The sequence below is a fragment of the Bombina bombina genome, chromosome 3 (genome assembly GCF_027579735.1).
Source record: "Bombina bombina isolate aBomBom1 chromosome 3, aBomBom1.pri, whole genome shotgun sequence".
In the NCBI taxonomy this organism is placed as follows: domain Eukaryota; kingdom Metazoa; phylum Chordata; class Amphibia; order Anura; family Bombinatoridae; genus Bombina; species Bombina bombina.
In genome coordinates this window covers 469,243,270-469,315,358 of record NC_069501.1, presented here as the reverse complement: position 1 = coordinate 469,315,358, position 72,089 = coordinate 469,243,270, and positions in this window count along the sequence as shown.

Here is a 72,089-nt window from a genome sequence, read left to right as displayed (position 1 = left end):
ACTTCTTGCCTAATAACGTTGGGTTTATAAAAACCTGTAATACCAGCGCTGCAGGTAAGTGAGCAGTGAGAATAACATGCAAGTTAGCACCGCACCCCTCATAACGCAAAACTAGTAATTTAGCCATTAGTGTTTTAAATTACGTAACTAAATACTAAGCCAAAATAATAATGTTTGTTACAAGAAGTGAAGAAAGAAGTACAGCAGCACTGTAGATAAATGCAACAATTTATTGCAGCCAGTAAATTATTGCATTTATCTACGGTGCTGCTGTACTTCTTTCTTGGATATTCGTTTGGGGCTTTGGTGGTGTGAAGCCTGACAGCGTGCACGTTGTTTGCTACCATGGTGCTATAGGGTTTTGGACATTCTGTTACAAGAAGTGACTCAATTGAATCTCTACCCAATATTGAAATATGTTCCCCAATATCGCCCATTAGTCAGGCAGAAACACTTAAAACTGAAGCCATTACTCACCTTAAAAATAGATTAAATATTAGGGGAGAATTAGACGCTTATATTAAGATGCTTAAGACTAAGGCCAAAAATATTTCAAATAATATTTGGTGTGGCGAAAGTGAAATATTTTAAGGGTTATTAAAACTTAGCCAGCCCCAAATACCCAAAAAGCACAATGAAATCATTTTGAAAACTTGGGGTCTGCTCCTCTATGTGAACGATAAAATGTACAATAAGATTGAAGGACAGAACTCACAATTGGAGCAACTGAGGGATGAAAAATGATTCCTTAAGACTAGGTGAAGAAGATGAAGAACAAGTCCAGGATAAAATTAATGTGCTTGCCCAGAACATGGCCACCTTACAAAAGCATAACCAAAAATTAGCAGCCAAAATAGAAAGTTTGAATGAACAACTCGCAGAGAGCCAGGAAGAAACATTTTTATTAAGAGAAAAATATCGTCAGGCTGAAACCCAGCACCAGAAAAGGCTAAATGAACTAAAAAGGCAGTATAGCAATAATAAGCCGCTTTCAATTAGTAATGAAAATAATACAGAAATTATGAAAACCCTAAAAGAATTTGTGAGAGGTGAGATACAAGGTATAAGAGAAGAATTTAAACAAAGGACCCCGAATGGCTCAGAAATATACTTCCCAACTAGGCAGTCACCAAGGGCAAGATTACAGGATTACATATGCTTTTGTGGGCGACAACGGGTTTTACGCGGTTTTGGTATCACATATACAGAGCAGCATATAAATGCGGCGCATATATTTCACCTGTTGGCCGCAATCTTTACTCCCACAAGTTAACCTAGAACCGCGTCGCAAATCGGTATCACATATTCAGCGCAAGGACTTAGGCGGCAAAAATTTAAAAATTTGACTCCATTTTCACCTCACCACACATAGGCAGACGCAGCAAGCCTTGCACTGAGTATGTGAGCACTGTATACTTAGTCCCCCCACTAACAGTAAAACCCCCTCACCCACCAAACCCCCCAAATAAAAAAACCCTAAACTACCCATTGCCCCTAAAGGGGCATTGTCCTTAAAAGGGCAATCAGCTCTTTTAAGAGTGTCCAGAAATCCCTAATCTAAAAAAAACAACCCCCCCAAAAAATAAAATAAAAACTAAGTCTAACCCCCCAAATAGGTACTCACCGTTCCTGAAGTCCGGCGGAGAAGGTCCTGTTCCAGGCGGTGAAGTCTTCTTCCAAGCGTCCAACATCTTCTTCCAAGCGGGGACCTCTTCCTTCTTCTTCCAGGACCAAGCCGGCGCAGAGCGAAGATGAGCACGGAGCAGGAACAGCGACCGTGGAGCCATGGATCATGGAGGATCCTTTTCGTATGATCGCTGCCGTACAAGTGAATAGTGAATTGAAGGTCTGCATTTAAATATGGCATCCCTTGCATTCCTATTGACTGATTTGATTCTTCAAATTAAAATCAGCCAATAGAATGAGAGCTACTGAAATCCTATGGGCTGATTTGAATAACATGTCGGCCGCTTGAAAGAAAACTTCACTGCCTGGAACAGGACCTTCTCTGCCGGACTTCAGGAACGGTGAGTACCTATTTTATTAGGTTTTTTTTTATTTTTTGGTTTGTTTTTTTTTAGATTAGGGATTTTTGGGCACTCTTAAAAGAGCTGAATGGCAATGCCCATAACAAATGCTCCTTTAGGAGCAATGGATAGTTTAGGATTTTTTAGCGTTAGGTTTTTTATTTTGGGGGATTTGGTGGGTGGGTGGTTTTACTGTTAGAGGGGGGACTTAGTATTTTTTTGAGGAAAAGAGCTGTTAAATTTAGGGCAATGCCCTACATAAAGCCCTTTTAAGGGCTATTGGTAGATTAGTATTAGATTAGGGGTTGTTTTTATTTTGGGGGGGCTTCTTTAATTTCATAGGGATTAGGTTTAATTTTTTTATTTTTGATAATTTGGTTTATTATTTTATGTAATGTTAGACAATTTTTATTTTTTTTAATCTTAGATTAATTTAAACTTTTTTTATTTTTAAGTAATGTTAGCTTTTTTATTTTAATTATAACTGAGTATTTTTTAATTTCGGTAATTGGGGTTAATTTAGTGAGTGAAATTACGGGCGGCACGGGTTTCAGCAGTTGCGCTGAAGCTTGCGTCGCATATGTAATCTCGCCCTAAATGTTTTAAATTCAGGGAATTTCTACTCTTCAGAGGGGGAAGACAGTTATTATAGTGAGTCAGAGGGTGGAGCCAGCTACCCAGATAGCCCATATAATAATAATACTCATAACGGATCGCCTCATAGTAAAAATAGGACAGATAGGGGGCGTTCCAGCCCTAATGATAAGATCCGTAGGAGAACCCAAGATGTACCTAATAAAGTGTATGACACCCATAAGATAATTAAATTCTTAAACAGTGCAGTACCTGTATTCTCAAAAAGGGGGGCCATTTCTATAATCGACCACTTAAAGGCCTATGAAAATGCTTTATCTATACTAAATGTTCATAGTGAGCAGTCTAAAATTGAATTTCTGCCATGGGTATTTGAAGGTAAATATCGTAAGTTTTTTATTTCACTCAAAGATATGAATATTCATACTTGGAGTGAAATAAAAAAACAGTGCAAAAGGGAGTTTGGGTAGTATCGTACCGCCACCGCTGCTAAAGCAGCTGTATATGGTTTGAAATGTGTCTCAAACCAAAGCACAAACAAATTCCTTTCTACACTAAAAGGTGCTTACAGTATGGCCGAAAACAATCCCAAATTTGAAACTCAGAATTTGTAAATTTATTTTATGAAGCATTAGCCTCACACATCAAAGTAAATCTGGCTAGGGACTTTGATGATAACTGTTCATTGGATTGGCTGATTAGAGAGAGTAAAAGATTATACTCTATTCAGCAGTCCAGTGAACAGGGGGTTAAAAAAAGCAAAGGCCCAACCCTAAAGTAGTGGCCAAAACTAGGGTGTCACCTAGCCCCCTCAATTTTGAATCCAAAAAGAAAACTTATGTGGAAGTGGCCAGAGGAAACCGGCTTTCCCCACAAAGTTTTGAGTCTGCCCCTCCCCCACCAAGGGCTGAGGTGCAGAATCCACAGGCTAATAGAAAAGAATATACTTAAAATTGGGGGCATACACAGATAAATAGGTATCCCCAAAGAGATGAATACCCACAAGGTAATAGGTATCCCCGTAGAAGTAGTGACGCAGATATTCTCAGGATAACCAGACACCTCAATTAAATAGTGCACCCCAGTATATTAACGCCAGACAACCCCAAACCCCAAAGACAACCGTGTCAAGATAGACAAAATAGCTATGATTCTGAGGGATACCAAGAATCCAGGAATCACTACTCTGGGGCATAAAAAAATCGGCCCATGGGTAGAAATAATTTGTTCAAGTGGGTCAACTTAGTACCCAGTTTAATCAATTATGTGAACAATTTACTAATATGAGTCAAGCTCTTACGGCTCAAAAAACAAATAATCCTTTTTTAGGAGTACTGCCAGTGGCCAACAGTGCGCCACAAGCATAAATACTCAGATATTATCTGGGGGGAGAGAAATAGCAAAGGGGATAACGAATGTTAATGATACTAATCAAATTCTCTCCCTACAGATGAGCAATGGAAGGCCTGACTGTGATGACAGATGACCCAGTCTGGAAGTACTAATAATTATCCTCTATTGCAGTTCTCCCTAAGCCTTATTCCCACAGATGGATGTGAAGAGCAATCCTCACCTGGAGAAGAGGGCCCTGATCACGACGCAATACTCAGGAAACCCGTTATCCCTGTTACAGAGGAGACGGTGGGTAAGGATTATACCATATCAGTTAACGTGGCTGATTCAGGTAACTCGTGGCGAAGCCCACAAATGTGTAAACATGCTAATTGTATGTGTGAAATGGTAGAAAATGAGGGGAGATATTATGTATTAGCTGAGCTCCAGGATTCCGTTACCAACCCTATCATGGGATTAATTGATACTGGATCTCAGGCAACTATTTTATTCACAGGTATTACACACAGCTAAATGTGCTAACGCCCCCACAGATGAATATAAGAGATCACTGGATAATATACTAACAGAGGCGAATAATATGGGTATAATCAACCATAAAGAGTACAGTTATCTTACTAACAAACATCCTAAGATACCACTGTTCTATTATTTGCCCAAGATCCACAAGAGAATGGATAACCCCCCTGGGAGACCAATCATATCAAGCATAGGTTCTTTGTCCAGCAACCTCCCTGAGTACATTGACATGTGAGATCTTTACCATCTTATCTCAGGGATTCAATTGAGGTTTTGAATATTTTGAAAAGCATTGAATGGAATGACAGCTATTTTTTTGGTTACCAGTGATGTGACATCACTGTATACTTGCATTCCGCATCAACAAGGTATAGAATCGGTTGAATACTATTTAAATAAAGATACTCATATTGAGATACAATTATTTCAATTGTGAGGGAAAATTCTGTTGCCAAATTTGTGGAACAGCTATGGGGACCAGGTTCGTGCCATACTATGCTAATTTATATATGGGCAGATGGGAGTCCATATTTTGGGATTCTTGCCCAGCAAGCGCGGACCTGGTCCTCTATAAGAGGTATATTGACGATTTGCTCATGGTTTTGAAAGGCAACCTTGAGGACCTGACACACACTTTAGAGGTCATGAACCACAATGAAATGAATTTAAAGTTCACTCATCAGATCAGCAAAGAACATATAACCTTTTTAGATCTAGACATATGTGGGAATATTGAAACATCAACATTTTTCAAGGAGGTAGACTGCAATAATTATATACATCAGACCAGCTGTCACCTCAACAAATGGATTTTAAATATCCCAAAAGGTCAATTTATGTGGATCAATAAGAACTGTTCTAGTGACTATATGTGGCATAAACAATCTTTGGTACTCAAAGACAGATTTATAGAGAGAGGCTACAATAGAACCTCCATAGATCAAACCATCAATGAAATCAATGTTATACAAAGAGATACTCTTCTGGCCTACAAATCCAAAACACCAATGGGTAATGAAGCCAGTCTAAAAGTACCATTCATCACTCAATATAGTGAAAATAGGAAAACGGTAGAAAACATCATAAGGCAACACTGGCACCTCCTAAAGGAAGATGACATAGGAGAGCAACTAACGGCACAACCACAGTTTATATATAGGAAAGCCAATAATTTGAAGTCCATCCTTGCACCCAGTGTCCCAAATACTAAGCAATCCACTGGTTGCTTGGGGGTAATGGGTAATAAGTTGGAGGGATTCTTCCTATGCCACTTTTGTAAAGCCTGTGAGCATGGCAAAAAGACGGGTATGTTCAAATCCAAGATCTCAAATGAGACCTTTAAAATAACGCAGACTATTAGATGCACAGACAAATTCGTCGTCTATCTCATTGAATGTGGGTTTGGTCTGCAGTATGTGGGACAGACCACAAGACAGCTAAGGGATAGGATTCGAGAGCACCTATTACAGATCAAATGGAAGAAAGTCGATCTGCCCATATACAAACACTTTAAAGAAATACAGGGAGGGAGTGTTAAAAGCTTCAAATATATGGGGATAAGCAAATTACAAACAAATTGGAGAGGGGGCGATATGGAACTAAGATTGCTGAGACCTGAATCCAGATGGATTTTTAATCTAGATTGCATATACCCTAAAGGATTAAACGCCAACTTTGAGGTAGTACACCTATTTTAATGGACTTTTATGTCCATATAGGGAGATTTGGGTTAATAGGACATGTATTATCATACTAGTTTTTGTATCCGTTTTTTATACTACCTAGTAACTAGGTTAGGCGTAGACTAACTTCTCCGCTGTAGTTTTGGTATTTTTTAATTTAAACTGTTCTTTTTGTTGGATCTCTAGGATTAGTTCAATATATAGTTCTCTATGTTATTGAAACCCATACGTTTTATGTGATAATAATACTCATACTTCTATTTTACTATATTCATGCATTTTTATTTTGTTTATTTATATATTTTGTAATTTGTATTTGGCATTTACAATTGTCATTGCACATATCTTATCGGCAATTTGTAAATCCTGGAGGATATTTAGCCTAAAATCTTAATTACCGTATCCGACCACAAATCGGTATAATTATTATTTTTTTGGCCATTCCCTATTCTTATAATGACAACTAGTATTACCAAATTAGTACATGCATATCTCCCTTATGTTCATATACCAGGTTGGTATCGCATGTGCCCTTCATCATTCACTATCGTAGGTTCCGACCGGAAGTGATAGTAGTACCGGAAATGACATAATCAATGATGTACCGGAAGTGACGATAATGCCGTTGCGTGCACGGCCGTTCCTATACTTTGGGGCCAAATAAACTATGTTTGATTGGACCTCCTTCCTTTAAATTAACAATATTGTTTTAGCCTCATTATGTCTTGAGAAAGGTCCTTGTAAAGGGCTGAAACGCGTAGACGTTATTCCGTAAAGGATTTGTGAGGCTATCTATTCTTCCCGGATCGTCTGTTTTTGATGAGTCAAATACTTATAGGACTCCCTTGTCTTTTCTGTTTTTATTTTAGGTGATCACTTCATTAAGGACTACTTTCCACATAGGATAATCTTGGAACAGGATCTTCTTCATCTCCGTTTTATACATTGGGACTCCGTTATTTCTAACTTGAAATTAGGAATAATTTTGTTGGCCCATGGATGTTTTTATATCATTGTAAAGAGATTTTTTACCTGTTTAATTTAAAGATGTGCCGGCACTCTTTATTGATTTTGTAGCTACTTTTTTTCCTCTTTTTTTTATTATCATGTTTTGTGTTTTATATTATCACACATAATTCACATTTTTTGTCGTAGTAAACTTTGTATTTATTTTTTTGTGTTCAAGCACTGGATTTTTGTGTTTAAGCACTCTATTAACTGTTTATATTATACGTATAAATTGTCTACGATTGCACACTTCACTGGTTGTTAACTTGTTTAACACTTATTACACTTCATATGGGGTTTTTACCCCATTAATTATAACCAGATTTCTAGACTGTTATTGGAGCTAATCAAACTCATAGGAATTCCACATTGATTTAACGTCTACTAATTTTATATACACCATCACATTGTTTGCAAATTTATTTATAGTTCATAAGTTTTATATGTATTTGATTCATTAATCAAGTTTATTCATCATACTGGTCTATTGGCTTATCCAATTTGTTTTATTGGTACATAGATTTTGTCCATATTTGGCATTGCCATCTCTTTTTAAACCTGTGTAATACTTTAGCCTTTGGCGCTCCTATACATCACAACTAAATGAGCTAATGCCCCACAAGCCTAAACTCAGGGAATTTGATGGTTCATTAATAGGTGTTGGGGGTGACTCTCTCAAAGTCTGGGGTACTGGATGGTTAAAGCTAAAGCTGGGAAACAGGTTAATAAGACACCCTGTCATTATAGTGGATCTGCCAAATGATCGTTTAATAATCGGTATTGATCTTCTTAAGCGATTAAGTACTATATTTCATTGCATAAATAACATTATTTGGTCACAAGTCAAAAGACCTATTAATTATGAACGGTCCAGCATACCTCACACCAGACATAACTGCCATGTGGTGGAAGAGAAGCCAGATGCTGTCAAAATTAATTTCATGAATAGCTCTGTACCTGAAATAAATGTCCTGCAGATAGATGATCAGACTCCCCTAAGTGGCTCTGATGGTCATACCATCACATTTTCGCCTGGGAAAATAGCCAATATTTCCCTAGACGGTGATGTATTAACCATATCTCTACACAAAGGAGATCCTAAATTCCCTAAAGGGGTCGATCACTCTCAATGCCTTGCAGAAATTGAGAAAATTAAGGATGGTTTATTTATCCCAATGCAAGTGCATGACCTGGGAAAACCAAGTATGCTAAATTAAACTTAAAACAAGAAGCTAGCTATATAAGCAAAGGCTTATTGGAGCTGGTAGCTGAACCTAAAGTAATTAAATATCTTTCTACCCAAGATTACTGGGCCCATGACCTAGATGATAACTCTGACAGCTATAACATTACAGCTAAATGTTTATTATCTATCTCCATAGGTAATAAATCAGCGAAACACCTATTTTTTGTTTTAAAAAAAATCCCCATAATCAAATATACATTGGCAATGATCTCTTGCATAGATATGCCATACAAATAGATTTGATTAACCTTTGCCTCTGGAACAGTTTGAAAGGGGACCCTGAAATATTTCAGGATGAAAATACAACCCTGAAATCAAACCAGCAAATGTCATATGCTGTGAATATGCAGGGGTCTCATAATATTGTAATCCCTGCTGGGGCTGATAGATTACTCTTACCCTTACAGGTAAAAAGGAGTCAGAAGTTAAAAACTTCTGAAGTGCTAATTTGCATCTCCCAGAGTATGCAAAATATGGGTATGACCCATACTCCTATGGTAAATATTGGAACTATTCCAATACATGTTATTGTACATAACATGACCTCACAAGATATCACCTTATGCAAGGGAACTACCATAGGATATGCTATGGAATCCAGTTATTACACTTTTGGATTCCAGAATAATGTAATTGGGCTAATACCTGAAAGGTACTTAACTGAAGAACAGTTAATAGAACAATCCTTCACATTCATGTAAGAAGGATTATTTACAATTCAATCTATTTATCCTTTCAGCTCGGAGGAAGGCATCTGTAAAATTGAAGAAGCCTCCCTGGTATTTGATAAACTGATCAAAGAACAAGAATACCCCAATATCCAGAGTCAGGGGGGGGTAATGTAAATTATAATCGAGGCGACCTCACCTTTAGGCTTGAAGAAGCCCATAAGATAGTACAGCCTGAAATCTTTCCTGGATTTCAGCAAATAGTAGAAGCGCAAATCTCCTTAGCCAATGGCTGTTCCAGTGATGATGAATGCCAACAGCTACAAGAACTCCTAATGGAGTACAAGGACATTTTTGCTAGGGATTCTTATGATTGTGGGCTACAGACCTATACATTGCAAGAATCCAAACAGATTTCAATGCACCACCTGTATTTGTTAAGCAATATAGACTCCCTTTAGCCTTATATGAATCTCTTGCAGAAATCATAAAGAACTTGGAAGAAAGGGGTATCATCAGACAGGTGCATAGCTCTTATAATAATCATATTCTAGGTATTCTTAAAACCAATTGACAATAGCATTTGTGTGCTGACTTAAGACAGCTAAACAAACGGGTGTACATGTCTGGCTGTCCTGTGCTATACATTGACCAGAGCCTAGCGCAGATGCAGGGATCTAAGATATTCACTGCCATTGATTGTGCGCAGATGTATTGGACCATAGAGGTACATGAGGAAAATGAGTATAAGCTCACATTCGCCTTCCAGAAGGTCCAATATGCATTTCAAAGACTTCCCTTTGGATACATAAATTCAGGACATGAATTTGCAGTATTCATGCATAAGGCTATGCCTGATGCACTAGAAAGGGGGACGTTATCTTATGTTGATGATGTGTTAATCAAAAGCAAAGACTTTGAAAAACATATCACCGATCTTAAACATGTCCTCAGCCAACTTAAAATGGCAGGTGTCAAATTATCCCTACAAAAACCTCAATGGTGCCGCACTTGTGTCAACTTCTTGGGGCATGAGGTTACTTCTGAAGGATTAAATCCTCAGAAGAAAAAGGTTGAAGCCATAATATATTCCAAAAACCCAACTAACAAAGAATTGCAATCATTCCTGGGTATGACAAATTATTCTCGCAAATGTATTGACAATTATGCAGAATTAGCTAAACCACTGCTACATCATCTAAAGAAGGATGAAGTATGATACTGGAGTGAGGCTCAAGAGACAGCCTTAAGAGACTTTGCTTAGCTTACCTTGAAGGTGGTAAACCTTTCAACCTAGAGACAGGTTACACAGATGTAAGCATGAGTGCTGTTTTATACCAAAAGCATGATAATTTAAGCAAAGCCATTGCTTATGCGAGCAAAACTTTATCCCCAGTAGAAATAAAATGTAGTGGTTGTGAAAAAGCCCTCTTATCTACTGTATGGGTTCTACAAAATTTCTGCAGCTATATACAGGGTGAGAAAATTATTGTAGAAACGGCCCACCAGCCTTTGCTATGTTTGCAAAGTGAGAGAATAAGAGATGGGAACCTGTCCAATAGCCGCATAACAGCTTGGACTTTCCTTACAAGGCTGGCCTTAAGAAATTTGCTATAAGCAAAACCTTAAGAACCAGTCGCACAGGGGCTTGATGAGCTCTATGACTGTACTGCTAAAGATCATAGGGAAGATTTAAAAGAATATGATTTTGTGGAAGAACAATTGCTTTGCACATATAAAATATACAATGAGGACCAGTGACAAACTTTACCTTAGGTATATGTTGATGGTTGTTCTTACCATGCCACTATTGATAATGAGCGCAGATTAGTCGCTGGCATTGGTATAGCTTGGTCAATAAATTCCCAAATATTTCTGTAGGATTCAACATTGGACCAAAATCCAGTGAAGTTGCAGAACTAACTGCTGTTCTAAAAACCATTGAGATGGCTATTGAACAAGGTATTCATGAATTTGTGATAATTACGGACTCAAATTATGTGCGGGACAGTTTTGTTGAATACCTGCCAACTTGGAAAAGAAATGGTATGCAGAACCAGTCAAACATGGCAGGTTGTTCTGTGAAATTGATAAGTTAGTGGTGTCCAATGGTTTAACCATACACTGGAAAAAGACCAAGGGTCATTCCAGGATTCTAGGTCCTGATAAGGAAGGCAATGATCTTGCAGATTAATTAACCAAACAAGGAGTCATAATTGGAGAGCTCCTTAATATTGACCACTTAATATGTGAAATTCAGGTAGAGGCCATTATCAGAAATCAGGCTAAACAACAAAATGAGTCTACCTTGTACAATGGAGTCAGGATATTCCTAGTGAGGACCTGATCACCAGTCAAAGAGGAGACTCCATTATAGGTATTTTCTATGACCATATAGAAAATCCTGAAAACAACCCCATCTTAAAAGATGACTGTATTGTTAAGGAAGATCTTAGAATCTTAATGAAGTCCAAATCCCAATTCAAATTACAGGATGGTTTGTTAATTAGAACCTCCAAAACAATTGGTGGTACCTACCCAGTTCAGTGGTCTCATGCTTCAACATGCCCATGATGCTCCCACATCTGGCCATCGTGGTGCCAAATTAACATATGAAATATTGTGTGACTACGCCTTTTGGCCGCATATGTTGAAGGATGTTCAAACCTACTGTCAAGGTTGTTTAATCTGTCCACAGTTCCAACCCACTGCCCCAACGCATAGAGCGCCATTGCAGAAAAGGGGGATGGTAATGCCATGGTCAGACATACAAATTGATTTTATTGGTCCAGTAACTAGGTCATCAAGAGGTAACAGATACATGTTTAAAGTAACATGCCTGTTCACCATATGGGTAGAGTGCATCAGCGCACCTAATAATAGTGCTGAAACTTGCGTAGCATTGCTCATTAACCACGTGTTTTTCAGATTTGTCTTACCCCAGTGAATCGAATCCGATCAGGGGACCCACTTCACTAAATGTGGAAGATACTAGGGGTTAAAAGAAATCTCCATATAGCATATATAGCTGTCTCTAGTGGTGGTGTAGAGGGTTACAACCAGTCCATTGTGAAAATACTCAAAAAGTTTGTGAGTGAAACAGGTAAGGACTGGAATGTAAAATTACCTCTAGTCCTAATGGCATTAAGAGCAAAACACCAAGTAGTGCTACTAAGATGTCACCTTTTGAACTGATGACTGGAAGAAGAATGGTTCTACCTCAAAATTTACTGTACCCCACATCAGACCAGAACTTAATAAATGCTGCTACCACACATCAATATGTGGACAATTTAAGAAAGCATCTGCAATATGCTTTTGCATTTGCTCAAAGGAACATAGAGAAGGCCACAACTGCTACTAAAACTTATTATGATCTCAAAACATCCAAAAAGGAATATGAAATCAATGATAAAATTTATCTTTATAACTTTGGGAGAGATCAAGTTAAGGAGAAGAAATTTCTTCCATCATGGAAGGGTCCTTTTGTCATTACTGACAAAATATCTCCAGTTGCCTATAAAATTAGGATCCCTAAAAATTATACTTTTATGGATAAATAGGTCCATATTAATTAGCTGCAAATGTGTCATCCTAGGTCCCAACTCCAAGTCATAGAGGGAGAATAAAAGTTAATTTCCCCAAGTACACTAAGGAAGTGTTGTATTTTAAAGATTAATAAGATGTCTAGCTAAAGAGCATAAATATGAGGATTCCAAAATAACAGACTTTCTTCTGGTAAGACTGTCTATAATGCATACTGTCATTACACTCACCAATTACCACTGGATTTCAGTCCATTTCAATACATGTGTCCCTCATATCTTAAAATTGAAAGGGGGATTTATGTCAGGGTATTGCTGAGTGGCATTATAGAAGATATATATATATATATATATATATATATACATACATATATATATATATATATATATATATATATATATATATATATATATATACATATATATATGCATTATATAGATAAATAATTAATTTATCTTAAAATATTAACCCTTGGGAAATTGTAAAGTACAGGACTATTCAAACAGGCTTGAAACTGCATCCCAGACACAGACCTCCCCCTAGTTATACTCAAAGATGGATGCCTCAAAGAACAAAAGGAGCAGACATTTGTTTAGATAAAAAGGCAGGTCGCCTCAAAGGGATTTTTATCACATGGCACTCTCAGGTTTGAACGCCCATATATGGAGTTTCCTGCCTAAAGAATTAGATCACCTGAGCCCCTGTAGTCAGAGAGACGGGAAGTCTACAGTTTGAGATACATTTCCAGGATAGCCAGGAAATGTAAATGTCTATAATCTAAGTGTTAATTATTCCATACTGAGTTAAATATACAAAATCCTAGACTCCTCATCTGAGTTAAAAGTATCTAAGAAAGTCTTTTAAAACCTGTGTATTTTGAAAGCATATGATTAAAACTTTAAAACTTAAATATATAAATTGTATAATTGTCAGATCTATTTAAAATACTCAGATTATATAAACAATATATATATTGGTCTGGGAGATATACCTTTATGCCTGATATACTATATTAGATAAGTGTCTGCTGTATTGCGTGGGTAGCTGTATTGGTGAATTTAAAATGTTTGACTGTGTCAGAATAAGTTCAATAAGGGGTGGCGATTCCACCTCTGGAGGTGCGCTATATGTCACACAATCCGGGTCCCAAATGGTTAACAAAAAAGGATGATGATGCAGGCTGCTCTCCCAAAGACACAACGATGACAGCAAGAAACTTCCTGGAGTGGAAACAAAGGGGCGCCAAAATAGGGTGATATCGTATAGACAAACTGACGTGACAGCAAACAGCAAAAGAACTACTCACAAGCAGAGCGGCACTAAGGGTGCCAGATACAGCAGACCGGGACCTATTCGTCGCCCGGCAGACAAACACTCAGCTAGATTCTCAGGGCGATCACGAGGGATCCTTCCACCAATCCAAAGCGGGATTGTCTCCACACCTTCGTCCGTAGGACCAAACGGCCAATCAACGGTCAGCTGGAACACACACCTTCCACCGTAACAATACTCTGTTGGCGTTTGGACAAATCAAAGCGGCAACTCACGCCAAAAGTCCAAAAGTAGGGCGGAAAAACGTGGAAAGGAATCCAAAGGGGTATATAATTAAAACTGTTTATTTAAAAGTTTTAAAACACATGCAACGCGTTTCTCGGCTACGCAGAGCCGTTTCATCAGGCAATAGTGTGCATGTACACACCTGCAGTATATAAACCCCTCTGGACCAATCAGAATGAGTGTTTGTCTGCCGGGCGACGAATAGGTCCCGGTCTGCTGTATCTGGCACCCTTAGTGCCGCTCTGCTTGTGAGTAGTTCTTTTGCTGTTTGCTGTCACGTCAGTTTGTCTATACGATATCACCCTATTTTGGCGCCTCTTTGTTCCCACTCCAGGAAGTTTCTTGTGTCAGAATAAAACTACATTGATTTTTCTTTGTTTCAGGAATCTGATGTGAAAATGAGGTTTTGAAATAAATACATATTCAATAAGTTATCCTTTTAATATATCATAGATAGGAGTCCATACTTTTAATTATTAAGAAATGTGCTATGATGGAGTGGAATATATATTTATTGAATAGTCATTGATTATAATGCTTATATATATCTGTCATGATTTAATTGCTACAGAATTCTATTGCAGGTATGTATGGAATATAGAGATATGCTCAAAAATACAATGTAATACCAGGATATTAAATTATATGAAGAGCAAATAATTAAGAATATAATTACTTATTAATATGGCTATATGATTAATCACATCAGACTACTACTTACGGACGATATTATGATACAAAATAGTAGGAAATATATATATATATATATATATATATATATATATATATATATTCTAAATATACCCCTGTTTGGAATTGTAAATATCTGCTCAGTTAGATTAGATGGGCCATGTATTGAACATATAGTTTATTAAAGCTAGGAAATTATGAGTTCATTAAATAGATATTGTATAAATATAACTGTAATTGAGAAAAAGTATATTTTAATGTATTTCTCATTCCCATTTCTGCGGTTGTTCCCCCGATGGGCTAAAACCAGTGCTACAGCCAAAAAGTTTGGCTGTTAGGAGTGGCATTTTCAGTAGCCAATGAGAGATAAGCGCGTATCCAAATTCTATTGAATGATTAAGAAATGGGGAGGAGTTTGGTCTCTGACAAAAGCTCTTTTGGTGCTTATTTTGGTGACTGAGGGAGCCTTGCCTGTTGTCCTTGTTGCAATCCTGCCTTGCTGCCATTTTGCTTACAGAGGACCACGAGTTGCAAATAGTTTTCTGTAAAACAAATCCTGTTGGGACCCACTTAAGAGATTATTGGGCTTAATTCTCTTCCAAAACTGGTGCAATATTTCCCCACAAATGACAATAGAGTTATCTGGAACAAAGAACTCTCATATTGGTTACTGGTAATGTATTAACGTTTGTTTTATATTTTTAATGTTTTAAAGCAGAGATATTTTTTATTGCTGTAGTTTAATTGAAGCTGGTAATTAAAGGGGTACTGTATAATTGCAATGTTAGTATTATATAGACCAGTGCATTTCATATATTAAATATACTAGCGCTAAGTCAATTATTATAAAGAAAAGGGTCAGGCCTTAATATTTAGAAATTTCATTACTGGGATATATTTTAAAATTTGCATTTATTATTGTGGTTAAATCTCTGGTTAAGTGTTTGAAGTATTATAAGACTATTTTGGGACAAATAGTTTAATTATATTTTTCTGGAAGTTCTAATAGATTTATTTGGTAAGATTTGTGCTGAAAGATTTAGTTATATTGTGTAAAAATATATAACACGGTGGAGGTTACTGCTGAGATAGAATTAAATAATATTGTAACCTAGGATATATAACAATCTATACTATAAAAGCGTTTGTAATGCTTCCGTCAGTGTTGCCAGTTGCGCACGCATTCTCAAAGGAATGTTAGCTGCACGAGGCAGCCAAAAGAATGTTGTCTGCACACGTAGCCAAAATAATCCACCTGGATGTAACGTAGGCAAACCCAAAGCCTTTAAAAAACAAAACACGCAACTGCCCACACGAAGTATCGAAAAAACATGTAACCGCCCGCAAGAAATAAATATAAAGCATGTAACCGCCCAAACAAAGTATAACGAAAAACCTACCAGCCCGCATGAAGTATAACAAAAGAAACTAACCTCCCGCACGAAGTATTAACAAACACTAAAGCGCAAACCCCCACATTGCAAAATAATAAAGTAATCCCTAATCCGCAAATAACATAATTAAAATATTAACCCCTTAACTGCCAACCCCTCACATCACAATAAACCTAATTAACCTATTAACCCCTAAACCGACAAACCCCCACATCGCAATAAACCTAATTAATCCATTAACCCCTAAACCCCCAACCCCCACATCGCAATAAACCTAATTATTCTATTAACTCCTAAACCGCTAACCCCCCAACGCAAATAACTAATTTAAGTAATTTAATTACTAAGCCCCCTAACCTAATACCCCCTTAATTAACCCCTATACTAAGTTACACTTAAATAAAATCTAAGGAAATAAAACCTAAGAAAAAAATAATCAAAAATTACAAAAAATAAAAAACTCTACTATTACAGAAAAAAATAAACAAAATTTTCAAAAATAAAAAAATTCAACCTAATCCCTGTGAAAATAAAAAAGCCCACCCAAAATAAAAACACCCTAAACTAAACTACCAATAGCCCTTAAAAGGGCCTTTTGTAGGGTATTGCCCTAAGTTAAACAGCTATTTTACATTTGAAAAAAATTACTAAATCCCCCCTAACAGTAAACCCCCACCCACCAAACTGTCCAAAATAAAAAAAAAAAAACTAAAGTACCCATTGCCCCTATTGTATGGGCATTGCACTTAAAGGGGCATTCAGCTCTTTTCCAGCCCATTAAATCCCTAATCTTAAAAATTAAAAAAAATTAAAAAAAATCCTAACACTAAGCCCCAAATAGGTACTTACCGTTCCTGAAGTCCGGCGAAGAAGGTCTTCTTCCAGGCGGCTCCATCATCTTCTATCTTCATCGGGAGCAAAGGCGGCACGGAGCACAGGTGCGGAGCTGGCTTTCCCAATGCGTGGATACTCAGCTTCAGTCCTCAGCAGCGTCTGTCCTCAGTGGAGTGGAGGCTCCTCTTCATGCGATCATCCGTCGCACACTGAAGATTGAATGCAAGGTACCCCATATGTTTGCAGCACCTCCGCTTCTGCCTCAGCCCCAGTAAGCACTGATTGAACTTTGTTTCTATTTTTGCTTCATTAGATACTAGTATCTCGGTACGAATTCCCCATATCTGATATCAGTAAATACTCTTTCCCTTTTGCCCACCTGTGTTAAGAATTGGCGCTTGTGTTTAAAACATTCTTAGAGATATTAAGGCTCACAATTTGTTACATTATTATGCAGCTATATATATATAATTGTAACAAATCTATCCTTCATTGATTCTTTATTCTGATTCACTTTGAGAGTATTCCTAGTGAGCTACACTTATTTACTTGTCATGTGTTTCATGGTGTTTTAAAGTGACAGTACATTTAAAAATTGCCTTTAGTTACGTCCGCAGTAGTGATTCTTATTTGGAAATGAATAACTGTCATTCCAGATACAGTACTCAATCGTCACACCAAATTGATTGCGGTACCTTGCATTCAATCTTTAGTGTACGATGGACATCGCATTAAGAGGAGCCTCCGTGCCACCGAGGACCGCCACCGCCGAGGACCGCCGCCATTGAGGACCTCCGCCATTGAGGACCTCCGCCATTGAGGACCTCCGCTGAGGATCCACGCGTCGGGGAAGACAGCTCTGCACCTCCGTGCCATCGGTGAGGACCGCCGCTGAGGATCCTGAGCTCCGCACCTCCGCTCCGCCTTTGCTCCGGATGAAGATAGAAGATGATGGAGCTGCCTGGAAGAAGACCTTCTCCGCCGGACTTCAGGAACGATGAGTACCTATTTGGGGCTTAGTGTTAGGATTTTTTTTATATTTTATTTTTAAGATTAGGGATTTAATGGGCTGGAAAAGCTGATTTTAAGGGCAGTAAAAGAGCTGAATGCCCTTTTAAGGGCAATGCCCATACAAATGCCCCTTTAGGGGCAATGGGTAGTTTAGGTCTTTTTAGTCTTCATTTTTTTTTTATTTTGGGGGATTTGGTGGGTGGGTTTTTTTTACTGTTAATGGGTAATTGGTAATTTGTTTAGGTAAAAGAGCTGTTTAACTTGCCCCTACAAAAGCCCTTTTAAGGGCTATTGGTAGTTTAGTATTAGAGTAGGGGGTGTTTTTATTTTGGGGGTATTTTTTAATTTTTTTTAGGGGTATTAGTTAAAGTTTAATTTTTTAATTTTGTATAGCTTTATTTATTTTCTTCTGTAATTTTCCATTTTTTATTTTTTGTAATTTTAGCTTTGGGGATTATAGTTTTTTTTAATACACTGCCCACTGGGCAGGCTTATCACCTAATATATATATCAATGTAAATATTTGCATAGGAAATTAGCACATCTAGGCAAGATACCACGCTCGCTTTTCCCCAGAAATACCTCATATACAATGTTATCAATGCACAAGAGAATTCTGGGTAAGATATGCAAATTAGATATGCAAATTCTCAGTTTTTTAGCTTCAAAATACTGTTTTAACACAGCTATCCTTTTAACAGGATTATTGCAGCAAACTAGAAATCACTCACTAGACAGCCTGTTTCGTTCTTTTTGGAACTCATCAGTAAGAGATAGATTTCTGGTTGCTACATTGGTAAAGCTATTTTCAAGGTTAAACCTATCTAATTTGCATATCTTACCCAGAATTCTCTTGTGCATTGGTAACATTGTATATGAGGTATTTCTGGGGAAAAGCGAGCGGGGAATCTTGCCTAGATGTGCTAATTTCCGATGCAAATATTTACATTGATTTAATTTTGAGACATGGAGGATTTTAATTTCAGTTTTTTATCTCCCCCCATAATTTTAATGAATTTTGGTTTAACCTTGAAAATAGCTTTACCAACGCAGCAACCAGAAATCTATCTCCTACTGATGAGTTTCAAAAAGAAGAAACAGGCTGTCTAGTGAGTGATTTCTAGTTTGCTGCAATAATCCTGTTAAAAGGATAGCTGTGTTAAAACAGTATTTTGAAGCAAAAAACCTGAAAATTTGCATATCTAATTTGCATATCTTACCCGGAATTCTCTTGTGCATTGGTAACATTGTATATGAGGTATTTCTGGGGAAAAGCAAGCGGGGAATCTTGCCTAGATGTGCTAATTTCCTATGCAAATATTTACATTGATTTAATTTTGAGACATGGAGGATTTTAATTTCAGTTTTTTATCTCCCCTCATAATTGTAATGATATATATATATATATATATATATATATATATATATATATATATATATATATATATATATATATATATATATATATATATAGTATATAATTAGATATAGGTATTGATACATACAGATATATAGGAATATCTATTTATAAATATATAGAACATTTTCCCCTATGTGAAGAACATTTGAATGTGAAATATTTACATTAAAACATAGTTAAATATGAATATTGCATAAATATGATTTTACATGTTTTCAGCTACTTGACTGCAAAGGGCTCCAATGCAGTTATATATACACTAGATGGAAAGTCTGCCCGGAGGGCAGTCTATTGTGGTGACGGAACCACCCGGTGCACAGCTGCTGGCATTATAGTATAGATGGTGGCCCCCTGTGCTTCACGTACACACACACACACCCCTCTTCCTCACACACACATACATATATTATAGCAAGGTTCCCTCTGCCTCACACACCTAACCCAATCCCCAGTACTTTATATAAAGACACCTAATATTATTGTTCTCTCTGCCTCTCATATAAAGTTTTCTGCAGTAGCTTATACAGAGATAGTCACTATTAAAGAGAGGTTAGTTGTGATACACACGCATCGCCCCAGTGCTTTGTACACAGACACATCACCAATTAGAAAGTTAGCTACATAAAAAAGCTGTATAGCTTTCTGAGGCGGTAGAAGCTTGTTCCGTACAGTAGTAACTACAGGACGGCAGGGATCACATGGTACACACCGGAAGCTGCATTGAAGTTACCCACCCAGCTACTTCCTGTAGTGACCGTGTGGTCACAGCAGCCATGTGACTTGTGACATCATAGGTCCTGCTGCTGGAAGGGAAGAAACTGCTACACACACTGGTGGATTCCGAAGATTCTTTCACCACCCTGCTTACACTGCATCCAGGTGGATTATTTTGGCTGCGCGTGCAACTGACGACAGCGACACATTACAAACGCGATTATAGTATAGATATATATTTATATATATGTGTGTCTATATATGTATACATATGTATTAATGTGTTTATGTGTATATATATCTGTAAATACATATATACACATATATATAAATAGATATGTACACACATATAAACACATTTGTTATGTGTTTTGTGCAACTTTTTATTTGAGCATAACAGTTAACTAGAGTTCTGAAGTCACGCTATCCCATATCCTGAAGCATGTTAAATATATATATATATATATATATATACACATATACATATAAATATATATATCTGTGAAAAAACAATCACAAAAAAGAGGGCGCCTTCTAGTGCAACACTGAGATGATGGTGGAATAAGACAATTCTTGTACTGGAGAAATACTCACAAGGAGAGCAGCACCAAGTGTGCTAAGTGACACAGGCTGGGGACTCACAGTGGCCCAGCGACACTGATCCTGGGTAGGTAAATCAGGCCCTGGCTTCCATATGATACAAAATATATTTATTTAAAAAATATTATATTAATAAATAAATATATGTTGTATCATATGGAAGACAGAGCCTCATTTACCTACCCTACCACCTGGATTCCCTGTATCCCGACATCCTATTGCAGGATCAGTGTCGCTGGGCCACTGTGAGTCCCCAGCCTGTGTCACTTAGCACACTTGGTGCTGCTCTCCTTGTGAGTATTTCTCCAGTACAAGAATTGTCTTATTCCACCATCATCTCAGTGTTGCACTAGAAGGCACCCTCTTTTTTGTGATTGTTTTTTCACAGATTTCTGTTTGCTGTTGTATATCTATGAGAGGAGCTGCCTACATATCTCAAGTTTGTTCCATTTGGAATCACAACCACTGATGATGAACACACCTGGATGATCCAAAATACCTGGATTTATGGATGATATAATCTCTGACAAGGACTCAGTTAAGATATATTTCTATGACTGTATGTTTTGATTGTTGGTTGTATTATATGCACTCTATCATCATCCTTTACATGAACATAGAATGATTTATAAATGTATTAGTCTAATATAGTTATATCACCATTATATAGACCCACACTCTTACACTCCATTGGTATTGTTATAGGGTTGGACACTTAGGTGTCACAGCAGTCTTTTTTATATTTATTTTTATATATATATATATATATATATATATATATATATATATATATATATATATATATATATATATATATATATATATATATATATATATATATACACACACACACACACACACACAAACATTTTCTATGAAATACCATATAGCAAGTAATTTTAAAAACTACAAATGCTTTTTTATGGATATATACCAATATATAACTAAAATGCATACATTTTGCAAGAGATATAAAGATAACATAGAATCAAATAACATAACTATGTTTATATGGAGCAATATAACTTGTTAGTAAGATAAGTTTATGATTGTAATGAGCACAGATAACAGATTAACTGTATCAGATATGCACTTTGAAACTGTAATCTTGGTTTTGTAACAAGTGATATAATGATTTTGGTATGTTGACTTTGCCTTTTCATACTATTTCATACATCATAATTTGTAATATAACAAGTTGCCTTTTATTATTTTTCACAAATCACATGAAATGTACATATCTGGATCGATAAAATGGAATCATATAAATAATGAAATGTTTTATAAAATAAAAAAGTGCCTAACTCATGTGATCATTTTCTCCTTTATAATCTTCTGCACTTTGGATGAAAACATTGATTATTTGGTCCTGAACTAGGCTGCCCATGTCATCTGCCGGAATGTTCTGAATCCCTCTCACAATCCAGGTCCATCTCCAAAAGGCCATCATGTTGTCCCAGTTTATATATACAACAGGAAGAAAAACTAGGTGGATGACCTTCTGCAGAAAGCACTGTAACTCTTTCGTGCCCATACTTTCCCCATAGTCACAGCTGGGCAGATAGGCTTAGCAGTGGGTATATCTAGAGCTTTTTAGTGCTACTTGTATTGTCCAGCATGGTAATCTTAGTACTAAAAGAAATAACATGTGTAATTTGTGTCATTTCCAAAGACAGAACTCAGTACCTAATTACAGGCATAAAGTGCAAAGTCTGAGCTACAGATGGCACTCAGTTAGTTGGGGGATGCAGAACCACAACTAAAACTGGGACTGATCCTCAAGTATCAAGTGCAGCTGAGAAATTGAGAGCAGGACAGAAAATAAAGAGATGCTCAACAGAGACATAACCTGGAGGTTTTGCGGATTAACAGAACCAGCCTGTCTCCCCAAACCTTTGATTGTGGGGACCCAACAACAGAAAAAAAATCTTTGTAGTATTTTCCCATGTTAGAAAAGGACACTTACGTGGACCTTTTTCTGAGGTGCTTTGAGAAAGTTTGCAAGCAGTATCAGCTGCCCCAAGAGCATGCTATTTAGCTACTTTTTTAAAGGGTAAAGCCCTGGATGTATTTGCTGCCCTGCCGGTGCAGAATGACTATTTGGCCATAAAAGCAGCCTTACTAAAAAGCTTCAACCTTACTCCAGAATTCTATAGCAAAAAATTGTGTACAGCAAAGTATATGTGACAGCTGCACAGAGCAGGGATAGGCATGGACCAAAGCTGTGGTGGACATTTTCCAAAGTACAGACCTTAGTGAAGGACACCAAGGTCTACATTTAGCTACCAATCAGCAAGCTCTACCCAGGTGCTCAATCAAAAATGGGCCGGCTACTAAGCTTACATTCCTGCTTTTTCAAATAAAGATACCAAGAGAACAAAGTGAAATTGATAATAGGAATAAATTAGAAAGTTGCTTAAAATTGCATTTTCTATCTGAATCGTGAAAGAAAATAAATTAGGTGTAGTGTCCCTTTAATGGAAACAAAATTTCCATCAATCTTACTGGATCATATATTATATTGTGTGTGGTGCACAAAAGGTTAAAAAGGAAATATCACCATTTTGTTGGCTTTAGGGCATAAAGAATACAGTAACAAAAATTAAAAAGTTCCTTCCTTATAATCAGCACTAGATCTCAGGTCAGTGCACTGCTTTTTTATGCTTTACCTTTGCATATAAAGAAACAGTGCAATGTCAGCTTGCTTCTTGAATCGTCCCTCTCTCATCTCACTCTGAGTAACTTTCCCGCTACTGAGTGGCGCCCTCACGCAGGCGTTGCCCTAATCCTGCGAAACATGGTGCCACATGTGTCAAGGAGGATTCTACTCATCCCGAGTCCCTCGCCCACTGCAAAACGGGCGGCGGACACTGCAAGGGCCAGTCACGGACACCAGTGTCCATGTACGGACACCTTGCCTATCCCTGGCACAGAGTATGTTGCATAGCTAAGGGCTGCTTTTTGGCAATGAACTGGTGGCCTAAACATCATCCCTTATGAGGCTTTGGAGGACTTGATGATCCTGGAGCAGCTCTTGCAGACACAGAGTCTTGAGGCCAGGGAATGGATCTTGGACATGAAGCCCAAATCAGTTGCAGAGGCTGCAGACATGGCTAATGAATATGTTAACAACAGAGCGCTTGCAGCCCAGAGTGCAACCACACAAGCTGGGTCCCCTAAATAGAAAAGAGCAGAATATCAGCCACTGACCACAAAGCCAGCAGAGAGATCATCTTCTACACATCTTCTACACTTCTCAATTAGCTCACTTTCTAAAAGGTGTAAGGTGTTAGCTTTATGCACAGCACTTTAAAATAGTAAACTGTTATGCTGTTCTTCCTACTAAAATACACATGATGAGGGGGCGGAGCCTAGCCATAGCTGAACATGGCTGCTTTCTAGAAAAGCTCTGATGTCCCTGCTGAACTTACGCTAAAATAAGTGCATACACCAAATAATTTTGAGCAGAAAATAGCATTTTTGAATATCCTAACGTTAACCCTCTAATCTGAGACACTTTTTACAACTCAGAGGCGGCTTAATAACCGCAGCTACACTTGATAACAACCCCGCCATCACTGGGCCTGACCGCACCCGGAGGGGGTGATCGCATTCAAATACCTCCGATTCACAAAAGACGTTACCGATTAGGAGGAGGATCACAAGCGGTGCATTATAGCACCGGGAACAAACTACACTGACATACCTCCGGAGCCGTTCTGCACTAAGGTGAACTTGCGCGCTGTGGCGCACATACCGAGGAGACTAACGGCTGCATCGGTTGAGGCTATTTGCAAGCTGCGATCAGAAGGAACTCTATACCGGACACCGACCCCCTTCACGGTGAACCCTCACAGCCTGTTCAGACAGCGTATCGGATTGGGAGTGGAGCAGGCCCAAACAGGACCGCAACATCAGGTCTATGTAGGGAGCCACGTGGCGAACGGGACTGACACTCTCCATCTACCACTTATAAGGTACTGAACTCTACTATCCCCTTACCAGTACTACATCCTAGGACCTCCTAGTAGGTTCTGTATGTGAGGCTTCTTGTGAGAGATCAGTGGAGTATCCACAGCCACAACTGCATAGGCCGCAAACCTGTTAAGCGCACTACATGCAAAGCAAATCCATTAGACTGCTACAATAATTTCAGTGCCTCAGTTTCCTCAAGAGAAATCTAACCTCTTATAGTATAATAACGGCTACATGCACGTTGCCACTACTACCTTACAGAGACATAATTTTTAGTAAACTCTTGTCACTGGGCCTGTTACACTGCTTTCAGTTCATACATCTTGGGCTGGTGGTGTATATGTAATGACCAGTAAAAGACAGGCTAGACTCCCTAAGAATTCTCAAACCACAGTGATGGACAATTTTTTAATTGCAAATGAATCTACAGCCCCTCTGGGGAAGCCTGAGACACAACAGAAAGGAGTAGCTGCACAGATTCATAATACTGAAACAATGCACACCCACCAAAGCTGTGTGACCAAAGAAGATATAAAGCTTCTCTCATCCAAAGCAGATATAAAAGAGGCCATGAGAGATTTTAAATCTATGTTTCACGAACTAAAGCGAGATATTTCAGCTGTAGACCGCAGGGTAACCCAGGTAGAGGAAAAGCATGAGGTACTCAGCTCTGACCTCCAACACCAAGCCAGCTTTCTACAGGCGCAAGAGAGCACAGTACATACGCTGCTAGACAGAATAGAGGACCTTGAGAACCGCAGTAGGAGGAACAACCTCAGACTGCGAGGAGTTCCAGAGTCAATCGAACCCCCTGCTATACAGGAATATATTCAAGATTTTGTCAAGTATCTCAGAAATGAAATTGTGGGTCCTGAGATCCAGATTGAAAGGGCACACAGGGCGCTGCGCCCTAAACCTCCAGGACGGGCCCCACCTAGAGACATCATTTTAAAGCTACTATCCTTCAAAGAAAAAGAAGAAGTGCTTCGATTAGCTAGAAACAAGCAACAGATAGAATTTAGAGGTGTTGAACTGCAAGTATACTCAGATCTGAGTCCAGCTACTCTCCAAAAGAGGAGGGACCTCAGGTTTGTCACCTCTGCTTTAAAAGCCAATAGAATCCCATATAGATGGGGTTTTCCTACCAGCCTCATGGTCACTAAAAATAATGTTACACATGTCCTCAAGACACCAGCAGATCTCCCGTCCTTCAATCAGGCTCTTGGCCTCAATATAAGACTTCCTGTAAAGGCCCCTGTAGCCCCGGAGGGCCCAGCAGAAGGGGAACCTAGCGGCCTGCAACATTTCCCAGACTGAACATAAGGAACATTTTTTTTTTTCTTTCATTACTTGGATGGTATGACCTACCTTCCCTAGCAGTAGCCCTGAAACTGGGCTTTAACCTCCTGGACACTGAGAACCACCTCAGATAAGTTATAACCTATTAGTGTTTTAAATTGTTACAATCCTTAACTGATAATAATCCCTATGATCAATCCATAGTATAACATTGGTAGCAGCACCAGATGCATGTATATAATTACAGTACTAATGATGTTCAGTTGTGTGTGCACATGTTTGATTACTTATATGTTATTGCCTTACGGACCAGAGCTTGATTCTATAACTGCCACCACAATATCCCTATATGTTGCTAGGTTCTGATTGAATTATGGCTCATCTGACTCAGCTAGTTTATTACACACAGTCAGACGGGAATACCCTATCTAAGATGAGGCAAATAGAGGGAACACTGTTAAGATAAAAACTCTGAGACATAAGTCTCTGGCCCCGCAGTTCCATTCTTCTGGAGTAGATTCCAGAAGCCCTTAATCTAAGCCCCTTACTAAATAAGTAGAGCTATAGTTATGCTTGTTTTAATAATAACCAAGAACTATGGGATAAAGGGAAATATTATATAGATGATCCCTAGATTTATTGCAATCCATAGAATAATATTAGTAGCAAAACCAGATGTTTGTCTATAATTATAACACTAATGATGTACTATTGTGTCTGTACATGTGTGGTTACTTATATGTTATTACCTTATGGACCAGAGCTTGATCCTATAGTTACCACCAAAATATCCAGGGGTATTATTAAGATCTTACTGAGTCATCGCTCATCTGACCCAACTGGTTTGTTACTCACAGTCCAATGGGGGTATCCTAGCTAGTACGAGGCAAATAGAGGGAACACTGTTAAGATAAAAATTCTGAGACATGAGTTTCCGGTCCCGCAGCCCTAATCTTCTGGAGTAAATTCCAGAAGCCCTTACTCTACGCCCCTTCCTAAATAAGTAGAGCAATAGTTACGCTTGATTTAATAATAACCAAGATCTGTGGGATAAAAAAAAATATTATACAGCCGATCCCTAGACTTATAGACTAGTATATAAGAAGAGAATGTTTTAGAATAAATAATGCTGTTAAACCCATAGGACCAATTAGGACCGAACAGAGGATATATAACCGTCAGGCCTTCCTCTTCCTAGATAACCTAGTATTGATCTTAATAGGGGTCTTCCCTTACCCAACTGAGGCAGAAAACACCCAAGAAGCATATAAGTGATTGATAACAATCCTATTTGCCACAGGTACATAAAACACCTAAAAGCAATCACTAAATTTATCAAGTATCATAAGGGGCAAGGACCCTCGCATCATATAGACTAACATCCTCATATTAGGTTTTCCCCTGGAATTTGGTAAGAGGTTCATCACAGGAGCCCTCCCAGAAACATATAGAGGGTAGGTCGGGAAAAATGCACCTTTTTCTATGCACTTATTACTGTTGTTTATTTTTTCAATGTAAAATATATGTAGCGTAAGTAGGCGGGGAACACTACCCCTGCTTTTGTTGTTTATTATTGTTATCCGTTCCTTTCTAGACGGATTAGTTTCTGCACAATACCAGTTACAGTTTCTTTCTATAACAAAGACTCTGTTATACAGAGTGCTTCACATTTAAGCTTTCCTCACTGTGACGTGACTCACTCTCCCCTATCCCTTGTAAGTATTTCTTTGTTTTCCTAACTTTAATCTATTCTCCTCTACCCTTTTTCTTTTTTCCGCTATCCTTTCCCTCCCTTTGCACCCCTCCCCCCCCTTCCCTTTTTTTTTTTTTTTTTTTTTTTGCTCTCTCTCCCAAAATAATAAGGTAAACATGATGAACCCACGCCTGGGAATTGTGTCCCGTCCCATAGAATTAATTTCGATAAATGCAAAAGGCCTGAATAGCCCAGCTAAGAGATCTATGGTGCTGAGAGACTTACATAGACAGGGAGGTAACATCATTTACCTACAAGAAACACACTTTGCTATAGGCCATGAACCCCGTTGGTATAGTCGTCAGTACCCGCTGGTCTTCTTCGCCTCAGGTCCCCAGAAAAAAAATGGGGTGGGTGTCCTTTTCAGTGCAGACTTACCATTCAAACTTGCAGAAATATATAGAGACCCAGAGGGTAGATATCTGATCCTCACAGGTTCACTATACAATAGACCTATAACATTAGTTAATGTTTATTCCCCTAATCAATCTCAGCAGGTCTTCCTTCAGAAAGTAATTCACAAAATGCACAAGATCCAATCCGGTATTCTATTCTTGGGTGGTGATCTAAATGCCTCCTTGGAACCAGCCCTAGATACCTCCGATGGCCTCTCCAGCGTCCCTCATAAATCGCTTAAACGCATACTAACCACCCTCAGGGACTCAGCACTACATGATGTTTGGCGGTTGCACCACCCTACATCTAAGAATTACACATTTTACTCTCACCCGCATAGAAAATACTCCAGAATTGATTACTGGTTTACAGACACGATCGGACTCACACTCTCCACGAACAGCAATATACTCCCCATTACATGGTCAGACCATGCTCCGGTCACTTGCACCGTATTGTGGTCTAATGTACCAGCCACCCCATACATCTGGAAGATGGATGACCTCCTCCTGGAGGATCCAGTATTTAAACTGGAAATAGAAAGGGCACTAATGGAATATTTCCAAATACACAAAGACTCGGATTCCCAGGCCTCAGTGGTCTGGGAGGCTCATAAATGTACAATCAGAGGCCTCTTTCTCAAGCGAAAGGCTGGAATAATAAGGGGAAGGAGAGAGAAATATTGCAAGTTGCTCGCTGATGTAGAATCAGCGGAGCAAGCACATAAAAGAATACCAGCAGATATTACACTAGCCGAGAGATTGACTCAAGCGAGATCGGAACTCATGAAGTTCCTTCAAGTAGACTATCAAAAAGCTGCCTTAATCTTGAGGCAACAATTTTACGAACAAGGAGATAAAGCTGGACGTCTACTAGCCAGGGCAATAGCGAGGAAAAAAACCAAACATTATGTATATAGCATGATTCATCCAGACGGGGGTCAGAAAGAAGACGGTAAATCAATTGCTGAGATCTTCGGATCTTACTATGAGAGCCTCTATAACATACAGAGAGTAGATGATGTAGGAGATGAACCCCCCTCTCGGGCACGAGAAACGCAACAGATATTGGAATACCTAGAAAGAGTGGAGGTCCCTAAGCTCTCCGACCAAGACTCCGAGGCGCTGGAGTCTCCGATCACACTATTAGAAATTAAACAAGCCATTAAGGATCTAGCAACAGGGAAAAGTCCAGGTCTGGATGGATTTGGAACTAAATACTATAAAACATTCTGTGACATTTTGGCACCAGAAATGTTGATTCTTTTTAACCGACTATCTGACTCTCCGATCCTGCCTCATACGATGCTCGAAGCACATATCACAGTAATCCCTAAACCCAACAAACCAGACAATAGACAAGAGAACTACCGTCCTATATCTCTACTAAACTCAGATATCAAGATTCTGGCGAAAGTTATAGCTAACCGCCTAAACAAATACTTACCACAACTGATCTCTACTGATCAAGTGGGATTTATTCCGAAACGAGAGGCAAGGGATAATACCCTAAAGGTTCTCCAGATTATAACGCATGCCCACAACACTGCAGCCCCACTGGCCCTGGTCTCCACAGACGCAGAAAAAGCGTTTGACCGGGTCAGTTGGGAGTTTATGCGACACACCCTGGAGAAATTTGGACTGGGCTCTAAATTTATAAATCAGATCATGTCCCTGTACTCGGCGCCGAACGCTAGAGTTAGGGTGAATGGAGTACTCTCTGACGCCTTTACAATTCGTAATGGGACCAGGCAGGGATGTCCCCTGTCTCCGCTCTTGTTCGCATTGACAATTGAAGTCTTGGCGAGCAGGATCCGGACAAACCCAGAAATACATGGTGTCCTTGTGGGAAGTGATGAACACAAGCTTGCCATGTACGCAGATGACGTCTTGCTTATGATATCGGATGTGAAGGGGTCCTTGACGGTGGCCCTAGAGGAGTTCAAACTCTTTGGCACAGTATCAAACTTTCTTCTAAACCCTTCCAAGTCAGAGATTATGAATATCTCGATCCCCCACATCGACTTTCAAACTTTGGAAGGTGCATGCCCGATAAAAATAGCACATGGCAAACTAAAATATCTGGGTATTCACTTAACCCCATGCATAAAAGAGACAGTAGACATGAACTACAAGGGCATAAGAGACGAGATCCTTAAAGACCTATCGTCTTGGAGAAATAAAACCATCTCTTGGCTGGGCCGCATCGGAGTGGTCAAGATGAATGTGTTGCCACGAGTGTTATATGTCATGCAGACCATCCCACTATCGGCAGCCTCGCACATCATTCATTAAATACAGTCTGCTCTTGAGTCCTATATTTGGAGAGATCTAAAGCCTAGAATCAACAGGAAAACTACCTTCCTTCCTCGGAATAGAGGCGGACTAGGTATTCCAGACCTGAGAACGTATCATACGGCAATATCTCTTCAACGATTGGTGGAATGGTGTCATAACTCGGCCCAAAAGGCCTGGGTTCAGATCGATGGCGCGCTGCTGAAGAGGGGCAACGTGGGAGCTCTCGCGTGGACCCCCTCTAAAGACAGACCTTTTGAGGTCAAACTCTACCCAATGATCGAGGAAGTATTCTCGACTTGGGATAAACTGATTAAAACAGCCACCTACGTATCGACGCAATCCTCACCAATCACATTTATCAGAGAAAATCCTGATATGGAATTTCTATCAAGACTCAATTTCCCGAACAAGACTTACAGCCTTGGTGACTCAGCAATGTATAATATACTCTGTCAAGGTAAATTGAAGTCACAAGCGGCATTAGTTGAGTGGAACAGGGGGGCTTTTGCCTCATGGTTCACAGTGACACAGACACTGCACTACCTTGACACTCATAAAGCCAAACCGGACTTGACTAGACGCAGAACACATTTTGAAACCTTGTGCACAATGACCGCGCCTCCATCTCATTTGATATCTCAGATTTATAGATTGTTACAACTAGGCGGGGATGACTACCTTCCGGGTTACACACAGACATGGCAAAACGAGCTGGGCCTAGAAATTGGACCCAAAGAATGGAACAAGATGTTTGACAAGACAAGGAGAGCCTCAATCTCGGCTAGAATTCAGGAAACACAATATAAATTGCTGAGCAGGTGGTACTTGACCCCCCAAAGGTTAAAACACATATACCCCCACTCAAATGGGGGATGCTGGAGAGGGTGCGGAGAAAATGGCACCCTATTGCATATTTGGTGGACCTGTCCCCTACTAACACCTTACTGGAATGATATAATGGCTGAAATGAGTAGGGTTCTCGAGGTGATCATCCCTCCTAATCCAAGTTACTTACTATACCATCAATTACCTAAGATCACAAGGGAAGACAAATCCAGGCTTTTCCTGGTGATGCTCAATGGAGCAAAAAGCTTGATTCCCGTGTACTGGAAAAAACAGGCCACCCCGAGTGTTCAGGAGTGGAAAACTAAAGTAGCAGACCTGCTGAGACTTGAAAGATATCACTACCTTAAAATTGGAAAACTGAACATACACGAGATGATGCTGCTGACCTGGGAGGGACGAGGACTGTGAGTTAATAACGTGAGAGAGGTTCATTTCCTCCCAACCCCCCCCCTTTTTTTTTTTTTTTTTTTTCATCCCCCCTCCTTCTCCCCCTCCTCTCTTTTTGCCCTGTAGCCCTATCCTACTACTTCTTTCTTCCTAAAGCATTATCTTTAAACCGAGTGCAGTATTATAAGCAGGTGAGTAAGGAGTGTAAGCTGCTAAAAGCTATAAATACCGTATGATCTGTACCCGAGGATTTATATTTTTATTTTCTTCTTATGTTTTTGCTGTTATTATAGCTGGTATCACTAAACAGTTGATGTTGGATGTTTGTGTAATGTAGTCGGTACACATTTCTGCAGTTTTTTTTATATACTGTTTGAATTGATCTAATTCCTATCTGCGAAATGATACAAACAAACCTTAATAGTACAGATGTTTGCAAATTATGTACAACTGACATTGTATTGTACTCATATTAATGCTCTGTATTTTTCATATTTCGCCAATAAAGCTTTTTTGAAAACTAAAAAAAAAAAAAAAAAAAAAATACACATGATGAGTGGCAGATAGTGATGTCGCGAACATAAAAATTTGGGTTCGTGAACGGCGAACGCGAACTTTCGCAAATGTTCGCGAACCGGCGAACCTGGCAAACCGCCATAGACTTCAATAGGCAGGCAAATTTTAAAACCCACAGGGACTCTTTCTGGCCACAATAGTGATGGAAAAGTTGTTTCAAGGGGACTAGCACCTGGACTGTGGCATGCCGGAGGGGGATCCATGGCAAAACTCCCATGGAAAATTACATAGTTGATGCAGAGTCTGGTTTTAATCCATAAAGGGCATAAATCACCTAACATTCCTAAATTGTTTGGAATAACGTGCTTTAAAACATCAGGTATGATGTTGTATCGATCAGGTAGTGTAAGGGTTACGCCCGCTTCCCAGTGTGCAGTGTAGGTGATATACCTGCCCTGACCATGCTTTGCAGACCAGGTATCAGTGGTCAGATAGACCCTTGCCCCAACACTGTGTGCCAGACATGCCATTATAGCAGACTTATATGGCTTTGGCGTTGCTTTTTGGTAATTAGAAGGCTGGAGGTTTCTCACAGAAATTATTTACAAACAACTTATGTAATTATGGCATAAATGGTTGTAAATGCTTCTCTGGGATCCCCTTTGTTCAGAAATAGCAGACTTATATGGCTTTGGCGTTGCTTTTTGGTAATTAGAAGGCTGCTAAATGCCACTGCGCACCACACGTGTTTTATGCCCAGCAGTGAAGGGGTTAATTAGGGAGCATGTAGGCAGCTTGTAGAGTTAATTTTAGCTTAAGTGTAGTGTAGTAGACAACCCAAAGTATTGATCTAGGCCCATTTTGGTATATTTAATGCTACCATTTCACCGCCAAATGCGATCAAATAAAAAAAAATTGTTCACTTTTTCACAAACTTTAGGTTTCTCACAGAAATTATTTACAAACAACTTATGCAATTATGGCATAAATGGTTGTAAATGCTTCTCTGGAATCCCCTTTGTTCAGAAATAGCAGACTTATATGGCTTTGGCGTTGCTTTTTGGTAATTAGAAGGCTGCTAAATGCCACTGCGCATCACAATTGTTTTATGCCCAGCAGTGAAGGGGTTAATTAGGGAGCATGTAGGCAGCTTGTAGAGTTAATTTTAGCTTAAGTGTAGTGTAGTAGATAACCCAAAGTATTAATCTAGGCCCATTTTGGTATATTTCATGCCACCATTTCACCGCCAAATGCGATCAAATTTAAAAAAAACTTTAATTTTTTCGCAATTTTAGGTTTCTCACTGAAATTATTTACAAACAGCTTGTGCAATTATGGCACAAATAGTTGTAAATGCTTCTCTGGGATCCCCTTTGTTCAGAAATAGCAGACATATATGACTTTGGTGTTGCTTTCTGGTAATTAGAAGGCCGCTAATTGCTGCTGCGCATCACACGTGTATTATGGCTAGCAGTGAAGGGGTTAATTAGGTAGTTTGTAGGGAGCTTGCAGGGTTAATTTTAGCTTTAGTGTAGAGATCAGCCTCCCACCTGACACATCAGACCCCCTGATCCCTCCCAAACAGCTCCCTTCCCTCCCCCACCCCACAATTGTCCCCGCCATCTTAAGTACTGGCAGAAAGTCTGCCAGTACTAAAATAAAAGGTTTTACATTTTTTTTTATTTTATTTTTTAGCATATTTACATATGCTATGGTGTAGCATCCCCCCTTAGCCCCCAACCTCCCTGATCCCCCCCAAAACAGCTCTCTAACCCTCCCCATCTGCCTTATTGGTGGCCATCTTGGGTACTGGCAGCTGTCTGCTATTATTTCACAGTCAAAAAAGTGTTGTTGTTTTTTTAAATGTACACTACTGTTACACCAGATATGAGTGGTGGCACTGGGCAAGTATACGCTGTGAGCCTGACACACACGCTGGCAGGCAGGCAACTGCAATTAGATTACACAGGAAAAAAAAAAAAGCAGACTGATGTTCTAGCCCTAAAAAGGGCTTTTCGGGGTGCTGTCCTTACAGCAGAGATCAGATGAGTCCTTCAGGACTGTCCTGGACACTGAATACACTAGCCTAGCTATCGATTTCCCTATTAAATCAGCAGCAGCTACACTGTCCCTCCTCTCACTAAGAATGCAGCTTCCGAATTAATCTAAAATGGATGCTGTTCAGGAGGTGGGAGGGTCTGGGAGGGAGGGTCTGCTGCTGATTGGCTGGAATGTGTCTTCTGACTGTGAGGTACAGGGTCAAGGTTTACTCAATGATGAGGAATAGGGGGCGGACTGAACATCGCATATGTTCGCCGTCCGCTGCGAACGCGAACATGCTATGTTCGCCGGGAACTATTAGCCGGCGAACTATTCGCGACATCACTAAGTGGCAGATATATTTAGTAAGTGTTTATCTAGTAACCATTTTAATAATCAACCAGAACGGTCTAATATAGGGTTTCCTCTCTTCTGGAAGGGGGTTCAATCTTTCGGCTAGATAACGAGTTTTTCGTTTTGAGCTGTATGGTGCTAACGAGCAGTTTTGTCTGACCGCTCACTTACCTACAGCGCTGGTATTATGGGTTTTTACAAACCCGGCATTAAAAGGCAAGAAGTGAGCGTTGAGTAAAATTGTGCTCCTTACCGCACTCCAAAACCAGCGCTGCTTAAAGGGACATAATACTCATATGCTAAATCACTTGAAACTGATGCAGTATAACTGTAAAAAGCTGACAGGAAACTATCACCTAAGCATCTCTATGTAAAAAAGGAAGATATTTTACCTCACAATTTCCTCAGCTCAGCAGAGTAAGTTCTGTGTAAAAAGTTATACTCAGCTGCTCTCAGCTGCAGGTAAAAAAATTAAAAAAAATGAAGAAATGAACAGCAGCCAATCAGCATCAGCAGTGCTGAGGTCATGAACTCTTACTGTGATCTCATGAGATTTGACTTAACTCTCATGAGATTTCATAGTAAGCTTCCTTTACCTGATTGGTGAAATAATATGAGAGTGCACGATGCTAGTCCCTTCAGATGTCCCAGGACAAACACACTAAAATGCTGCTTAGAAATCCTTTATAATGGGAGGTGGCTACTGAGGAACTTTTGAGATAAAATATCTTTCTTTTTTACATAGAGATGTTCAGGAGATATTTTCTAGTCAGCTTTTTACAGCTATGCTGCATCACTTTCAAGTGTTTAAACATTTGGGTATTATGGCCCTTTAAGTCAGCGGTGAGCTGGTCAAACGTGCTCGTGCACGATTTCCCGTAGGAATCAACAGGGAGAGCCGGCTGAGAAAAAGTCTAACACATGCAAAAAAACAGCGTAAAACTCAGTAACGCAGCCCCATTGATTCCTATGGGGAAACACATTTTATGTTTACACCTAACACCCTAACATGAACCCTGAGTCTAAACACCCCTAATCTTACACTTATTAACCCCTAATATGCCGCCCCGACATCGCCGACACCTACATTATACTTATTAACCACTAATCTGCCGCTCCGGACACCGCCTCCACCTACATTATAGTTATGAACCCCTAATCTGCTGCCCCCAATATCGCCGCCACCTACATAATATTTATTAACCCCTAATCTGCCGCCCCCAATGTCGCCGCAACCTACCTACACTTATTAACCCCTAATCTGCCGCCTCCAACATCGCCGCGACTATACTAAATGTATTAACCCCTAAACATAAGTCTAACCCTAACCCTAACACCCCCTAACTTAAATATAATTTAAATACATCTAAATAAAATTACTATAATTAACTAAATTATTCCTATTTAAAACTAAATACTTACCTATAAAATAAACCCTAAGCTAGCTACAATATAACTAATAGTTACATTGTATATAGCTTAGGGTTTATTTTTATTTTTCAGGCAAGTTTGTATTTATTTTAACTAGGTAGAATAGTTATTAAATAGTTATTAACTATTTAATAACTACCTAGCTAAAATAAATACAAAAGTACCTGTAAAATAAAACCTAACCTAAGTTACAATAACACCTAACACTACACTATAATTAAATAAATTAACTAAATGAAATACAAATACCTAAATTAAATTAAATTAAATTAAATTATCTAAAGTACAAAAAAAAACCCCACTATATTACAGAAAATAATAAACAAATTACAGATATTTAAACTAATTACACCTAATCTAATAGCCCTATCAAAATAAAAAAGCCCCCCAAAATAAAAAAAACCCTAGTCTAAACTAAACTACCAATAGCCCTTAAAAGGGCCTTTTGCGGGGCATTGCCCCAAAGAAATCAACTCTTTTACCTGTAAAAAAAATACAAACAACCCCCCCAACAGTAAAACCCACCACCCACACAACCAACCCCCTAAATAAAATACTATCTAAAAAAACCTAAGCTCCCCATTGCCCTGAAAAGGGCATTTGGATGGGCATTGCCATTAAAAGGGCAGTTAGCTCTATTGCAGCCCAAACCCTAATCTAAAAAATAAAACCCACCCAATACACCCTTAAAAAAAACCTAACACTAACCCACTGAAGATCGACTTACAGTTCTGAAGACCCGACATCCATCCTCAAGGAAGCGGCAGACGTCTTCATCCAACCGGGCCGAAGTCCTCAATGAAGCCGGGAGAAGTCTTCATCCAAGCCAGGCAAAGTGGTCCTCCAGACGGGCAGAAGTCTTCATCCAGACAGCATCTTCTATCTTCATCCATCCAACGCAGATATATTTAGTAAGTGTTTATCTAGTAATAACCATTTTAATAATCAACCAGAACGGTCTAATATAGGGTTTCCTCTCTTCTGGAAGGGGGCTCAATCTTTCGGCTAGATTATGAGTTTTTTGTTTTGAGCTGTATGGTGCTAACGAGCAGTTTTGTCTGACCGCTCACTTACCTACAGCGCTGGTATTATAGGTTTTTACAAACCCGGCATTAAAAGGCAAGAAGTGAGCGTTGAGTAAAATTGTGCTCCTTACCGCACTCCAAAACCAGCGCTGCTTAAGTCAGCGGTGAGCTGGTCAAACGTGCTCGTGCACGATTTCCCGTAGGTATCAACGGGGAGAGCCGGCTGAGAAAAAGTCTAACACCTGCAAAAAAGCAGCGTAAAACTCAGTAACGCAGCCCCATTGATTCCTATGGGGAAACACATTTTATGTTTACACCTAACACCCTAATATGAACCCTGAGTCTAAACACCCCTAATCTTACACTTATTAACCCCTAATATGCCGCCCCGACATCGCCGACACCTACATTATACTTATTAACCACTAATCTGCCGCTCCAGACACCGCCACCACCTACATTATAGTTATGAACCCCTAATCTGCTGCCCCCAATATCGCCGCCACCTACATTATATTTATTAACCCCTAATCTGCCGCCCCCAATGTCGCCGCAACCTACCTACACTTATTAACCCCTAATCTGCCACCCCCAACATCGCCGCGACTATACTAAATGTATTAACCCCTAAACATAAGTCTAACCCTAACCCTAACACCCCCTAACTTAAATATAATTTAAATACATCTAAATAAAATTACTATAATTAACTAAATTATTCCTATTTAAAACTAAATACTTACCTATAAAATAAACCCTAAGCTAGCTACAATATAACTAATAGTTACATTGTATCTAGCTTAGGGTTTATTTTTATTTTTCAGGCAAGTTTGTATTTATTTTAACTAGGTAGAATAGTTATTAAATAGTTATTAACTATTTAATAACTACCTAGCTAAAATAAATACAAAAGTACCTGTAAAATAAAACCTAACCTAAGTTACAATAACACCTAACACTACACTATAATTAAATAAATTAACTAAATGAAATACAAATACCTAAATTAAATTAAATTAAAGTACAAAAAAAACCCCCACTAAATTACAGAAAATAATAAACAAATTACAGATATTTAAACTAATTACACCTAATCTAATAGCCCTATCAAAATAAAAAAAGCCCCCCAAAATAAAAAAACCCTAGTCTAAACTAAACTACCAATAGCCCTTAAAAGGGCCTTTTGCGGGGCATTGCCCCAAAGAAATCAACTCTTTTACCTGTAAAAAAAATACAAACAACCCCCCCAACAGTAAAACCCACCACCCACACAACCAACCCCCTAAATAAAATACTATCTAAAAAAACCTAAGCTCCCCATTGCCCTGAAAAGGGCATTTGGATGGGCATTGCCATTAAAAGGGCAGTTAGCTCTTTTGCAGCCCAAACCCTAATCTAAAAAATAAAACCCACCCAATACACCCTTAAAAAAACCTAACACTAACCCACTGAAGATCGACTTACAGTTTTGAAGACCCGACATCCATCCTCAAGGAAAATCTTCTATCTTCATCCATCCAACGCGGAGCGGCTCCATCTTTAAGACATCCGACACGGAACATCCTCTTCAAACGACGGCTTCTTACTGAATGACGGTTCCTTTAAGTGATGTCATCCAAGATGGCGTCCCTTAGATTCCGATTGGCTGATAGAATTCTATCAGCCAATCGGAATTAAGGTAGAAAAAATCCTATTGGCTGATCCAATCAGCCAATAGGATTTTTTCTACCTTAATTCCGATTGGCTTTTAAGGGCTATTGGTAGTTTAGTTTAGGCTAGGGGTTTCTTTTATTTTGGGGGGGGGGGGGTTATTTTGATAGGGCTATTAGATTAGGTGCAATTAGTTTAAATATCTGTAATTTGTTTATTATTTTCTGTAATTTAGTGTTTTTTATTTTTTGTACTTTAGCTAATTTCATTTAATTTTGGTATTTGTATTTAATTGAGTTAATTTATTTAATTATAGTGTAGTGTTAGGTGTTATTGTAACTTAGGTTAGGTTTTATTTTACAGGTACTTTTGTATTTATTTTAGCTAGGTAGTTATTAAATAGTTAATAACTATTTAATAACTATTCTACCTAGTTAAAATAAATTAAAAACTTGCTTGTAAAATAAAAATAAACCCTAAGCTAGATACAATGTAACTATTATTTATAGTGTAGCTAGTTTAGGGTTTATTTTATAGGTAAGTATTTAGCTTTAAATAGGAATAATTTAGTTAATTATAGTAATTTTATTTAGATGTATTTAAATTATATTTAAGTTAGGGGGGGTTAGGGTTAGGTTTAGACTTAGGTTTAGGGGCTAATACATTTAATATACAGGGAGTGCAGAATTATTAGGCAAATGAGTATTTTGACCACATCATCCTCTTTATGCATGTTGTCTTACTCCAAGCTGTATAGGCTCGAAAGCCTACTACCAATTAAGCATATTAGGTGATGTGCATCTCTGTAATGAGAAGGGGTGTGGTCTAATGACATCAACACCCTATATCAGGTGTGCATAATTATTAGGCAACTTCCTTTCCTTTGGCAAAATGGGTCAAAAGAAGGACTTGACAGGCTCAGAAAAGTCAAAAATAGTGAGATATCTTGCAGAGGGATGCAGCACTCTTAAAATTGCAAAGCTTCTGAAGCGTGATCATCGAACAATCAAGCGTTTCATTCAAAATAGTCAACAGGGTCGCAAGAAGCGTGTGGAAAAACCAAGGCGCAAAATAACTGCCCATGAACTGAGAAAAGTCAAGCGTGCAGCTGCCAAGATGCCACTTGCCACCAGTTTGGCCATATTTCAGAGCTGCAACATCACTGGAGTGCCCAAAAGCACAAGGTGTGCAATACTCAGAGACATGGCCAAGGTAAGAAAGGCTGAAAGACGACCACCACTGAACAAGACACACAAGCTGAAACGTCAAGACTGGGCCAAGAAATATCTCAAGACTGATTTTTCTAAGGTTTTATGGACTGATGAAATGAGAGTGAGTCTTGATGGGCCAGATGGATGGGCCCGTGGCTGGATTGGTAAAGGGCAGAGAGCTCCAGTCCGACTCAGACGCCAGCAAGGTGGAGTACTGGTTTGGGCTGGTATCATCAAAGATGAGCTTGTGGGGCCTTTTTGAGTATGGAGTCAAGCTCAACTCCCAGTCCTACTGCCAGTTTCTGGAAGACACCTTCTTCAAGCAGTGGTACAGGAAGAAGTCTGCATCCTTCAAGAAAAACATGATTTTCATGCAGGACAATGCTCCATCACACGCGTCCAAGTACTCCACAGCGTGGCTGGCAAGAAAGGGTATAAAAGAAGAAAATCTAATGACATGGCCTCCTTGTTCACCTGATCTGAACCCCATTGAGAACCTGTGGTCCATCATCAAATGTGAGATTTACAAGGAGGGAAAACAGTACACCTCTCTGAACAGTGTCTGGGAGGCTGTGGTTGCTGCTGCACGCAATGTTGATGGTGAACAGATCAAAACACTGACAGAATCCATGGATGGCAGGCTTTTGAGTGTCCTTGCAAAGAAAGGTGGCTATATTGGTCACTGATTTGTTTTTGTTTTGTTTTTGAATGTCAGAAATGTATATTTGTGAATGTTGAGACGTTATATTGGTTTCACTGGTAAAAATAAATAATTGAAATGGGTATATATTTGTTTTTTGTTAAGTTGCCTAATAATTATGCACAGTAATAGTCACCTGCACACACAGATATCCCCCTAAAATAGCTAAAACTAAAAACAAACTAAAAACTACTTCCAAAAATATTCAGCTTTGATATTAATGAGTTTTTTGGGTTCATTGAGAACATGGTTGTTGTTCAATAATAAAATTAATCCTCAAAAATACAACTTGCCTAATAATTCTGTACTCCCTGTAGTGGCGGTGACGTTGGGGCGGCAGATTATGGGTTAATAAATGTAGGTAGGTGTCGACGATGTTAGGGATGTCAGATTAGGGGTTAATAATATTTAACTAATGTTTGCGAGGTGGGAGTGTGGCGGTTTAGGGGTTAATATGTTTATTATAGTTGCGGCGATGTCTGGAGCGGCAGATTAGGGGTTAAAAATGTATTATAATGTTTGCGATGCGGGAGGGCCTCGGTTTAGGGGTTAATAGGTAGTTTATAGGTGTTAGTGTACTTTTTAGCACTTTAGTTATGAGTTTTATGTTACGGCGTTGTACCATAAAACTCTTAACTACTGACTTTTAAATGCGCTAGGACTCTTGACGGGGTAGGGTGTACCGCTCACTTTTTGGCCTCCCAGGACAGACTCGTAAAACCGGCGCTATGGAAGTCCCATTGAAAATAGACTTTACGAAGTTTACGTAAGTAGGTTTGTGGTAAGGCCAAAAAAGTGTGCGGTGAACCTAAACCTTCAAGACTCGTAATACCAGCGGGCATAAAAAAGCTGCGTTAGGACCTCTTAACGCTGCTTTTTTACCCTGACGCACAAATCGTAATCTAGCTGTTTATTTGCAGCCAACCTTATTTAAATGTTGATTGGTGAATTGCTTAAATGGACATAAGCTGCATGAAACCATATAGTATCCTCACTACCATGGCAAACTCTCGGCTAGATTATGAGTTTTGCGTTATGAGCGGTGCAGTACTAACTTGCAAATTATTTGCACCGCTCACCTCCCTACAGCGCTGCTATTACAGGTTTACAAAAACCCGGCGTTAGCAGACAAGAAGTGAGCGTAGAGCAAAATTGAGCTCCATACCGCACTCCAATACCAGCGCTGCGGTGAGCTGCGGTAAGCTGGTTTTACGTGCTCGTGCACGATTTCCCCATAGACATCAGGCAGACAGACGGCTGAAAAAAAGTCTAACACCTGCAATAAAGGAGCGTAAAGCTCCGTAATGCAGCCCCATTGATTCCTATGGGGAAAGAAAAGTTATGTTTACACCTAACACCCTAACATGAACCCCGAGTCTAAACACCCCTAATCCTACACTTAACTGCTAATCTGCCGTCCCCGACATCGCCGACACCTACATTATACTTATTAACCCCTAATCTGCTGCCCCAACATCGCCGACACCTACATAATGTTATTAACCCCCAATCTCCCGCCCCCAATGTCACCGCAACCTACCTACACTTATTAACCCCTAATCTGCCGCCCCCAACATCGCCGCCACTATACTAAATTTATTAACCCCTAAACCTAACCCTAAGTCTAACCCTAACCCCCACTAACTTTAATGTAATTTAAATAAATCTAAATAAAACCTACTATTAATAACTAAATAATTCCTATTTAAAACGAAATACTTACCTGTAAAATAAACCCTAATCTAGCTACAATATAACTAATAGTTACATTGTAGCTAGCTTAGGTTTTATATTTATTTCACAGGCAAGTTTGTATTTATTTTAACTAGGTAGAATAGTTACTAGCTAAAATAAATACAAATTTACCTGTAAAATAAAACCTAACCTGTCTTACACTAACACCTAACCTTACACTATAATTAAATCAATTACATAAATTAAATACAATTAACTAAACTACAAAAAAAAATCAAACACTAAATTACACAAAAGAAAAAAGAAATTATCAGATATTTAAACTAATTACACCTAATCTAATAGCCCTATCAAAATAAAAAAAGCCCCCCAAAATAAAAAAAAATCCTAGCCTAAACTAACATACCAATAGCCCTTAAAAGGGCCTTTTGAGGAGCATTGCCCCAAAGAAATCACCTCTTTTACCTGTAAAAAAAAAATACAAACAACCCCCAACAGTAAAACCTACACAACCAACCCCCCAAATAAAATCCTAACTAAAAAACCTAAGCTCTCCATTGCCCTGAAAAGGGCATTTGGATGGGCATTGCCCTTAAAAGGGCATTTAGCTCTTTTTCCGCCCAAACCCTAATCTAAAAATAAAACCCACCCAATAAACCCTTAAAAAAGCCTAACACTAACCCCCGAAGATCCACTTACAGTTTTTGAAGATCCGACATCCATCCTCAACGAAGCTTGCAGAAGTCCTCAACGAAGCGGCAGAAGTCTTCATCCAACCGGGCAGAAGTCTTCATCCAACCGGGCAGCAGTCTTCATCCAGACGGCATCTTTTATCTTCATCCATCCGGCGCGGAGCAGGTCCATCTTCAAGACATCCGGCGCGGAGCATCCTCTTCAATCGACATCTTCTTCCGAATGAGGTTTCCCTTTAAATTACGTCATCCAATATGGCGTCCCTTTAATTCCAATTGGCTGATAGAATTCTATCAGCCAATAGGATTAAGCTTGCATTCTATTGGCTGTTTCAATCAGCCAATAGAATGCGAGCTTAATCCTATTCGCTGATTGGATCAGCCTTTAATCACCTTTAATTCCGATTGGCTGATAGAATTCTATCAGCCAATTGGAATTCAAGGGACGCCATCTTGGATGACATCATTTAAAGGAGAATTTATTGTTCAAGAAGACGTCGATTGAAGAGGATGCTCTGCGCCCGATGTCTTGAAGATGGACCCGCTCTGCGCCGGATGGATGAAGATAGAAGATGCCATCTGGATGAAGACTTCTGCCCGGTTGGATGAAGACTTCTGCCGCTTCGTTGAGGACTTTTGCCAGCTTCGTTGAGGATGGATGTCGGGTCTTCAAAAACTGTTTAATGGATCTTTGGGGGTTAGTGTTAGGCTTTTTTAAGGGTTTATTGGGTGGGTTTTATTTTAGATTAGGGTTTGGGCGGAAAAAGAGCTAAATGCCCTTTTAAGGGCAATGCTCTATTCAGGGCAATGGGGGCTTAGGTTTTTTAGTTAGGATTTTATTTGGGGGGTTGGTTGTGTGGGTGGTGGGTTTTACTGTTGGGGGGTTGTTTGTATTTTTTTTTACAGGTAAAAGAGCCGATTTCTTTGGGGCAATGCCCTGCAAAATGCCCTTTTAAGGGCTATTGGTAGTTTAGTTTAGGCTAGGGTTTTTTTATTTTGGGGGGGCTTTTTTTATTTTGATAGGGCTATTAGATTAGGTGTAATTAGTTTAAATATCTGATAATTTCTTTTTTTATTTTGTGTAATTTATTGTTGTTGTTTTTTGTAATTTAGTTAATTGTATTTAATTTATGTAATTGATTTAATTGTAGTGTAAGGTTAGGTGTTAGTGTAAGACAGGTTAGGTTTTATTTTACAGGTAAATTTGTATTTATTTTAACTAGGTAGCTAGTAAATAGTTCATAATTATTTACTAACAAGTCTACCTAGGTAAAATAAATACAAACTTGCCTGTGAAATAAAAATAAAACCTAAGCTAGCTACAATGCAACTATTAGTTATATTGTAGCAAGCTTAGGGTTTATTTTACAGGTAAGTATTTAGTTATTAATAGTAGGTTTTATTTAGATTTTTTTTAATTACATTAAAGTTAGTGGGTGTTAGGGTTAGGGGTTAATAACTTTAGTATAGTTGCGGCGATGTTGGGGGTGGGAGATTAGGGGTTAATAAATGTAGGTAGGTGGCAGCGATGTTAGGGGCGGCAGATTAGGGGTTAATAAGTATAATGTAGGTGGTGGCGGTGGCGGGGGCAGCAGATTAGGGGTTAATAATAGTAATGCAGGTTGCGGAGATGTTAGGGACAGCATATTAGGGGTTAATAATATTTAACTAGTGTTTACGATGCAGGAGTGTGGCGGTTTAGGGGTTAATATGTTTATTCTAGTGGCGGCGATGTTGGGAGCTGCAGATTAGATTAGTGGTTAATAATTTTATTTTAGTGTTTGCGATGCGGGAGGGCCTCGTTTAGGGGTTAATAGGTAGTTTATGGGTGTTAGTGTACTTTTTAGAACTTTAGTTATGAGTTTTATGTTACGGCGTTGTAGCATAAAACTCATAACTACTGACTTTCAGTTTACGTTATGGATCTTGTAGTTTTAGGCTGTACCGCTCACTTTTTGGCCTCCCAGGCAAACTCGTAATACCGGCGCAAAGGAAGTCCCATTGAAAAATGACTTTTTGAAAGCTGTGGGGTAGTTACGTTGCTTTACGGCCAAAAAAGTGTGCGGTGCCCGTAAACCTGCAACACTCGTAATACCAGCGGTAGTGAAAAAGAGCCTTAACGCTGCTTTTTCACTCATACCGCAAAACTCGTAATCTAGCCGAATGTTGTTATGAGAAATTAGTAGTTCTCTTTAAGAGAATATATGACTGAGGAGACTGTGGGAATAGTCAGAAGAGGCTAAAAATAAGAATGATTTTGAAAATAAGATTGTTTAGGCATTCCCATGTTTATTTATTTATTTTTAAAATATTTTACCAGGAAGGATACATTGAGATTTCTCTAGTTTTCAAGTATGTCCTGGGTCCACAAAACATTGCATTGATACAATAGGGTACAATAAAATACAAAAACAATAATAATACACAATATACAGTATATATACAAAATTTAACATAGAACAGTTAGGAAATATATAATTAACCATGAAAGGTGCATTCTGTTTTGAGATATGTAGAGAGGGACTTATTTAGGGATTTATTTTGTTTGTGTTGGTATGACACAAAAAAGTGGAGAAAAAAAAAGCCAAATATGACAGATTCCACGCAAAACTCCAAAAATGGACTGGACAAAATTATTGGCACCCTCAATTTAATATTTGGTAGCACACCCCTTGTAAAAAATTACTGAAATCAATCGCTTCCTGTAACCATCAAAGACTTTCTTACACCTCCCAACTGGAATTTTGGACCACTCTTCTTTCACCAACTGCTCCAGGTCTCTCAGATTGGAAGGATTCCTTTTCCCGACTGCTGTTTTAAGATCTCTCCACAGGTGCTCTATGGGATTGAGATCTGGGGGTCGATTTAACAAGGGCCGAACGGCCCTTGTTCCCCTTGTTTCTGCGCAAGCCTTCAGGCTAGCTGGAAACAGCAGTTATGAAGCAGCAGTCTTAAGACCGCTGCTCCATAACTTGTCGGCCGCCTCTGAGGCTGAGGTCTGCAACCTGCCCAATCCTATACGATCGGGCTGATTGACACCCCCTGCTAGCAACCAATCTGCAGGGGCGGCATTGCACAAGAAGGTCACTAGAACTGCTTGTGCAATGCTGAATCGCTGTCCGCAATCAGCCTTGTCTGTCAGACATGATACGCTACAGCGTATCAAGTCGGACAGACATTGGTAAATCTACCCCTTGGACTCATTGCTGGCCAGTTCAGTACTCTCCAGCATTGCCTAAACTATTTTGGGGTGCTTTTTAACGTGTGATTTGAGTCATTGTCCTGTTGTAAGACCCATGACCTCTAATGGAGACCCAGCTTTCTGACACTGCGCACTACATTGCACCACAGAATTCTTTGGTAGTCTTCAGATTTTATAATGCAATGTACACAGTCAAGACATCTAGTGTAATGTTTTTTGGGGGTTCAAATCAAAGTCAATACAGTTGTGATTTTTCATATTTTAATAGATGATACAAAATTACAGCTTATTAGTGTGTTTCTGCATTGGATAGTTTTGGTGTAAGTTACTTTAACTGCAGCTTAAAGGGACAGTCTACACCTTAGTCATCTTAAAGTCTTACCTTAGATTAAGCTGCAAATATCCCCATGCACCCCTTCTATATCATGCAGCAGTAACCGTAAAAAAGTTATTTTAAAATGAATATTTTTTCTTGCCACTTTGAAATGGCTTCCAAACTCCAACCACTGATGACATCGCAATCTGGGCTGCATCCAGGCACTCAGCTGAATAGTATTGACAGTCTGTTGAATCCAACTAGTGAGCCTTTTGTGATTGGATGCCATATGCAGCCCAGATTGTGGTGTCATCAGTGGGCAGAGCTTAACAGCCATTTTAAAGTTGCCAGAAACAATATTCATTCTAAAGTAACTTTTTTACCGTTCTATTGCATGATATAGAAAGGGGTGCAGGAGGCTATTTGCAGCTTAATCTAAAGTAAGACTTTAAGATGACTAAGGTGTAGACTGTCCCTTTAAGGAAATATTTATTTTACAGGTGAAACTCGAAAAATTTGAATATCGTGCAAAAGTTCATTTATTTCACTAATGCAACTTAAAAGGTGAAACTAATATATGAGATAGACTCATTACATGCAAAGCAAGATAGTTCATGTTGTGATTTGTCATAATTGTGATGATTATGGCTTACAGCTCATGAAAACCCCAAATCCACAATCTCAGAAAATTAGAATATTGTGAAAAGGTGCAATATTTTAGGCTCAAAGTGTCCCACTCTAATCAGCTAATTAAGCCATAACACCTGCAAAGGGTTCCTGCGCCTTTAAATGGTCTCTCAGTCTGGTTCAGTAGGAATCACAATCATGGCAAAGACTGCTGACCTGACAGTTGTGCAGAAAACCATCATTGACACCCTCCATAAGGAGGGAAAGCCTCAAAGGTTTCCACAGTCTGTGTTGATTTGGGAAGCCATGTCATCTGCTGGTGTTCGTCCACTGTGCTTCATTAAGTCCAGGGTCAACGCAGCCGTCTACCAGGAGATTTTGGAGCACTTCATGCTTCCTTCCGCAGACAAGCTATATGGGGATGCTGACTTTCATTTTCCAGCAGGACTTGGCACCTGCCCACACTGCCAAAAGCACCAAAACCTGGTTCAATGACCGCGGGATTACTGTGCTTGATTGGCCAGCAAACTCGCCTGACCTGAACCCCATAGAGAATCTATGGGGCATTGCCACGAGAAAGATGAGAGACATTAGACCGAACAATACAGAAGAGCTGAAGGCCGCTATTGAAGCATCCTGGTCTTCCATAACACCTCAGCAGTGCCACAGGCTGATAGCTTCCATGCCACGCCGCATTGAGGCAGTAATTGCTGCAAAAGGGGCCCAAACCAAGTACTGAGTACATACAGTATGCATGCTTATACTTTTCAGAGGTCCGATATTGTTCTATGTACAATCCTTGTTTTATTGATTGCATGTAATATTCTAATTTTCTGAGATTGTGGATTTGGGGTTTTCATGAGCTGTAAGCCATAATCATCACAATTATGACAAATCACGGCTAGAACTATCTTGCTTTGCATGTAATGAGTCTATCTCATATATTAGTTTCACCTTTTAAGTTGCATTAGTGAAACAAATGAACTTTTGCACTATATTCTAATTTTTTGAGTTTCTCTCTCTCTCTCTCTCTATATATATATATATATATATATATATATATATATATATATATATATATATATATATATATATATATATATATATATATATATATATAAAAACTAAAAGTTTTGAAGGTTAAAAGTTAAGCTCAGTTTTAAGGGACCTAAAAGTCAAAATTAAAGTTTCATAATGTCATTATAAAATTGAAATCTCAGAAAGGAAATACCAAGTGTCCAGATAGTACAGAGCAACGCCTAGGCAGGATTTTATTTAAAGTGATGGTAAATCCTAACATTTCAAAATTACTAGGCTCTACCATCACTACAAATAAATAGGACTTTCAGTCATCACTTTGTAAAAAAGTGTGCTGAACTTACCCTTTCCTTGCGGTGGCCTCTTCGATAACTCAGCGTCTCCAGCCACTCATGGGACAGCGCTCTGAGATGACGTTTCTACCTCTAAACCAAAATCCTTGCTAGCATACAGAAGTGTCATATGACTAGTACGGCTATTGGTTTGGAGGTGGAAACATCACCGCATTGGAAAAAAAGAAAGGTAAAGTTCAGCACACTTTTTTAGGATTTACCATCACTTTAATAAAAAAATGAAGTCATGTATTAGCATTTAAAAAATATTAACTTAATATTCTATTTTTTTTGTATGAGTTTGATATAGACAGCAGCATTTAAAAGCTTGCATTTGCAAAAAAACTTTTCTGAGAAACGTTATCACCGAATTTGTCAAAAAAAAATTTTGTGCGTATGATCTGCCAACCATACACCGCTCAGCAGCATGCATATTTTTTTTTACACTTGTACCTTTTCACAGTGAAGGTGAAGACTGTTTTTCATTTCAAAGTCACACTTATGTCCTCTTAAGGAAAAATAAACAGCAACATTTTTGGGCATAGAGATCTTGTTTGTAAACACATTTAACGTGTTTCTCTGATGGACTCTCTCTATGATATCATTATGAAATGTATAACTGTAACAGTTATCAAGAGTAAAGAGGTTCAAATCAAAATCAATACAGTTATCATTTTTCTTTTTTAATTGATGACCAAAAATTAAACAGAGATTACAGCTTATAAATGTGTTTCTGCATGTGGCCTCTCTATGGGATAGTTTTGGTGTAAGTAACATTAACTGCAGCTTAAGGAAATATTTATTTTATATATAATTAAAAAAAATGTTAAGCATGTATTTTAGTTCTTCTTAGAGGTCTCTAATTGACTTGCTGTTACCATTTTTGTCCTTTTCTTTATTCATACTTTTATCTTTGAAATATCAAAGTTTTCTAAAGATCCATACCTTCCATTTAACAGGTAAGGTAGATAGTATGGGGTTGTCATGTTCCAAGGATTGCCTGGTATGTCGGGACTGGACTACCTTGTTAGGCGAGATCAGAATTATATACTTCTTGAAGTTCTTCTCTGTGAAAAGCACAGTAGGGCTAAAAGAGGCTGCTCCCAGGTGGTAAATCGCATTGTGGTCTCATTGCTCAATGTGCTTAGAGGAATATGGTTGCACCTCACTGACAAGGCCCAAAGAAGGACAAAATGATCATCTTTAGGAAAGTACTTTTCTGTGAAAAGATCAATTGGGCTAAAAAAGGCACCCCCAGGTAGTAAAGAGCCATAGAACAAGCTATTGTGCTGTTGTTCATTCCTGAGAGAGTGCTTATCTTCCTGTATGTATTTGTAGCTATGGCAATGTGGACTACTAGATTTTTAGAATTAGTGAACAATATGGGTTTACATGACATCATACTCTGACTCTGAATGTTCCACTTCCTGTTCTGATAATTTACCTTCCTAACTGCAGATATTTTTTTGAGAGGGGGGGGGGGGTGTTCAGAGCATCTACTCTCTCCTTTATTTCATTTAGCTGGTTCTGGATCTGCTTTGCCATTTCCTGGATTCCAGTTTCCTCTGCCACAGCCTCCTTAATCATGAGATGCATTTTCTTTATGGCATAATTTAATGGTGTTTTTATAAATCTCTCTTTTTTCTTTCACTATATCTTTGGTGTCCTGGTCATAGGATGTATAGTTCATGGTCTATTTAATGGACTCTCCTTTCATGTTAATCTCATGTACAATAGGGAAGTGGTATGTCATTAGACAACATCATCGCTTTCCATTTCAAGAACTCGCTGTCTGTAAACTTGAGACGAAAGCTAAACAGAAAACTCTCAAGTCACTTTCATTCCATAAACGCAAGCCATTGTGGTTCCTAGTTGGTAAACTTTGCCAATCTCTACTGTACTAATGATTTCTGCTACCATGTACATGGATTTGCTGTTATGATAGCTATTACGACATGATAACCTAATTTTGTTTAGTACTTATGTTAAAGAGACTAGAAAAGATTTTTGTGTGATGCTTATTTGTCTTTGTTTGCATAAAATCGTCCTTGGAAGAACTGCTTAGGAGCTGTCAATCATCCTAATCGGATCGGGGGCGGTCAGATTAAGGAGCAGCGCTCTTATGACCGCTGCTTCTTAACTTCAGTTTCGATGGACGTCCGAAGCCGCATCCACTCTTTAATCAATGGAGCCCTATGAGTCTTTTCCTAATTGGCTAGTTTTATGTGGGGGTTCTGCATTTTTTAAAGAAATTGTGTAGTGCTATTTAAGAAATAAGTGACAGCTCCAAATATAAGCAAAGTCGAGTGAAAAGTGACACATTTACTTTTATGCTACCATAATTTTCCTTTGATTTTATAATGCTTCCTACATTTAAAAGCCAAATCTTGATCTTAGAATTATTAATTTATGGGCTACAAATCCTTAAAATTCCACACTGAGTCTATTCCAAGTTTTTCTTAAAATATAGAATTTTTCGAATCTGGGTGTATTTATGCCTAAAACTGCTTTCTATCCACTAAGAAAGGTGGGAGTATTTATAATTACTTTGGATTTCGAAAGTTCTGTCATTCTTTATGTAGCATTGTTTTTTAATGACCTTCTGGGCTCTTGCCCAGAGATTTGAAATAGCAGTAAACTGTAATGCACCTAGTCCATTGTACTAAGAGGAAATACAATAAAAACATAGGACAAGATAATTATGCTGCGGAAAAGCATATCAATAATTCATTAAAAGGGACATGAAACCCCAAATTTTTCTTTCATGATTCAGATAGAGCAATGCCGTTTTAAACAACTTCCTCATTTACTTGTATCATCACATTTTCTTCATTCTCTTGCTATCTTTTGTTGAAAATCAGATATGTAAGCTCAGGAGTCTAGAGCACTATATGGCAGCCGTTTTGCAAGAATGCTATCCATTTGCAAGAGCACTAGATGGCAACGCTACTTCCTACATGTAGTGCTTCAGACACCTACCTCTTCAACAAAGAATAACATGGGAACAAAGCAAATTGGATAATAGAAGTAAATTGGAAGCTTTTTAAAAATGGTATGCTCTGTCTGAATCACAAAAGAAAAATTTGGGGTTTCATATCCCTTTAAAGGGACATTATATTACAAAAATGACATTCCCTGATTTGCATTTTTTTCATGACTGATAAAAGCTATGTGTTTAACCCCTGAAAGTATTGTACAAATGAGGCTACTGAGCTTAATTTTAACTATGTGATTAACCTATTTGCTTAGGATAAATATATATGAATCTATGATAAGCAAAGCAAAAATGAGAGGCTCTAAGGAATTGGAGCAGGGACATTTTAATGAGAAAAACAAATTTTTGTAAATATTCATCACACATTTTAAAATGTCATATGGTTGCTGTTTACTACACTTAAGAATGTGATTTTTCTTGAAAAAAATGGTTATAAATTTTAGTTACGTGAATTCAGCAATAATTTGTGCAAGTTCCTGAAATGCCAAATATTAGCTTTTACATTCTATGTTTATTCACACTGTAGGAACCTTTCTTACTTGCATTTTTCTTACGCTAAAGAAATAAAAAATTGTGCATCGTACATAAAAATAGGGCACAGCAAACAGGCTGTAAGTTCGTTCTGCGTGAAAAGTGAACACGATACAATCAAATATGAGCTAAGCGAGCGCGTACACTGTGCAACAAAGCAAAACGCTGCTGGTAATGACACAGTGGAGTCCTTGTAGGAGCAGAAACCTGTTTAGAGAAGAATCCATTTTTGGGGGCATTAGGGTCATGGGTTTAACAGGTTCCTGCTGTTCTTCATGTGTTGATCCTATACTGAAGAAATATGGTTTGACAGAAAAGAATGCAGGCAGAGATAGTTTGGGCTCTCTCCTAGATACTAATCTGCATCTTGTGACAATTTGTAGAGCTAAAAAAAAAACCTTTTGCATTCTTGTTTATTTGTTTTAAATGTATTCTCAGTGTGTTGAGGCCGATTGCATTTTTATATTACCATTTTAACATTTATTTGTTGTAGTGCCATGCAAACTCATAATGGTAAAGTAACATGTGGTGCATATTTGAACAAATTAAAAGAGCTCTATTGCACAGCTACTGTGTCAAAAAAAACAACTTCAAAAGCTAGAATTTTTGTTTTAAAACTTGCTTTTTTTTATGAGATCGGAGGAAGTAAAAAATATTAGTAGGCAGAGTTTGAAAATTGCAGCTTTCTTTATTTTGGCATTTTCATTATTTATAAATTAAAAGGAAACCCTTTAAAATTAAACAGGTGATATGACTATGCTTTTGATATGGGTTTTTTTAAGCAATATTAACCGGAAACTGAACCCAAATGTTTTCTTTCGTGATTCAGATAGAGCATGCAATTTTAAGCAACTTTCTAATTTATTCCTTTTATCAATTTTTCTTCGTTCTCTAGCTTTCTTTATTTGAAAAAGAAGGCATCTGTTTTTTTTGGTTCAGAACCATGGAAAGCACTTGTTTATTGGTGGGTGAATTTATCCACCAATCAGCAAGAACAACACAGTGTGTTCACCAAAAATGGTCCGGCATCTAAATTTACATTCTTGCATTTCAAATAAAGATACCAAGAGAATGAAGAACATTTGATAATAGGAGTATATTAGAAAGTTGCTTAAAATTGCATGCTCTATCTGAATCACAAAAGAAAAAAACTGGGTTCAGTGTCCCTTTAAACTCAAAATTGAATATCTCATTTTGTACTTTCATCATTCTTTTTGCCACACTATTTCTATTATTAAAAAGCTGGGGCGCATCTTACTGAAGTCTTAAATATGACCCTGCAACATTATACAAACAGATTGCTTGATCTGCATAGTTGCTTAATTATATCTGGCGCTAAGTGACCAAAGGGAATAAGATTAAAGATGTTTACAAAGCTTTTCACTGGGAACTGGACTGCAAAACAATTCAAATTTTGCTTAAAATGTGTATTTTGTTTGCAGCACATTTGCAAAGCAGTGCTTAATTGCTGATATATAATATGTATATATAAGAAAAATGCCTGTTTAGCCAAATGTGTTTCCAAAGTGATTATTTCTTATGAGTGCAGCTGGATAGGGAAAGCAAAGGCTTTACTAGCCTTATAATGATGCATTTGCAGTCATATATTTTAATAACATTTTAAAGCTAAACATTTTTAGTTATTGAACCCCATAGGGAAATATTACCAGGTACTAGGAGCTGGAAGTTTGACGCAGGTGTGCGCTGTGAGGTAGGCAGCCACCTCAGGTTTCTTTCATAGGAAGGTTGTCCGCTGTGCCCTGTTTAGTGAGAGAGCGAGGTTGAGGGGGCAGAGCACAGCGCTGAATTGTTTCAAGATCTGGATCCCACATGTTCAGGAGATTCACATATGAAAGGATTCTTTTGTCTTCATTTTAATAATGCGCCTAGCTTTTAACCTCTGACCAGGATCAGGAAAAAGGGAGGATTCCCTAAACACTTAGCCTGTCATTTTTAGCTGGTGCAGAAAGCTGGGACTCACTGGGGCACAAGCAGTTCAAAAAGTCTTTGAGGGGGTACACCAATAAATAAGTAAAAATGTGTCTATGTAAATCAGAGAATATTTATTTTGTTTTAAATAAAAAAATAAATCAGCCCTTTGTGGCAAGGATTCATGCCACTGTGCATGGGTTTATAAACTGATATCAAATAGTGGAGCAATGAGATGAGAATAGAGACCAAGCAGATTTTTTGGAAAAAAAAGTAAGGTATGTGCCAGAGATATAAGAAAAAGTAAAATAATAAATTAACAGGAGAAGTGTATAAAATACTGTTGTATTCTAACTAGGCTTACCATAATTTTTAGAGGTGAAACTGGGACCACCTGGTGCGGTGCCAGTGGGGGTGTGGTCAGGAGCGTGGTCAAGGGGGCGTGGCAATTACCGGTCCTTTTAAAGTAGTAGCTTTTATGTGTGTAATGTTTTGTGGATACTCTACCCTTCCTCAGTCAAACAAGTGAATCACACAGTTTAAATAGACCATAACACCACCCCCTAGTGAAAAAGGCACCATTACGTTGTCATGGCAACCCATACACAACATGAGCAAATAAATCAGTCATCTAAATCTCAGATTCTAAATAATGCCAAACATCAAGCATAATTATCAATTTCATAATATAGTGACAAGCGTATACATCACAATTTAATATCTGCAGTGTAATATGTGTTTTATGTGTCTAATTAAGGAACAGAGCCAAATACTGATAAGGCATAAATACAACATTGAATGAAAGTAAAAAAGAAACACGTACCTGCTAAATCTGTTTAAGAGGCTACTCTATACCATAATGCAGGAAGATTATAGCCAAAATGCTATCCTGCATGAAGTAAAGCAAGATCCAGGCCACAAATCCTGCCTGTCTGCACTTCCTGGTCATACCCATATGATTCCCCTAAAGGTGTATCACCGGCAATGTCACCAGGGGTCGGGGGGTGTTAAATTCTTAGAAAAATAAACCAAGTAGTACTACAAAATTAAAAAAACCCTACGCTGCTCACTCAGCCGGTATTACTAAATGTAAACTTTGAAGGACACGAACGTTAAGCTAAGCAGGGCTGTATGTAACAAAGTACCAGCATCCAGCTATGCTGGAGAGCCACAGTCCAGTCATTTTGAATAATGTGTCCGGGTTTCAGGTGGTCTGAAACCCGGACACATGATTTGAAACCTGGAGGTGGCAACCCTACTGGGACAGAATGAACAACTGGGTGGGACACTGGGACAGCACCTACAAACCGGGACAATCCCAGTAAAAGTGGGACTTCTGGTAAGCCTAATTCTAACACACCACAAAATGTCCTTGATGTACAGAGGATGCAAGGAGTTCTCATAGGATGCACAGGGCTGCTGGTCCAGCCTTACCACCATGAGATGGTGCCTCAGGGGTTAAAGGAGTCCGAGGAATGCCGGAGTTGAGCCGGAGGCGTCGGCTGGTCACCTGTGAGGGATTAGCCAGGCCTGCAGACAGTTGTTGTTTGAGAACTGTCTGAGGCCAAAGAGGGGGGATAGTTTAGTATAGAGGGGAGGAATGGGCAGAGAATGCCCCCACCAGGGACCTTCCTGTCCTGCCGAGATTATTATACGAGTGTCAGATGTGTATGAAAGGCTGGATCTGACCCACGGGTCCTGTATGCAGAGAAGCTAAATCCTACCAGCTCAGGGAAGAATATGTCTGCATGTTCTTGTTGGTGATAAGAAAATTACTTTTTTTTCTTCTAATGAATCCATTTGGAGTTGATTTAATTAAAGGGGAGCTACTTTTGATATTATTGCTAAAAAATAGTTTACTTGAAAAAAAATAATACTGTTAAAGTTTGTATTGGGGTGAAGTATTTCACTGTCCACCATTATAGCTGTGCTGGTTGCAATAGTCAGTGAGTGGATGCTGCGCACTAACTGCTTGCTGGGAAAAAAAATAAACCTGGTAAAACTATTTAAACATCTTTATATAATGTTCTTTCATAAGCATTATAGTTTAGTTTGTTGTATATTTGAAAGTGAAATAAAAAATGTGTTTTGAGATTCAAATAATAAAATTATTAGTTGGTAACTCGTGTAGTGGCTCCCATTTGACAGTATTTTTAATTTATAATGTGGGTGCTGAATTTGACAGGCAGTCACCACTCATCAGTATTACAACAGTGGCCACTAATTATCACCATTCCCTGTCAGAAAAGCAGATGGGATGAGCAAAAGATAAAAGTTCAACTTAAAGGTCATGTTCAGAAAACATGGCGTTAAACTATCCTTTGATTAATTTGGTTTTACAGGGGACTGCTTTGTAGCAATGTCACTGAATGGTCTTGAGAGAATTAAAGGGACAGTCAACACCAGAATTTTTGTTGTTTAAAAAGATAGATAATCCCTTTATTACACATTCCCCATTTTTGCATAACCAAACCAACACAGTTATAATGATGCATGTTTTACCTTATTAATAACCTTGCTTCTAAGCCTCTGCAAACTGCCCCCTTATTTCAGCTCTTTTGACAGAGATGTATTTTAGCCAATCAGTGCTCACTCCTTGGTAACTTCACGTGCGTGAGCTCAATATAATCTATATGAAACACATGAACTAATGCCTTCTAATGGTGAAAAAACTGTCAAAATGCTTTCAGATTAGAGGCGGCCTTTAATATCTAAACAATTAGCATATGAACCTCCTAGGTTTAGCTTTCAACTAAGAATACCAAGGGAACAAAGCAAAATTGGTGATAAAAGTAAATTGGAAAGTTGTAAAATTACATGCCCTATTTGAATCATGAAAGTTGTTTTGGGACCTGACTATCCCTTTTAAGGACACCTGAATTTTCTCTTGGCTACCTTTTTTTAAAAATATATATATATTTATTCTTAAATGTCTGTTGGTTGTGTTGCTACTGGTATCTAATTTCATGAATCAGAAATTAAAGGGGTGGATGTGTTACGGTGCATCAGTAATTATATGGTAACCTCTTGTGTACATAATATTGGATGAGCAGGTATATGGAGCTGCAAAACACAGTCTGTGGGAGTTTTTTATGGTAGACATATGACATAGTTTTATAGTAGGAGCTCTTAATACCATAATCTGCTAGTGCTTCTCTCCTTCAGAGGATACTTTTACATTGTTACATGCAGCAATAAAATCCATAGTTATAAGGGTTCAGAGCTGGGACGTTGCTGATAATTGCCATGTGTGCAATCTTGCTGCACATATGGCCTAATACTATACTAAATGTCTTAAAGTCCAGTTATACAGTCACAAATCAAGGTATTCTGCTTCAGAGGTATAGAGTTCAAAATATCTATATCAGGTGGGGACAGCCTAATGTACAGAACAGATTGAAAGAGTTCAGCGCAGTACTAGGAGCCAATGCAATCAAATCTGTGGGCATATCCCAGGAGGTCTGAGGTTTTAGTACATAAACCCCCAATTTCTCTTTCATGATTCAGATACAACATACAATTTTAAACAACTTTCCAATTTACTTCTATTGTCAAATTTATTTTGTTTTCTTATTACCCTTTGTTAAAAAATGAGGGATGTAGGTTCAGGAGTGTGCTCATATCTGCAGCAGTTTTGCAAGAGCACTATTTCCTGTCCTGTAGTGCTTCAGGCATGTGCACGCTACCTACCTGGTTATCTCTTCAACAAAGAATAAGATGAGAACTAGGCAAATTTGGTAATAGAAGTAAATCGGAAACTTTTTTTAAATTGTATTCTCTTCCTGAATAATGAAAGAAAATGTTGGGGGTTTTATGTCCCTTTAACTCACAATTGTAGGCCAGACTGGATACAACTGAGATAAAAAGGCCAACAAATAAAAATTGAACAAAACATCCTTGATGTTGTTTTGCAAGAAAACAAAACCGTCTTGTTATTTTTTTATCCCTGTAATTATAGATCTATGACATCAGCAAGACCACAAATAAAGCTAAAATTAAGTGTTACATTACTGTTTTTTTTTTCCACATTTTAATTTGTATGCAAGAAGAAAGATCGTGCGTGACCTTTTAAAGACTGTACGTGTTACATTTTGTAATAACACCCTTTTTTACTAGAAATTTAATCCATTAAAGGGAAATTTGTACACAACAATTTTTTGTGTGCATATTGAAAAGCAGCATTTGAAAATGTTAATAATATTTTGGGGGGTGGGCTGAAAAATGTTAAAGGGACGTAAAAACCCAAACATTTTCTTTCATGATTTAGGTAGAACATACAATATTTACAACTTTCCAGTTTACTTTTATGATCAAATTTGCTTCATTCTCTTGGTTTCATTTGTTGAAGGAGCAGCAATGCACTACTGGCTTCTAACTGAACACATGGGTAAGCCAATGACAATAGCTATATATATTTGCAGCCACCAATCAGCAGCTAGAACCTAGGTTCTTTGCTGCACCTGAGCTTACCTCGATAAACCTTTCAGCAAAGAAAAAGAAGCAAATTAAATAATAAAAGTAAATTGGAAATTTGTTTAAAATTGTATGTTCGGCCTAAATCATGGTCTAATTATTACTTTACTGTCCCTTTAAGTAGAAATGAATAGAGCATTTTTTGTTGCTTACCAACTTAAAAGTAACATAAAACACATTTTTTTATTTCATGATTCAGATAGAGCGTGTGATATTAAACAACTTTCCAATTTACTTCTATTATCTAATTTGTTTTGTCTCTTGCTATCCTTAGTTGAACAGGATACCTAGGAAGGCTCAAGAGCTTTGGATTGGTGGCTGCACATATATGCCTTTTGTCACTGGCTCACCTGTGCTCATCTAGCTCCCAGTAGTGCATTGCTGCTTCTTCAACAGAGGACACCAAGAAAATGATGCAAATAAGATCAAAGTAAATTAGAAAATTGTTTAAAATGGAATGTTCTATCTGAATAAAAAAAATTGTGTTTCATGTCCCTTTAATCTTCATTGGCTGTAAGTTGAAAGGGACACAGCTCTGCAAATGTTCAGGAGAGGAGCATAATTTTTAGAAAATAAAAACAAAAACACTTTAATAAATTTTTTAAACAGCCTCTTTTATATGCGACATAGAAAGGAAATGACTTTCCCTTTAAATAAAAGACAATATAGAAAAGAAGTAATAAAGATTTTTTTTCCCCATCAGGCAAATATATTATCGTTATATCGATTGTGCAGGCAGTTTCTTTATAAGGGAGATGAAAGTATAAAATGGCTTTTTTTTTTTTTCTCCCTTTCTTCCTACTTTGGCCAATCACATCCTCCGCTAATCCTGGCCTAGCATAAACTCGACTACATCACTACACCAAAGAATGGAAAATGTGATTGCAAGTGGCGAGGAACTGAAATTACTCTTTGGAGTTTGCTGTAATTTCTAATGAAATGTTTTCTTAACTTAACGAAGGGGGCTCTGCAGGTCACTAGGTGAATTCTCACTAATTAAAAAAAAAAAAAAAGGTGATATTTAAGTTTTGGAATTCCAGGCGTCATTTGTCTAACTGAGTAGTTATCACTAGATAAAAGCCTCACTTTAGTGCCACATTTTTTTCAGTGATGGACAGAAAAAAACAAAAACTAAATCAATAAATAATAAAGAAAAAGAATGAAAATGAACTTGGAAGAAAAACAGAAGAACACCTGTGGTAATGTGATCCCCAGAAAGCAACCCCCCCCCCCCACCCACCCCACAAGTCATAGCCAAGGGCAAGCTATAATTCATAGAAATATTTTGGTGGTGATTCCCCTCCTCCTGCTCTCTGGGTTGAGTCTTATTTCAAAGGCAGACAAACAACACACTCTACTGTGTGGCATCTCCAGCCTTAAATCTCCCTTTCTTCACATTCTTGTAACTTGACACTGCAGTCCTGCATCTGACCCCTGTATGGGGCTTCAGGGGGTACAGAGCTTACAAGGGCTGCAGGATTTTAACTCTCACCTTGCCAAATATGTCCTCTGCCACGTCAAAGCATTTGCTTTGTTTATGCAATCAGAAAGGTGTTTGTTTTTTAAAATAAATATATACTAAGATACAGTTGTTTATGTGCAGAGTCAATTAGATAATTAGCAAAAATTAAATATAGAAATATATATTTGTTTCATGAATCCCACTATAATGTCCAAAATATAACTGAGCCATTTCTTTACTTTATAATATGCAAATAGGTCAAACTATCTGTATCTCTGTTCGATTCTCTTACACATTAATGAGAAATATTATTATCATAATATATTCGTAAAGTTCCGCCAAATTCTGGTTACATGTGTTGGGGTACCTGATGACACTAATTTATGGTGAAAAAGAAATATATATATAAATGAAACGGATTAAAATAAAATTAATACATTGGGAAGCAGGTCCTATCCACAGGGATTTTTTTTGTATACATATATCTACTACATACACACATACATATATAGCAATAAAGTGAATCACACTCATTTTTTTTGTTTCCTAGTGCATATAAAAGTTATATTTACACTAAATTGTAGTCTATTAAGTGTGCAATAGCATTATGTCTAAAGGCTGTGACACTGCAAGCGGAGCGGCGTGCAGCGTGTAGATTCGGATGTGCGCGCTCAGTGTGTCCTGCCTTTTCATCTCTGAGCAGTCTGCTGTGTCAGGTCGCGTAGCTGAGCGCTCAGAGATGAAATATTTAAATTTCGAAAGCGATGCGACGCGGTGCGAAGCAGTTGCTTCGCGCCGCATCACTTGCAGAGTGTCACGGCCTTTAAAAAAACAATACACTTACCTAAATTAAGAAATACTTTATTGCTAAAAAATGCTAACAATCATCTGAGCCTTCAGGGCGTCAAAATCGTTTTGCTGGTAGTGTGTATATATAGGTGTGTATATATGTGCATTTATGAGTTTATATGTGTATATATGTTGGAAAAATGGTGCCGATAGACATGCTCGACACAGGGTTGCCACAAACCTTCAATTTGTAACAAGAGCAATATTTGAGAAATGCAATAAAGCGATGCGCAATAAAACGAGGTATGCCTTTATGTATATGTGAACAAGTGCCCCAGAGGCATGAAACGCGTATGATGTCACAGGAGGGTGATGTTCCCCCTGTTTTCCTTTTCCATGTATGATTTTACCTGGCTGATGTATGTGGATTTATGCTTTTAAACTGCGCTAACTAATAAAGGAACTTTTTATCTCATTCTGACCTTTGGAGTGCCGAGGAGTTCTTTGATTTCTTCTATCTATCTATCTATCTATCTATCTATCTATCTATCTATATATATATATATATATATATATATATATATATATAGATAGATTGATAGATACACACATACAAACATAAATGAAGTATACACACACAGTCAAAAAATTGCATTAATAAGAGACACCTCCTTACAGGACTAGCATTCCATATTTCCATACTAAAAACCATGCTTGCAATGTGCACACATTATGCAGAAATATGTGTGCGCACAAACATAATATACCTTTCTATTTAACCCAGTCAAAGTAAAATCCCCAAAACCAAGGAGCCAGCTCTTCCTAGAATTTTACTTCAGGATCCTAGCTTCTTAGATAATGTTTATTAAAATCCATTGTTCAACTCCTGAAAAGTGAACGTTGTCCCCTGAATGTGCTTGCTGGCTCCTTGATGTCAAATGGTTTTTTCAACTCCTTATATACATAGCTTTTTAGAGTATTAATACAATAAATTAAACTAATGTAGACGGGGATGGCAAGGAAGCTTGGAACAAAGACTGTGTCTCATTGGTTGAGCTTTATCATGGACTGGTGCTTTGCACCTTTGGTTATCAGGTGCTCTCAGCTATTGTCTTAATGAGGCATAATAGGAAAATGAAGCAATTTGCAATATTTTACTCGCCTTGATAACTGACACTAATGGCTGCATGGCCATACATTCCTTTCCGCTACAGATTTTAGTGTTTTACCCATCTACAGTTTAGCGTTTATTAACCCCTTGGGTTTTAAAGGCTATTTAATGAATTTGATTAAGATTAACCAATGGATACAAACATTTCCCCCCAACATGGCGGTTCTTTGTCATTCATGTCTTTACTGTGGCATCCATTTTCAATTAAAAAAAGTAAAAATTTGTTGTCATTCTTGTCGTAGAGGTAATGAAAGAGTAAAGCCCTAGGCTGATGCCGCAGTCTATTAGAAGCCTTTTAGGGATCTCTGAGGTGCTATCAACCCAAGCATTTTTTTCATATTATAAACTAAGGGACAGAATCTGACTTGATATGTTCCCTCTGGAGTCTCACCTATGCATTCTCAGACTCCTCATAAAAGCTACTTTATGTAAACCTGCTTTCCATTTACTCCCTTCTCGCTGATGCTTGTTTATTTTGTCTCCGCTGATACATGGCAGGCTCAGAGCATGTGTTCTCTGAGTCATTTATCTGCTTGTGTCAACTTCAGAAAGAACTTGCCAACTTTAAGATGCATTCCTCAAGTATAAAAAAAAAACTTCTATAGGATACAAAGGGGGGGGGGGGGGTGTACAGGGATACAGGGGGTGGAGAATGTTATATAAAGTAAACACGTTCCAGCAAATGCATTGTAATTCTGTCCTTCTATGGCAGAAAGTGATCTTTAAAAGAAAATATTCTTGAGATGAAAGTCATTTAACCTATTCAGTTGCTGGCATTTATTTCTTCCTGGTAATCATTTTTGTCATGTAACTGTTATTAAGCAAAATACTAGTGTCTTTTTACCTTAATGCAAAAATATAATAGTAAGAAACTATACACCCTGTGCTTGGTAGTTTTGTACATTCTAAGTTTGAATCTGTAGTTTTTTTTTCCTTAAGCAGCTTAAATGTAGCTTTGCAAGTCAAGTTGTAGAAGCCAAAATGTATTTAAAAAATATTATATATATATATATATATATATATATATATATATATATGGTAGAAATAGGTGTTGGCGCTTATTCAGTATGTATAATCAGTTCACTCGAATGTAGCAATGGAATCCAAATTTCAGAGAAATAGACAATAAAATCCCTGCTGGATCCTTCAATATAACATATTGGTCTTGTAACCCCAATGGTAATCCGATTATTAGAAGGGACCTCAATCCAATATGAGGTAAGTGCTGCGTATTAGAGGTGTCCTTAGTGGCTTCCCTGCGTGGTGACCGCTCTGTTGAGATTGTTTTTCTCAGTGTCTGTTGGTATGGTATCTCTTCAGTCTCCATGCCCCCCCGGTAAAAAAGGTAAAAAAACATAAATAAACAGTAAGTAGGCACTTACCTCATATCGGATTGAGGTCCCGTCTAGTAAGTGGATTACCATTGGGGTTACAAGACGCATATATGATATGTGGCAGGAGCCTGATGGATTCTCTATTTCTCTGAACGTTTGGATTACATTGCTACATTTGTGTGAACTGATTATACATACAGGTATACCGCGCTCATACAGCGGGTTAGGGACCGGAGCCAGCTGTAAAGTGAAAACTGCCTTAAAGTGAAGCAAGGCAGTTTTAGCTTTTCTTTTACTTGCTATTGGGTTTTTAAACCTGAAAACATGTTTGAACTAACATATATTAGGTGTGCAATATCGCTAAGTTTAGCTTAACACTAGCACAGTATTCAATTAGTATTCAATTTAACCTGTACAGTACCTGTAAAATAGTCACAATTACTGTAGTAAAATTTGCCAGTCTACAATACTGAGACACAGGGGCCGAATTATCAAGGGCCAATTGACCCTGAATACCCCTGTTTCCGCGTAAGCCTTCAGGCTTGCCGGAAACAGGAGTTAAGGAGCAGCGGTCTTAAGCCTCCTGTGATGTCCAGAGCCTCAGAGGAGGCGTACGAGTTAAGGAGCAGCGGTCTTAAGCCTCTTCTGATGTCTTAAGACCACTGCTTCTTAACTGCTGTTTCCGGCGAGCCTGAAGGCTCACGCAGAAACAGCGGCTTTGGGACCGATTGACAGCTTGTTAAATCGGCCCCCTTGTGTTACATCCCCCTAGTATGTGAAAAAAAGTCCATAAAACCATTTCCTCCCATGTAATAAAACATAAACCTGATCTGACAAGTTTTTTTTTTTTTAAATGCTCATGGTATGTGCCAATGTTACAACACTGCAAAATCAAGACACAGGGGTCAATTTATTATAGTGCGAGCGGACATGATACGATGTAGCTTATCATGTCTGCTGCACATCGATAAATGTCAACAGCATACGCTGTCTGCACTTATCATTGCACCAGCAGTTCTTGTGAACTGTTGGTGCAATGCCGCCCCCTTCAGATTCGCGGCCGATATTTGATCGGGTTGATTTCTGTCAGCCGCCTCAGAGCAGGCGGACAGGTTATGGAGCAGCGGTCTTCAGACTCGCTGGAAACACGGGGCATCAAGCCCCATACAGAGCTTGCTAAATTGACCCCAAAAGCTTTTGTAGCAATGTAAAAAGATGTATCTTGCTTTATCTGTATAGCAGTGTGAAATGGAATCATAGGAGAAAAAGATGCTTGCTCCAACAATTTAACCATGTTAAATAACATGAAAAAGTGTAATACGCTAACTGTAGTGAAATGATCTTGAAAGAATATCTTGCACCAATGGTGTAGCACAAACTGTATGGCTGTCTGAGATTATAGGATGATAGCAGCTTGTACCAACTGTATTGCTGTGTATAATATTAATGAATAAATGTAGATTTATCCCTTTGTCCCTAAGGCTTTTGCAACCTGAGGAGTGCTGAATGTGAAATGTTATTTGGAGCATCTTAAACGAAAAGGAAAGTCAAAATAATTCTTGCATGATTTAGATAGAGCAGGTCATTTTAAGACACTTTTAAATGAACTTCTATTTTCAAATGTGCTTTGTTCCCTTGGTATCCCTTGTTGAAAAATGATATGCACATATCCTAAACTACTGGGAGCTAGCTGCTGATTGGTCCCTGCACACATTTGTCTCCTGTGATTGGCTAACTAGATTATTTCAGCTATCTGCCAGTAGTGCAATGCAGTTCTTTCAGCAAAGGATAACAAGAGAATGAAGCAAATTTAAGAATAGAAGTAAATTGGCAAGTTGTTTAAAATTGTATGTACTTTCCAAATCATTTAAGACATTTTTTCTGGGCGACCTGTCTCTTTAAGTCCTTATGTACTAGTTCATTAAATGATCATTTTGAAAAATTATCTGGAACATTCACAAGTAGGCGTATGGCTGAAAAAATGCAAACAAACATTGAACGGTTACAACAACTGACTGGCTTTTTTTCATTGGGGCTTTTATTTTTATATATATTTAAAACTTAAAAGAACATAATACTCATATGCTAAATCACTTGAAACTGATGCAGTATAACTGTAAAAAGCTGACAGGAAAATATCACTTGAGCATCTCTATGCAAAAAAGGAAGATATTTTACCTCACAACTTCCTCAGCTCAGCAGAGTAAGTTTTGTGTAAAAAGTTATACTCAGCTGCAGCCCAGCTGCAGGTAAAAAAAAAAAAAAAAAATGAAGAAATGAACAGCAGCCAATCAGCATCAACAGTGCTGAGTCCATGAACTCTTTTACTGTGATCTCATGAGATTTCACTTAACTCTCATGAAATTTCATTGTAAACTTCCTTATACTTAATAGGGAAATAAGATGAGTGTGCACAAAAGCTTGCTCCTTCCGCTGCCCCGGGACAGACATACTGATTTGCTGTAAAAGTCTTTGTGTGTCGGCACTTACATCCTCCAATAGACAATATCCAATAACCAATGTTGTATACATTGAACAAACAATGTCAAACTGTGGCTAATAAAAGCCCATGGAACTCCCCTCTCCACTCCTCTTACCTCCAATGCCAAATGGTAACACTGCCAAATCCTCAGTGGCCTTTGTACATACTACCGACCTTTAGCTTGCTTTCCCAAAGCATATGCGACCAGTCCGGCTCTTGTCACCGATAACGACTGCTCCGGTCGGCTGTACACTCTCGCGGCTCCTCTCTGTTGGTATGTGACGTCACTTTGTGTCTCCCACTTCCGGTTCCTGGACCTTCCTCTCGGTCGTTGTTGCGGGGACTGCAGACCATTCGGTAAGAGGAGGAGGGTACGGCTGTGCAGGGAACGATCACTGTGTAAATACTTTGCAACCTCCATTTAAAAAAATCCAATAAATGTACAGAATGAGGTGCACTCGCATTCAGTGATCACTTGTAGAAATCTTTTTATTGCAGAGTAAAAATAAAAAATACTGATTTGCTGCTTAGAAGTCCTTTACAATGGGATGTGGCTACTGAGAACGTTTGGGGTAAAATATCTTTCTTTTTTACATAGAGATGTTCAGGTGATATTTTCTTGTCAGCTTTGTACAGCTATACTGCATCACTTTCAAGTGTTTAAACATTTGGGTATCATGTCCCTTTAATATGGCACTACCATCATTCTGAATGCTCAGTTCATAAAATAAAAAATGGCGTTTTACACTTTCCTAAACCACTATCCAGCATCTAAAGGAAATCACCACTAGGTATGCAAAAAGTGTCCCTAAATGATGCTCTCTCCAGAACTGGCCTTTTGAGTTACTATTAAACTATTATTCGTACTTCAAGCTACAAAAAACAACTAAAATTAGCTGTTTTTCTTTATTTGTTTACAATTTTGTACTGAATTTGTATAATATGGGATAGTAAAAACGTACTGCTGCATTCTGACTTTTTTTGTCCAACATAAACATTTCTTGAGAGATCAAAAATCACAGAATTCATACAGTTATTACCTCTCTAAACCAGTCATGCTGAACGTGGCACAGTTAAGCACACATTGGCATAAATTAGCAAACCACATCACTTAGTTAAAAGCAAATGGCTAATGTAATATGCAGCTTGTTTGTAATTCTATTTAAAACGAGCCTAGAACCACAGATACAGACAGTTACTCTGTCTACCCCTCCATGAACGTGAGGAAGAGAATTAAAATAAATAATTTAAACAATAATGTGAAAAAAGCTACATTATTTATAAAGCAACCAAGTATATTTCAAGGGAATACAATTCCAAGGAAGATTTATTATTATTATTATTATATTATTATTATTATTGTTATTATATTATATGTGACTTTGTCAATAAACTCCATGTAAAAAGCAACTGATGCTGCTTTTTAGCCCTTTTGGCCTGCTTACGGCAAGTTGTAAAACATTGATCATATGATTCCTGCTTTGCCACCTCTTCACCACTCCTGAGGAACCTTGTCTGCCTACTGAATAGTAAATGGGACCCATAATATCATGTGAAATATAAATTAGTACAATTATGAATTATTCTATCCAGCAGATCAACACTGATATAGTTAGTTATAGCTGGAACAACTTTTGCCTTTGACAAAAGGGGAACTTCCATTTGAATTTCGCATCAGTAAATTTCAATTTCGAATAGAATTATTTATATGATGAACTTGTATTAGCAAAAAATGCTTGTAGTAAAAACTATTGCTGTATCTGTGGTTTCATTTATTGACATTTATGAGGTTGACTAGGAGCCTAGCTGTGAAGGCAAGATCATGGTTGAAATTTGTTAAACCTCGCTTTTATCATTATTATATTATTATTTATTTGTAAACAACTGCCAAATTATATAGCACCAAGTACAATGATATTGTTTCATAGTAAAAATAAATATACATAAAACAGACTAACGAAGAGGGACGTTTAGAAGAGAGGTAGTAAACCCCTCCAAGGACTAGATTACAAGTGGAGAGCTATTTATCACTCCGATAATAGTAAGCTTTTTGCACGTGTCGGATAGCACATGTATTAGAAGTTCAAAGTAAAAAGTTTTCGCACAAGAACTAACCCAATGTGAGCAAAAATCTGAACTTGGAATATAGCAACCGCGTTAACGTATTCCCGTAGACTTAAAAGGAGCAAAAAAAGTGAAAACAAAACACCCTACTTGTGCGCAAATTCAATTGTGTTTAACCAAAGTGCGCTAACCTGACATGGTTTATGAATATTTTACATTCCAATGTTCTTCACTTATCAGTATATGTTCTATTTATTCTTAATTCAAATTTTCTTTATATATATGATGGGGTTTTTTGTAAAATATATATCTATATGATTATATATAGGAATAGATATATTTTATGTTCATTAGCCCATCTCTCTTATACTCACCTTACTTTTGTACTCATGAACTCTACTTATTCCTAAATACTCTCTCTCCCCCCTGCACTTCAGCCAAACAACAGTCTCATTACTGCAAATCTGCTTCTCATCTCATGTCACTCTCCCTCTTGCTCATACTAGCTGCTGGCGACATCTCCCCTAATCCTGGTCCCTCACAACCTCCTAATCTTTCACATCCTTGTGTGCCTTTCAATAGACTTCATAAACTAAACTCTGGTAACCTTATTCGCATTCCTCTTACATCTAAAAACCCCTCCCCCTTCACTTGTGCACTCTGGAACTCTCGCTCTGTTTGCAACAAGCTAACTTCTATCCATGATCTCTTTATCTCTTACTCTCTTAAACTTCTGGCTCTTGCAGAAACCTGGCTCTCTGCTTCAGACACAGCATCCACTGCTGCACTGTCACATGGGGGTCTCCATTTCAGCCACACTCCTAGGTCTGGCAATAGACAAGGAGGTGGTGTCGGTATTTTACTTTCCTCTCGTTGCACCTTCCAACAAATACAGCCCTTCTCTTCACTCACATTTTCTTCATTTGAAGCACACATGATTCGGTTATTCTCTCCCCTCTCTATACGTGTTGCAGTCATATACCGCCCCCCTGGCTCCCCAACTCAATTTTTAGATCACTTTGCTGCCTGGCTTCCTTATTTCCTTTCCTCAGACACCCCTGCCCTCATTCTTGGCGACTTTAACATCCCTCTTGACAATCCCAATGCCTCCTCTGCAATACAACTTCTTCAACTGACTTCCTCTTTCGGCCTGTCACAATGGACTGACTCTCCCACTCACAAAGATGGTCATTCCCTTGATCTGATTTCCACCTATCGATGCACTCTTTCAAATTTAACAAACTCCCCTTTTCCTCTCTCTGACCATCATCTCCTAACTTGCAACATCACTTCCCTACCTACAACTCCCCCTCCCTCTACCCCTCACACCAAACTTCACAGAAGCACTAAGTCACTAGATCTGCATCAGTTCGCTAGCTCCCTCAAACCTCTCCTCTCATCCATCACCTCCTTTTCCTGCCCTGACCAATCTATCTGCCAGTATAATTCCACCCTTACATCGGTCATTGACACTCTGGCCCCTCCAACCTTAGCTCAGAAACCACAGTCAAATCCTCAGCCCTGGCATACTCCTCTGACACGATACCTACGCAGATGCTCCCGTACTGCTGAGCAACATTGGATGAAATCTCGGAGTTCAGCTGACTTTCTTCACTACAAGTTCATCCTGAACTCCTACTATTCTGCCCTTAATCTTTATAAGCAACAATATTTTTCTAATCTCATCTCTACTCTTTCATCTAACCCTAAGCATCTGTTCAAGACGTTCAACACTCTTCTCCGCCCACCACCACCTCCTAACACAACCTCTCTCTCAGCTCAAGATTTTGCAAGCCACTTCAACAACAAAATTCACTCCATCAGAAGTGAAATCAGCTCTCAACATACTTCCAATCTCCCACCCCCTCAAAAGCTCACAATCACCCAAAACCCAAATATCCAAAAATGCAGCTCTTTTGCCCCTGTTAATGAGGATGAAGTTGCTGCCCTTATACTGTCCTCCCACCTCACTACCTGTCCCCTCGACCCCATCCCCTCACAGCTACTCCCCTCCCTCTCTTCTACCCTCGCCCCCATACTCACACACATTTTCAACCTCTCCCTCAGCACTGGTATATTTCCCTCATCTCTAAAACATGCATTGGTCACACCTATCCTCAAAAAACCTTCCCTTGATCCAACCTCCCCTTCAAATTACCGCCCTATTTCCCTACTCCCTCTTGCCTCAAAGCTCCTCGAAAAGCTAGTTTACGCACGTCTATCCCATTTCCTTACACTAAACTCTCTTCTTGACCCACTGCAATCTGGATTTCGTTCCAATCACTCTACAGAGACAGCAATTGTCAAGGTTACCAATGACCTACTTGCAGCAAAATCCAAAGGCCACTTCTCTCTGCTTATCCTCCTTGACCTGTCTGCAGCCTTTGACACTGTTGACCACCCTCTTCTGCTCCAAACCCTCCAATCCTTAGGCATCTGTGACACAGCTCTCTTGTGGTTCTCTTCCTATCTTACTAACTGTACATTTAGTGTAGCCTTCTCCGGAGCATCCTCTGCCCCGTTACCACTTTCTGTTGGGGTTCCCCAAGGCTCTGTCCTTGGTCCCCTTCTCTTCTCAATCTACACATCGTCACTAGGTTCCTTAATAAAGTCCCATGGGTTTCAATACCATTTGTATGCCGATGACACCCAAATCTACCTCTCTGCACCAGACCTACCTCCTTCCTTACTAACCCGTGTCACTAACTGTCTTTCTCACATCTCATCTTGGATGTCCTCTCACTACCTTAAGCTAAATCTCTCCAAAACTGAACTCCTTATTTTTCCCCCTTCTTCCAATGTCTCCACCCCCCAAAATTTCTATAACTGTTGATAATTCCATCATTAACCCTACCCCGCTCGCCCGATGTCTTGGGGTCACACTTGACTCAGATCTTTCCTTCACTCCTCACATCCAGTCCTTGGCTAAAGCCTGCCGCTTCCACCTTAAAAACATTGCTAAAATTAGACATTTCCTAACACAAGATACAACCAAGATTTTAATCCACTCTCTCATCCTTTCCCACCTTGACTACTGCAATTCCGTCCTCTCTGATCTACCTAGCTGCCGCACAGCTCCTTTACAATCCATTATGAATGCTTCTGCCAGACTCATCTTCCTTACTCGTCGCTCTTCATCTGCTGCACCTCTCTGCCATTCCCTTCACTGGCTTCCTCTTGCCTCTAGGATTAAACATAAAATCCTCACCCTGACATATAAAGCTCTCAACTGCACTGCTCCCCCCTACATCTCAGAACTTGTCTCTAGATACTCTCCCTCCCGTCCCCTTCGATCAGCTCAGGATCTCCTCCTCTCCTCCTCTCTTGTTACTTCCTCACATTCACGTTTACAGGCTTCTCCAGTTAACAGCTTCAAGCACTCCCTAAAAACTTTACTATTCAGGGATGCATACAACCAACACTAAACTTTCCTAACGCCATTGCTTTCCCCTTGAACCCTTAGATTGTAAGCCTATGGGCCCAGCTGTTTACAGATCGCTTCATAAGAGCCGACTACAACAGTGAAACTCTCGGCAGGGCCCTCTACCCACTTGACCCCTACAAAAGCTATCCTGTACACCGACTATGTTTACAGTGCTGCGGAATCTGTTGGCGCTCTACGAATACCTGATAATAATAATAATATATATATATATGAATATCTATTTAAAAATACTTGGAGCATATCCCCCTATGTGAAGAACATCGGAATGTAACATATTTACAGTAAATACACAGTTAAACACTTTATTAAATATGAATTTTGTATAAATGTGATTTTTCATGTTTTCAGCTACTTGACTGCAAAGGGCTCCAATCCACTAATATATATGTCTATATATGTATGCATATGTATTTATGTGTTTATATGTGTATAAATGCCTGTAAATACACAAATCCACATATAAATACATAAATACCATGATCCGCTGGTCAGGTACTTTACCAGCTAAACTGAACCCTCCAATTGACAGTTCCATTAGATCGCTACCGTTGAGATCTGCCACAATGGCTCATTTCAAAGCTGGAGTCGGCTGAACGTTTGCTACAGCACACAGATATCCGTAGTAGACATGGTACAGTAAAACATCAAATTATGGCACGAACTGACATTACAAACGATCACCCACTATGGTACCTCTTTACTGCTACGCTTGTATCTTACACCTTATGAGCATGTAACCAACTCTTAATTTCCCCTTTGTATGGGTTAA